Source organism: Pinus tabuliformis, chromosome J (genome assembly GCF_031772625.1).
Source record: "Pinus tabuliformis cultivar Carrire ecotype Pingquan chromosome J, CPIR1, whole genome shotgun sequence".
NCBI classification, from domain to species: domain Eukaryota; kingdom Viridiplantae; phylum Streptophyta; class Pinopsida; order Pinales; family Pinaceae; genus Pinus; species Pinus tabuliformis.
Window position 1 is genome coordinate 292568938 of NC_142295.1, and position 72089 is coordinate 292641026.

Genomic DNA, 72089 nt, shown 5'->3' on the forward strand with positions numbered 1-72089 from the left:
GAAGTGATTTGAAGAAAAGAAAGATGATAGAGTTCATATCTAGGAAATTAAGAATCTGAATATATTGTAGAAAGAATATTGAAAGGTTGAGAAGATGTGGATACATTTCCAGTGTGGTGGAGTGCCCTTTAAGGCTTCTTTAAACACGTTTTGCAGGTACTCTCTGTTGAGAAAAAAACATTAGTAAATTTGCTGAAATAAAATAAGCCAACAACTTCATTACACTCATGACGACAGATGAAAAACATCCATGAAAATGAAAGCAAGAGAAAGTAAACATGACTGCAACTACCCAAAGTTGGAATCAAAACTGCAATGTATTTTTCAGATTTCAGAGAGATTTTCTCCTTACAATTCCAGTCATGAGAAGTGGAATCTGAACCTATGAAACCTTTAAAATTGTTGATTTTTATTTTTATTCCCTTCCCCTCCTAATTGCACAATCAGTTACAGAAGCAACACTTGATTTGGTTGCAAAACATATTCTAAACAGTGATAAAAATTGTTTATTGAAAGGGATTCTAAAACTAAAATTACAAAATTTTAAAATATTATTTATATATATATATATATATATATTATTTTATATTTGGCTCTTAGAAATATACATCCCAATTCCCATCATATAAGTTTCAATTTTGATTTTTGGAGCTCGCTGAAAATGTACATGAGCATAAGCAGGTTTCAGAGGCTTTATGAGGATATTTTGGAAAATGGGGCTCGACGTGGGTCCCAGCATTGTCATCATGCATATCTCACTGACCAAAACCACAAACCATTTACGGATGCACCTCTTAGCGGTTTTTGGGAATGAGGAGAGTGATGTCAGGTTGAATCATGGTCGTAGATCACTTTAATAGTTGTTTCGAAAAACCATTACTCGACATCACATCATTCGTTAAACTAGATTATGCCATCTACTGACATCTACCGTCGGATCTAGGTGCGAGAAATTTTAGTCATTGATTTGTTTGACAACAGTGAGAGATATAATGTTTCTCTCATAGTTGGCCATTGTTCTGTATATGTTTTTTTTTTCAGAGAGAAAATCCACATATGGCCGAAGCCTACAGATATTTTTTACAATACGGCCGAAGCCAGCAAAATATGGCCGAAGCCAGCAGATTTAATGGCCGAAGCCAGCAGAATACAGCGTAGCCGTTCGAAATCGCCCAGCGAGGGGCCGCCGCAGGACTCGATCAGGCTGGGGGTGCGAAAGCCAACCGCCCCAGCCGTCCTAACATGCACGTCATGTGCATTATTCTGTATATGTTAAGCCTGTAAATTTTCTTGCTACTTTAATAAATGAGAGCACTCTCTACTGTAAAATTCCTCTAAGAAATTCTCGCTCACCCTGTTATAAAGTATAACATGAATTGTTGAAGTGTAATAGCGCTAATTGAGATAAGTGTGACGGTGTTCCTCTAAAACAATTTGAGCTTTGAGCCCTGGTAAACTGCGCTGCAAAACACCCTTTCCTTTCATGGTATTACCAATATGAAAATCATGATCCAATAACATATTGTGAATGAGTTTCTCCTGCAAAGTTGGTAAATTATGACCTTTGACGTTTAACAAAAGACAAAATCGTGTAGATATGCTTCATACTGTAGACATGCTTAGCAAGAGTCAACTTCATATTTTAACTTGATCCTTTGATGCGTTGGGCATATAATGGCACCTGTGGGCTCCTCCTCTTGCATAGGCGTTAGCTTGAATGGAACATAGTGGTCCTAGTGCTATGAATGTCCTCATTTTGATAATTTGAAGACAAAGGGACAATAAGCCAAATGATTTTTGGATAAGGGTAACCTTAATATAGTGACGTGCTTTCAATCTAGTAATTACAAAAGCTTGGTGCTTTATCCAAACTTCTGTGACCTAATATATGTGCCATCCTCAATAGTTCTTATCAGTGCATTGTACATTGTGCACTACTTTTATACCTTGGTGCATACCTTGTATGAGAACTGCCTCGTTCAAGGTGAAGCAGATAATGCATATGATATGAAATAAAGATATTGAGGAACTTTAAACATCAGCCCAATAATTTTTAATAAAATTACTTATGTGTCTTTAATGCCGAAAGAAAAAGCCGAAAGCATACGGTGTTTCCTTTAAAACCCTAGGTTTAACCAAAATAAATATTATAAATTTCTGGTGCTTTTCAAGTACTTCAAAATCATCTCATGGCAAAAACCATGATAAACTTGTAATCCTTATTTATGGTGGACTTTACTTGCAGAATGACTGATATTTTTAACTGTGTAAAAAGTGAGCTACAACGATGAGTATGGTTATTCGTTAAGTTCTTGATGTTATATGTACTATGCTGATATAGATTGGCTTGTGCTAATGGTTATGGTTATGATATTAAGGTATGAGCCAACATATTTGTGATATTGTGTTGTATTAATCTAAACTAACTTTGCATATGTGATTGTTATGCATGAATGAAAATTGTTTATGAGACTATGATGTGAAAATGTTAGCTAGTATTGTCATGGATATCATGGCCATATTTATTTTTGAGTTGATGTGTTGTGAATTCATATCATGCTAATCTAGATTGATTATGCAGAGATATATCCTCCATTGAGATATTAAGGTATGCATTTGTTTATGTTATTCATTTGGTGTTTGAGTGTTTTGTTTCTATTATGTCATCTATATATTGTCTGAATGTTCAATTACTTGCATGATATGAGTATGTGTCTATAATATTTCATGAAGGAATGATATTGTTTTAAGACGGTTGTACTAACACATATGTGCTGACACAACTGATATGCGCTTGAGTTTAAGTAGGTGCTAATTGTAGTAGTATGAGTAATGAATGTTAGTTGATTATGACATGGTTGTTAGTCTTGGAAAAGGTTGATTTCAATTAATAGAAATGATGTTTTGATCCTTAGAACATAAGGTTGACATGTGTAAATAGTTGCAGGGCAACATGCTTGGTATTAGCATGACAAGGTAATAGTTGATTTGTTTACATAACTATTCATTAGCTTATATGTTAGTACATAGTAAGACTCAATTGTAGCAAGGTAAAGGTAAAAGAAAGGAATTGGGTGAGAATTCCTTTGGCTATGTTTAGAAACTGCAATTCCAAATGAATGAATGCTTTGAATACAGGAAGTCTTGTTAAACTAGATTTTGTCTGATATTATGTGGATATATGTTATATTCCTAAACATGCATTTGACATATATATTAAGTTGGTTTCTAGCTATGGTTGGATTCGTTAAGGGAATGAAGTCCCTTGAGATATGATGTATGTACGAGTTTAGTTATAGGTCAACGTGTTAGGTACAAAAAGGTAAGTTAACCGATGTATTGTTATATTTATTTATACAATGTCTGTTATGTATTTATGGAAGTGTGATGCATGGATTGCATGGAAAAAGAGATTGCCATGAAATCTTAAAGAAGGCTCACGTTAAATTTCCCTTGGAAGCATTGGGAACTCATGGGGTTGAGTCATGGTGTTTGTTGGGATTTTTTTGCCTTTGGTATTTTGTGATTTGTTTGAGCTTGATTTATGCATTTTCATTGTGTCTGGTAAAAGGTCTTTCAACTTTTCTTGCGGTATCGTGTTACTGCTGGTGTTTCATGGTTATCTTCTTATTTTTTCTTGTTCTTTCCTTTATGTTTTGAGGGTCTTGGGAATTGGTTGGGAAGGAGGAAGTTAATGGAGCTTGGGAAGAGCTGAATGAAACCCAATAGGTGATGTAAGGCCTAGATGAAGCTCGGTGCATGTATAAGGGTAGTTGAAGGCAAGAGTATGACAACTAGTTGGATTGGTTGGGTCCATTGATGTAAATGGATGGTGGTAGGATAGTCATGAGAAAAATAATTAGGAAAGGTAAAGTAAATGGATTTGAGGCATCAGATGCCTTGGCTAAGTTGGGAATTGTTGTTCTCAATGTTGTGCATGTTGTGCATGGATAAAGGAAATTCTCTTAACCTTAACCTTATGATGTATGGTAATTATGTTGACGTCTATATATGTATATGTGTATGTATGTATGATGTTGTCTGACAGGGTCATCAAGAATCATGATTGTTTAATTCTAATTTTTATATGTATATATGTATGTATGTATGTATGTATGTCGTTGTCTGACATGATCATTATTATTTTATGTTTATATATATATATATATGTTATTGTCTGACATGGTTTTTAGGAATCATTCTTGTGGAGGAATGATTTCTTATGCAGGTGAATGGCATGAACAGATTCCTAGTCTTATGGGGAATCAAGTGGGAAGATTAGCCTTGAAAAAATTATGAGGTTAGTATCATGTGGATATGAGTTGATATTATGCGTTTATACTATGCCTATGTTTATATTATGGATAGGTAATGCTAAGAGATACATCAGTGGAATGAAAACGGTGTGATCTGCAACATGCTAGGATAAACATGGATGGCGGAGAGATACTAGAAGAAAGGTGCATTGCTACTATTGTATATATGTTGTGGATATCGTATATTCAGTGATTGTACCTATGGTTTTGTGTACATGTTGTACATGTGGTTCTATGTACATATGGTGTTGTGTGCATGTGGTGTTGGGTACATGTTGTACATGTGGTGCTATGTGCAAGTGGTGTTTTGTACATGTCACTCATGTGGCGTTGTGTACATGTGATGTCATGTACATGTCGTGCATGTGGTTTTGTGTACATGTGGTATTCTGTACACGTTGTACAGGTGGTGTGGTGTACATGTGGCATTGTGTACACACTGTGTAGATGGTGCCATGTACATGTGATGTTGTGGACATGTTGTGGAGGTGGTTTTGTGTATAGATGGTATAGTGTACATGTTGTACATGTGGTATTGTGTGCATATTATACATGTGGTACTATGTATGTTCATTGTGTAGTCATGGCATCGTGACATGTGTATTCGTTTTGTTGTACTATGTGTACATATGTGTATTGTGTTGTACATCGGATGTAGGAGTATGTATTGCGTTGTGTTGTACATTGGGTGTAGGTGAATGTGTCATGATGTATATTAGGTGTAGGTCTATGCATTGTGTGGTGTCGTACATTATGTATGTGTACATGGTTGAAGAGAAGGTACTGGGGTTTTTTTGGGTGTGGAAACCGATCCGGTGTGCATACAAAAAGGAAAAAGGATAAAGGTAGAAGTGAAGGACCAATTAAAGGATAAGTATCAGTATTTTATTTCAATTTTATTATGCATGTGATCTATGATTCTGATTTATGATGGTTACATGTGATTTGTGATTTTGGTTTATGATGATCACATGCAATTCATGATTTCGATCTATGATGGTTGTGATTCGAGCTAACCAGATGTGATATGTTTATTCATGATGATTTGGTTAAGATTTAGTTTGTCTTGTTATGACAGAAAGTAAACAAAATCGCAAGCGTATCTCTTAATGAGCTACAAATGAGGTATGATTTGGATTTATTTCAATTCATTTTTGAGTCTAATGGAAATTATGTGCTTGGTATAGGAAAGCATGGAAAAATTCCCTGATTGGGAGGTTGCAATTGTTTGTCAAGGCATTAGCAACAATAAAAAGAATTGGAATAGGTAACAGTATGTTGGTCAAACATTGAAGAGCAGGGCCACTATGGGGCACTGGTACCCAATAGTGTCCATTTATTTCCATGGGCATGTTATGAACGTTATAATGGTTTTGAGGCAGGGGTATGCCTTGGTTTTTGGACCTTCTTGCCAAGGGATGGATCACCTGGGATATGGGATGCCAGGGAACTTGGAATGTGAGTGGCTGCATGGAAGGGGTGACTAGATTTTTGGAGGGACTATGTAATAAAGAAGGGAAGGTCGAGAACGAATTTCTTTTTGTCATTAGAATTTACAGATGGAATCAAATGCACATTGGACTGTGCCTGGAATAATGAGCTGATAAATGTTCATGGAGAGGACAATTGGTGCAGGATTGTAGTGTTGGACATTGGATGCAGATTTTATTTTAATAGTGGATTCTGGACTTCTCGAGAAGGAGGTGAATCCTGGTATTAATTTGAGGGTGGAGGTGTCAGAGTTTGGAATCCCTTGTTATGAACACAAGCATCGTATCCTTTTGTTTGGTTGTTAGAGAAAATGTAATATGAGTATATGTGTATATCATTGTAAATATTATATCGAGTTAGATTTATAAAGCTCCATAGATAGTATGATTACTTTTTGGTTGAAGCAAATGTGAATAAGTATGTGTAGTGGTTATTGTAAATACCATAATGAGTTTTTTTATAAAGCTCTAGCAAATGGTATGATTGTCATGTTATCAGTAGGTTGTTCATTGTAAATACTACAAAAATCTGGGTTATAAAGCTCCATGAGAATTATGGTTTTTTTTTCAACGGTTTGTTGGTTTATAAGTGTCATTAAACACCAAGGACAGTGTTCCCCTAAGGTGGATGGTTCTATAACAACCTCGATTAAAATTTCATGTAAAATAATATAAGATCAAGGTCATGGGACATGTATTCCAAGCTGAATGTTGGGAAAAAAATCCTAGTGTGGGTGTTCATTTGGTTTATTATGGCTAAGGAAATTGGAAAATGTAAAGGAAAAGTAGCATTAATTGGCATTTTATTTATGAAAATAATGGAAATTAGGAGAAATGAAGGTGAAAGGTCACATATTGCATGTGAGGAGGAAAATGAAAAAAAATAATGGAAAATTGAAGAAAATAGAGGCCTCATTAATAAAAAAGATTCTAAAGATCAGTTGGTACCTTTTGTTAGTTCAGTTTTGGATCTCTCTCCCTATACAATTCCACTCACTAGTCTATCTTCTTATCTCTTCTTTCACGTACTATACCTTTGAAAATGTTCCTAAAGTGTGGACCAAGTTATGCACCAATAAATTTTCCGAAAGTCCTTCTCTAAGCCATCTAGCCTTACAGTCATGCATGTGTTGCTAAGGGTCATTTCTCCCCCAATACTTAAAAAAATTGGGTGGGTAGTCCTCTGTGTACCCGAATCTGGCCACTAGTGTTGTCTTAACCTTCTGCCACTCTCTAAGATGGTTGGGGTTGGAGACCCACCATGTTTTTGGCGTCACTTGTAAGGAAACGTCCATTAAGGGTACTTTGTGTATTTTGGATACGATTGTATTGAATTTATAATGAAATTAGTAACAGAATTTATGCCATTAATAGTAGGAAATACCTGTACTTCATTACCAATGCAGTTGATACAATGGATCATGGCGTAGCACCTAGAGTTGAACTCATGTCCACCCTTCCCAATCATCCCATGTAGCCTCAGATCCAACTTCATAACTTTTAACACTTCTTTAGCTGATCGATCCTCTTGCTATAGGATTAATATAGTCTTACGTTCTTCCCTCTATAGGCCGATATAAATGGTCCAACAACTTAGGTTCTTCTTTATTATTCGCTAGTGAACCTATACCCTTGATATGGATCTAGGGGCTGGATCACCCTAAATCCCTCAACTTCAAAGGTCATCATCTCCCTTTTCAGATCAATTAATGCATAATTTTCAAAGACCCGGTCTATTCCTAGCAATGCAGACAGGGGTCTTTATATCGCATAATATCTATTACTTTGAAGTAAATGTAAGTATTTACCCCTGCTATGTCAACCTCTACATCCTCCAGACATCCAATAGAGAGGATACAATATTGGTTCTCCATGTGTAACTGAGTTGGAGAGAACACCATCCTTGGCCTTCCCAAGGCTTCCTAGGTTTTCCTTGGCATAATATTCACATATGAGCCCTAGTCTAACATTGTATCCTTGATCTAAATGCCTACAACATGGGCATCAATCCAAAAATCCATCCCTATTCTCTTCTTGTTCCTTCACACCCTTCTGGAGTGTCTTTCGAGTAGATTGGTGGAAATGGATCCTTCCCCAACTACCCCAATTTTAACAAAAACTTTTAAGACCTTCCCACAACTGTTTGAGCATTTGCTTGTCATCCATAATCTATAGAGACAACCTAAGACATTCAACAATAGGTTGGGAATTATGTTGCAAGAGTTTTGGGTTCCCAACTTTTGAAGGATTTTGTTGCTCCCCTTAGCTCTCAACAATTGGAGTCAATTTGTTAAAAAAAATAGTGGCCTCTTTGTAATACTACTTCAGCTAGCTGGAATCATACAAGTCATTTGGGGAGGCTAGCTTTATAATTCTTGGTTGTTCAACAGCTCCCAAGCCAGCTTCAGTCTTCTTCCCTCCCTAGGTGACTATATTAATGTTTGAAAGGAGATTTTTGTTGGGTTCCCTTGGTTCATCATTAGTTAGATTTGTTCCCCTTTGGAGGTTGCACTCTTCCCATTTGGAAATTAGCTCTGGATAGTCTTTTGTTGCATGTGTGTTGACCATACATTAAGAGCACTAGGGTCTTATAGGTAGTGGGAAGTCTCTTGCAATATGCCCCTCTTGATCACATTTGTAATAGTGAATCATTCCTCCGCCTATTTTTCTTCCTCCCCTAGCTCCTCCACTTCTCTTCCTTGATTAGCTTCAATGATATTGTAAGCAAAGCCATGCAATCGGTTAGCTAAAGCATCTAATGCCATACATTGATCAATTTTGTGAGTAGGTGAATAACATAACTCACAGAAAACATTGATTGGAACATTTGAATACTTCTGTAAAATGGGATAGAGGCAAGGGAGATTCCCATAGGTCCTTCAAAGTTCACAATATTCAGTTGGAGTTGCACTCTGCTGATTAGGAAAAGCGTGGAACTATGTGTGATCAGCGTATAACCCTTGCATACCAACTTATGCAACTCCGATGGTAGGTAAAGTTCTAGAGGGCCCCATCGGTATGGAAGGAGTGCTCGAGCCTCTCAGTGTTGGGCACTCCATGGCATGATTCTCCTTGACATGGCAGTTGGTACACCAAATGTGTGGTCATGATGGTCCCTTAAATCACTGCATATCCCTTAACTTCTCTGTCAGATCAACAATTTGATGTGTTGTAGTGGCTACAACCACCCTCCAAAATTTTTCCTTAGCTTCGTTTTGGAGCCTCCCTACCAACCATCCTCAACAACATGTCTTGCCCTATCAAGTATGTTAACACCCAGGTTGTTCCCTATGACTCCCAAGGGAATACGGCCGAGGTAACCACTAACCAATCTTTGGATCACAGTTTCTAGCCAAACTGTAATCAGAGAGGGCTCTCTCTTTATGATTTGTCTCTGTTATGATGGTGTTTTAGGCTAGCTGTTATGCTCAGGTTTTGGTTTATGTTTTGGTTGAAGGATTTCTTTCAGGTCTTATGATATACTGTTTAGAGAGTAAAATATCATTGGGCAATGGAGACTGGAGTTGTGAGATGATTTGATATGCAGGATTGGTGGTGTTCAAATTGCAGGGCCTATTGTGTATCTTAAACAAACAAAGTTAGCTTAAATGGTGATGTATGTCAACCAACAGAAAGCAATTAAGAATTTTCTATTAAGCTGGTGAGGTGAAAGTGAACACGCTGCACAGGAGCAAACTTGAATTCCTGTGACAAAGGCCACTGTGAAAGGTGTATTCTGAAAGTGCAGCAATTAAGAATTACACTTATCTAGATTACAGATGAAGAAAACATTCATTAACAACACAGATTGAACTCAGGGTACTCAGTGAATAAATCCTGGAAATTATTCTTTTTCCTTGTTGCTTAGTATTGAAAATCAGATAACATATATGGATTTTAACAAAACAAGTAAATAACAGAGAGAGTTACAGAGACTTATTGTATGGTGAAATACACAGGAATCCAGCAGTTATCAACAGACACCAGGACGCATTCAACACCTCAGAAATCCGAGAAATTCCATCACTTTCTTTATTAACTTCTGAAAGGATTACAGCATAAGAGCTTCTTCAGGAGAAATCAACAACAACCCTTGCAAGCTCATGCGAAGGGGACTTTATAGGAATGATTATACAAAATATCTCAGGCATTGAGTCATCTGAGAAAGAAAATATCTTCATAAATTCGTACAGAAAGTAGAAAAGAAGTTATTACAACTTTGAATGCAGCATAAATGCTCTTTAAGTCTGTCAGAGGATAATTTTGACCTTTGGAGGTCAGTGAGTTGGTTGAGCCGCTCTGTTTTAATGCTGGCGAACGTGTCTTTATGTTTGCTGCGCTGTATTTTCTCGGGTTTGCCACCTGTGACTGTGATTGCTGCTGTGGTGACCGAATAGCCCTGCTGAGTTGGCTCAGCCTTTATCTTTCCTCTGTATGCTTATCTATCAAAATTCTGCCTGTGTATGACTACTTATAAACTGGACAAAAATTAACATTTACAGGTTCTGGCTTGATAATATTATCTGTGTCAAATTTTTCCAGACTTCCTGTGTGGGCAATTGGTGCTTCACAATTGCCTCTATGGTTTCATCTGCTTCTGTATACTTAAAAAAATTTGGAGGCACATCAAACAGATGGTTGATCTCATTCATAATAAAAAATAGGTTGTCCACCCTATTGTGTAAAGTTTGCCCTGATGCTGGCCCTGATTCTGCTGAAGTACTGGGCTGTCTTGCAATTTGTCCTGCAGCATAGGCATCAACCCTCTTAGTGTAGTTTTCAAGGGTAAGCAGTCTTCCTACACTGCTTAATATGCTCGGGAGGCCTCTGTTCTGTAATGCCTGAAATCTGTCCATGAACTGGTTGATTTCAGTCTGCATATCCTGGGTTCTTCTTTCCAATGTTCCAACCAGGTTTCGTAGTGTCAGGACCCTTTTAACCATTGAGATTGTCTCAGTCCTGTGAGCAATTCCCATGGTGGCCAGTTGAGAGCTTGTCCTGTTATTTAAAATATTGATCATTCTGGTGGCAGCATCAGGCATGTTGCCAAGGCTTGCTCTAGCTCTGTGTATTTCCCTGTTTGCCTTTGCAATGAGTGTTGATTGTTCATCTATAGTCTCAATGTACTGCCACTGATTGGTGATAGACCGGCCAATATTGGCCCAAAGGACTGCTTTTAGCTCTGTTGTCACCTTTTCTAGTGTGAGCTCCTTCTCAAGCTCAGTTATCCTCTTCTTTAGAGCTTTTATTTCTCGTTCCTTTTCAGCTGCATTCTGTTTGCTCTTATCATATCTCTCATTTACTTTAGCCAAAGATTCTTTGGCTGAATTGAGCTCCAACATTTGAGCTTCCAGGACTTGAATTTCATTTTGGAGCTTCTGCATATCCAGACTATGAGTCTGCTCTATTGTTGGTGCAGTTGTTGATGTAGTTGGTGCTGTAGAGGAAAACTGGCTAACCGCGAACAGAGGTCGTAACTGTGGGTGGAATTGGTGCTCTGGAGGTCTTCAGGTCGTTTCCCGCAGGTGGCGCAGTTCAGGACGTGAAATAGCATGCAGAGGAAACAATAGCAAATGAGCGAAAAGTATGAAAAAACGCGTTTTTTGGCTAAAATATGGACTTTTTGCAAATTGGCGCCTTTTCTGTGATGACGTCAGCATGACGTCATAGGGTGGGGTCAGCCTTGGATGATGTCAGCATGAAGTCATCGGATGAGGTTGCGGGCTGCCATTGGTCCACGGGGTAATGAGGTGGCAGGCACGTTGGCACAGATGTGGACAAAAGTGTGATGCGGTGGCAGGCACGGTGATGATGTGGGGATGGCGCTGGACCCGCAAACCGGGCGGTGAATGACCTAACGGTTACGGTTTAGCCCTAACAGTTGCAGTTTCTCGGGGCGATTATGATACGGCCCCGCACTTGTCAGAGGTTGCTCTGAGAGCCCTCAATGGGCGACGCGTGGCTGTGCCCTGACGTAACGCAACGTCACTTTCTCGGGCGCTAAACCTCTGTCGCGGGGACCGCTCCGATATCCATAAGGACCATCGGATCTCTTGGATCTGATCTGACGGTGGACGGGATGATGACATGATAGGTGGATATGGCCACGGGCGGAGGGATAAATATATATATTTTTTAATGTTTTTTCAATATATTCCGAAAAATTGAATATATGCGCAAACTTTGGTTAAGCAGCGGAAAGTGGGTATTTAGGGGTTATTTTTGTAAATGAAGTGGGTATAGGCAAAACCAGGTCATTTGTGAGGCTCTTTTATCAAATGAAGCTTTCCAAGGGGCCAAATGAATTGAGAGGAAGGGAAGGGGTTAGGGTTAGGTTCATCAAAGTGACCAGATGCCATTTGATTCCTCACAGAGAACTTATTGGCTATAATGCCAAAGGGAGGGATATTTATACAAATTTTGGGGTTTATACACCATGGTGTTAATACTAGTAGGGGAAAAGGTAATGTAGGGGATTTACATAGTAGTGTTAGAGTTAATATGGATGAAGGGGTAACTGGAGGGGAAACCACTAAGCTTATTTGAAACTTACTTAGTTTAGAGAGTAGATCAAAATGAAAAGATTTTTAGACAAGAAATGTGGCTTTTGAATGAACAAGAACCACCATGAAACCATGATCTTCTTCCATGAATCTCAGCTAATGAGGGGATGTTAGTAATGAAATGGAAGGAGGAAGGAGGGAGGTTAGTCATGCTTCTTGCTGTAACTTGATGAAGATGAACACCTTGTCAATTGATTGACTTTACTCTGGTAAACACAGTTAACATATCTGCAATGGTAAAGATAACCTTTCTGCAACCTCAACTACTTACCCAGCTACTTACCTAGCATTTTTTATTTCTTCTTGGAGGGTGCACTTGGACTTGCAAACCCTTACTTGCCTTTTCTTTTCTTTGTCTTTTTCTTTGTTTTTTCTATCTACTTCTACCCTTATCTCTTCCAAGGTCCCAGATTAAGCTGTTGGGAGCCTTTTCTTCTCTACCTGAACTACTTGTCTGCCAAGATTAAACAGTTTGGACAGACTCCTTTCTCTATTCTACAACTGCAAATTTAAACCATGGAATGATCCAGATTAGACTGTTGGACCATCCATCAAAATTTTAAGTCCATACCAAGCTATAAGCATAGATCAGATTCTCTAGGAAATATGTGATCTTTGAATCATCAAAGAAGAGCATATTTGGACCTTCCATAGCCAATCATGAAATATGAAACCTATTGGTATAGGTGTCTAACAGTGGCTCCACATGGGGATGGTTTTTCTTTTGAAAGACCAAGAACAGCAGGTCAGATTGCCTTGCTCCTTGATTGTTCTTACCAATTTTGCAGTTTGCTGCTTTGAGGTGCCAAAATTGTGTGCTTCTCTTCTTGGTAGACCTCTGATTCTATTTACCTTTTGCTGGCAGTCAATAAACTTGAAAAAACTGCATTTTTACAATCTAAACAGAAAATAATATATACATCTGCATATATACAAGGGAACCCGAACTGCACTTATGGGGAATAGTCAAAATAGTGTTTCAGCATCCTGCCATTTACAGGACCTTCATCCAAATCAGTTTCATTGAGACTCTTAAGGAAGTAAGTGTTGTTTCCTTGTACTGCTTGGACAGCAAATGGTCCTCTCCAAAGGGAATCGAATTTTCCATGTTTTCCCTTCTCCTCTCTTCTTGCATCCCACTTGAGGACTTTGTCTCCCACACTGAAATCTTCTGCCTTAGTTCTTCTATCAAAGGCCTTCTTTAATTTCTCTTGTAGCACTTGAACTCTGCTGAAAACTTGATCTCTGGTTTGCTGCAAACAAATTATCTGATTGATCCTTCTTTGCATATCATTTGGTTCTGCTTGGCTTTCTTGAAGAAGCTTCATAACAGGCACTCCTAGTGATGAGGGAAATTTGGCTTCTAGTCCATAAACCAACTCATATGGGCTGGTACCAATTGATCTTTTTGTTGTTAGTCTGTCTGCCCATAAGGCATTGACTAGTTTCTTGTGCCAGTTCTTTTTGTTCTCTTCCAGCACTTTCTTTATGATATTTACTAGGCTTTTATTTGATGACTCAGCAAGGCCATTTCCTTGAGGATAGTATGCAGTGGAATGGCCCAGAGTGATGTGAAGTTTATGGCAGAAGTTGACCATTTTCTTGGATCTGAAAGCAGCAGCATTGTCTGTTATTACTTTGTCAGGACAGCCAAATCTAGCCAATATGTTGTTCTCCAAGAACTGAATGATAGTGGAATCATTTGCTTGTCTGCATGGAACAGCTTCAATCCACTTGGTGAAGTAGTCTGTGGCTGTCAAGATCCATCTATGTTGGCCTGAAGATGAGGGATGAATTTCCCCAATGAAGTCCAAACCCCATTGTTGAAAAGGTCTCTCTGTTGCAATAGGTCTTAAAGGAAGTGGCATCAACTGTCTCTTTCCCTCAAACACTTGACATTTATGACATGAGGTGATGAATTTCTTGACATCAGAGAACATGGTGGGCCAGTAATACCCAGCCCTTAGTATCTTGTCCACAGTGGACTTCCAGTACAAGTGTCCACCACAGTCTCCTGCATGAAACTCTTGCATGATATTGTTAGTTTCATTTTCCATTAAACAGTGCAGCAATATACCTTCATGGTTTTTCCAAAGCAAATTGCCATCCATCACACAAAATCTTGATGTTTTCATTTTTAAGAACCTACACTTAGTTTTGGACAGTCCTGGGGGAGCACACAGGTTTTGTAAGACATAACAGATATCAGAGTACCAAGGAGATTGTTCAAAGGCTACATTGATCTTTGGAGTCGCCAGCTCTATTTCACTGTCCAGCTGATTGATATCTAGGGCTTGGAAATTTGCTTCTGTCATTAACTTGGCCAGACCTTGCCCTTTTATTAGTTTAGTTGGTTTTATCTCAATATCAAATTCCAATATGTTGGCAATCCACTTTCCTCTTCTGCCCTCTAAGTTTTCTTGGGTGAGAATGTCTTTGACAATAGGACTTGGTACATAAGCTATAACATGTGAATAAAGGATGTAAATCCTAAAGTCCTTAATGGCCTTGACTAAAGCATAAGCCTGCTTTTCCATGATCTGATATTTTAGAGGTGCATCTCTAAGAGCTCTGCTAAAGAAAGCAATAGGCTTCTCATTTCCTTGGTCATCTTTCTGTAATAAAACAACAGCAATAGTATGCTGGGAGGCAAAAGAGAAGATAATGAATTCCCTGTCAAATTGAGGATTGGTCAGGATTGGGGTCTGGGTAAGGGCCAGCTTTATACTTTCAAAGGCTTGATTTGCTTCAACTGTCCATTTCACCTTTGAATCTTTTTTTAGCATATTATTAAGCAATCTGATCAACTCGGCCAGATTTGGGATAAATCTCCTTAAGAAGTTGATTTTTCCCAAGAATCCTTGCAATTCTTTTATATTTCTTGGGTGGGGCATTTGTAGGATAGCTTGTATCCTATCTGGATCAATTCTTATGCCATCTTTAGAGATGATGTGGCCCAATAGTTTACCTTCCTCTAAACCAAACAGGGATTTTTTGGGATTCAACGAAATTCCATACTTCCTACATGTTAGGAAGATTTGTCTCAAATGTTTCAAATGTTCTTGGTCAGATTTGGAAAAAGGTGTGAGGTCATCTAAATAAATGACAAGGAAATCATGAATCTCCTTCGCAAAAGCAATATCCATTGCTCTTTGAAATGTTGCCCCGACATTCTTCAACCCAAAAGGCATTTTAACATACTTGAAAGTTTCCCATGGGGTTGTAAATGCAGTTTTGTCTTGATCATCAGGGTGTACTAGGATTTGGTTGAAACCCGAGAATCCATCAAGTAATGAGATCCTTGAGGCCCCTACCACTCTTTGGAGAATATGATCCATCTTAGGTAAGGGATAGTTGTCTTTGAGGGATACTTGGTTCAGATTCCTTAAGTCCACACACAGCCTAATTTCACCGGTCTTCTTTCTTGTAGGGACTAAGTTGGAGATCCATTCAGAGAATCTGATTGGTGCTATGATGCCTGCCTTAAACATTTTCTGTACTTCTTGTTCCATCGCTGGGAGAAGCATAGGATTGATTCTCCTCAATTTTTGTTTAAAGGGCTTTTGATCAGGCTTGAGAGGGATGGTATGCTGGATGACAGAGGTGTCATAGGACTTTAGGTCCTCATAACTCCATGCAAAGACATCCTGGAACTCTTTAAAGAGGTCAATGTATTTGGGCTTTTGATCAGGCGGCAAAGATGCAGATAATTTAATTATTTTGGGTTTGTCAATTGTACCTATGTTGCATTCTTCAATGGCTGCATTCAAGGGCTGCATTTTTGGTTTTCTGGGAATATCATTCGAGTCAAAGATATCTTCTAGGGGAGTTAGGCCTGTTGGTAGGAAATTGTCTTTCAACTCTATGATTTCGATTTCAGCATTGGCTACTTGCTCACAATTGTTTAATTGAATTTGCTGAATGTTGTCTATGTTGAAAATAGTTGGATTTAGTATTTTCTTTGCTGTTCTAGGTGATATTGGGTGAATAATCTTCTGAAACTGTATTTGTGATTGACTCTGTCTCAAGTATTTGTGATTGACTTGCTGTCTCAATGTCAATATTTAATCCTGCAAATTCTTGTTGCAAAGTTAAAAAATTGTTTATTTGTATATCATCCTCAAATACTTGCCAATCTTTAACATTGTTTGGAATGGAGGGTCTGTGTTTTATCTCAGCTGTAAAACAATGATGGGGCTCAAAAGGTAACTTGCAGGTACTTGCAAATGTGGCTAAACTATGAGCGTGCAGATTATGGGTCCTAGGAATTTTGGTTATTTGGAATTCAAAGAAGGAATTTAGTACATCAGCAACAGCAGACCTATAAGACCTCGATCTTTTATCATTGGTGACAAAATTTCCCTTTACTTGTTGGATAACTAGGTCTGAATCTCCTAGGATTGACACTTTTATCGCTTGTAGGGACTTTACTAACTTGAGACCTAGTAAGAGAGCCTCATATTCAGCCATGTTATTAGTACATCTGAAATTCAATCTATAGGCTCTGCCTTCTGCATAGCTGTTTTCTTTATTGTGTACCCAAACTCCAGCTCCTGCTCCTAATTTGTTAACCGAACCATCAAATTCAAGGAACCATAGAATATCCTGGTGGAAAGGAGATTTGATGATATGTTCATGGGCTGGTAATGTGAGTAGCAATTGTGGTTTTTTCTCTAGCTTGTCTTCTAGGAAAGTCTCATCATTTGATTGGATGTTCTGGACAACTAGGGCAGCAGCAATATCTAGTGTTTTATTGGCTGTTGTTTCATGGGTGGTGAAACTTTCCCTTGAGTCTTTCTCTTGTATGAATATCTTGGTTTCATCCTCATCTTTTGAGGGCATTGTGGTGTCATTGAAGAGAATGTATGAGTATATGTCTGAATGGACAGCATATATAGGAAAGTTTTGAGGCTTTTCTTCACTGCTGACCATGTATTTCATAAGTGTTTCTCTGTACAGTCTTTTTGGTTGCCCGAAAACAGAGATGGTGGCATATGACATGTCTAATTGTAGGGAACCTTGGAGTTTGGCCCCCCATGATCTTGATAACAGCATCCCATACTTGGGTGGGATATCAGCAACCACCACATCCATTAGGATTGTCTTGTTTGGGTATTGAACCAGAGACACACATAAGTCTTTTATGAGACCTAAACACTTGACTTGGCTGGAGTCAAAGGAAAACAGATCCTTATATGGTCTTGTTATGTCTAAATTCAATCTCTCCATGACTGCTTTTGGCATGAGGTTGTGAGAGGCACCTGAGTCAAACATTGCATTATGTAATATTTTATCATGAATATGTAAACTGACATAGAAAGGCAGTACCCCTGTGACTACTGTTTTTCCATCCACTTCTGGGCCGAACAGGAGTTCTGGGGTGTCATCCATCACATTGACATCATCTTTGTTACTAGTGAGTTGAAGGGACCTTTTGATCTGTAGTTTATAGATGTCATGTTCCAAGAGAGGAATTGCTATCTTTAATTTGCCAATTTCTGTTTCTAGATCAAAAGGTTTTTCAGATTGCGTCTTGGGGTTATAGGTGACAGTTCTTTCCTTGTTCATTACATCTTCTTCTTGATTTTTGTCTTGACTTTGGGACTTATCCTTTTTACTCATCTCTTGAGGAGAAAGAGTTGAATGAGGATGAGCAGGGGGAGTGACCATAGGCTGCTGTTTTAAGGACAGTGGTTCAGTGATCTCCTCAACAATCACTTCTTCTGTATGTGAAGTCATTTTGTCATTAGGTTCTATGACTGTAACTCTTTCGGGCTGCTGATTATCCTTTTTCTTTTCAGGCAGGTTAACATTCACAGTTCTGCTCCTCAGCTTGTATTGTTTATGGACTTCATAAACAGCAGTGTCATAGCCTTGTTTGAAGTCAAAGGATTCACCTGATTTAGTTTGGAATAGTTTGATTTCATCATCCTCATGATCTTCTTGTGTTAAGAAAACTTGACTCTCACCGTCTAGACCCATTAAATTAATCTTAGGATCTTCATTGGGCTCAGTTGATGTGGAAGTTTCTGCATAATTTTCTTGGAAAGGGGGTCTTATGTCTTGGTCAGCACTGGCCTTGCCAATGTTTGGGTTTGGATTTCTCCTAAAATTTGGATTCCTAGGAGGATTGTTTTGTGGTGCTTCCCATGATGCTTTTCTCTCAACTGATTCTACCCTATCACCCAACCTTTTCATACCATTAAGTATTGCATCAAGTTTTTGATCAAGGGCTGTAGGTTCTTCTTTGTATATGCTTCTCTTTTCTAACCTTGCCCTATTTCTTTTGGCAATCAGGTTTGCCTCCACTGTGACAGCGGCCTTTTGAGCGTCTTCAAGGGTTTCAAGTTCTCTTTCCTTCAACTGATATGCCATGTCAGGATCAAATCCATCAGGGAATTTGTACAAGGCCAAATCAGGAGGAGGTCTTAGGTTTTGTGGTATTGCATTGTACACATTGTTGAATCTAGCACAATACTCCAGAACGGTCTCTTGAGGACCTCTCTTGATTGTTTCATATTCACCAAGTATGTGCAGAGGATCTTTCTTCTTTTCCCATCTAGTAGTAAAGGCTTGATACAGTTCATCAGGAGTTGTAATGGAGTTTGCATTCAGGGATCTAAACCAAGTTCTTACATCCCCGGTTAGGCTTTGAACAAACATCCTCATTCTGACACTGTCATCATCTATTTCATAGGTCTCAAAATGGTCTTGCATCTTCTTCGCATGCTGGACAGCTATCAGAGGGCCATTGGAGTCAAAATATGAGATTTTGCTTTGGTAGTCTTGAGGTAAAGCTGCAGCATTAGCTGGTATCTGCAAGGGTGCATATCTGTTAGCCATATTTACAGGATTTAGAGGATTAACAGGGGCAGCTGGGATAATGGGGACAGTGGGTACCACAGGGGTGACAAGTAAAGGTGAACCTAGAGTGTTGGTCAGGGGGATATGAATAGTGGACGAGGATGTGAGAGGAGGAGTTTGAGATGTGGATGGTGAACTGGGGGAACTAGGGGTGGACCGGAAAAGAACCTTAATAGGAGTTGAAATGGGGTTGGGATGAACTGTATGAGGGGTTAGTTCAGCAGGCTTCTCCTGCCTTTGCTGCCTCCTAATGTTTCTTGGGATGGTATTTGGATTATCAACAATGATTGGTGGATTTGGATCAGGATTTGCCCTAGTATGCCGTGGATTTTTCTTAGGAGCCAGCTTCTAACTGTTTTGGGATTTTATAGGAAGTTTTTATATCTGAAAGGACTGGATAAAGATTTTGAAATGGCTATAAATTTTTCAAAGCTAAGATGAAGATTCCCTAAATAAGCTCTTCCCTAAAGCTGTCACTGTGATGCAGAAACAGTTTTAAGGCCTCTTGACTGATTTCAGGCTTGATGGTAGCTATGGAAGATAAATAGTAATTAAAAAATCCTAAGAAGTCCCCAGTGGAGTCGCCAATTATGTTAACACCCAGGTTGTTCCCTATGACTCCCAAGGGAATACGGCCGGGGTAACCACTAACCAATCTTTGGATCACAGTTTCTAGCCAAACTGTAATCAGAGAGGGCTCTCTCTTTATGATTTGTCTCTGTTATGATGGTGTTTTAGGCTAGCTATTATGCTCAGGTTTTGGTTTATGTTTTGGTTGAAGGATTTCTTTCAGGTCTTATGATATACTGTTTAGAGAGTAAAATATCATTGGGCAATGGAGTCTGGAGTTGTGAAATGATTTGATATGCAGGATTGGTGGTGTTCAAACTGCAGGGCCTATTGTGTATCTTAAACAAACAAAGTTAGCTTAAATGGTGATGTATGTCAACCAACAGAAAGCAATTAAGAATTTTCTATTAAGCTGGTGAGGTGAAAGTGAACATGCTGCACAGGAGCAAACTTGAATTCCTGTGACAAAGGCCACTGTGAAAGGTGTATTCTGAAAGTGCAGCAATTAAGAATTACACTTATCTAGATTACAGATGAAGAAAACATTCATTAACAACACAGATTGAACTCAGGGTACTCAGTGAATAAATCCTGGAAGTTATTCTTTTTCCTTGTTGCTTAGTATTGAAAATCAGATAACATATATGGATTTTAACAAAACAAGTAAATAACAGAGAGAGTTACAGAGACTTATTGTATGGTGAAATACACAGGAATCTAGCAGTTATCAACAGACACCAGGACGCATTCAACACCTCAGAAATCTGAGAAATTCCATCACTTTCTTTATTAACTTCTGAAAGGATTACATCATAAGAGCTTCTTCAAGAGAAATCAACAACAACCCTTGCAAGCTCATGCGAAGGGGACTTTATAGGAATGATTATACAAAATATCTCAGGCATTGAGTCATCTGAGAAAGAAAATATCTTCATAAATTCGTACAGAAAGTAGAAAAGAAGTTATTACAACTTTGAATGCAGCATAAATGCTCTTTAAGTCTGTCAGAGGATAATTTTGACCTTTGGAGGTCAGTGAGTCGGTTGAGCCGCTCTGTTTTAATGCTGGCGAACGCGTCTTTATGTTTGTTGCGCTGTATTTTCTCGGGTTTGCCACCTGTGACTGTGATTGCTGCTGTGGTGACCGAATAGCCCTGCTGAGTTGGCTCAGCCTTTATCTCTCCTCTGTATGCTTATCTATCAAAATTTTGCCTGTGTATGACTACTTATAAACTGGACAAAAATTAACATTTACAGGTTCTGGCTTGATAATATTATCTGTGTCAAATTTTTCCAGACTTCCTGTGTGGGCAATTGGTGCTTCACAATTGCCTCTATGGTTTCATCTGCTTCTGTATACTTAAAAAAATTTGGAGGCACATCAAACAGATGGTTGATCTCATTCATAATAAAAAATAGGTTGTCCACCCTATTGTATAAAGTTTGCGCTAATGCTAGCCCTGATTCTGCTGAAGTACTGGGCTGTCTTGCAATTTGTCCTGCAGCATAGGCATCAACCCTCTTAGTGTAGTTTTCAAGGGTAAGCAGTCTTCCTACACTGCTTAATATGCTCGGGAGGCCTCTGTTCTGTAATGCCTGAAATCTGTCCATGAACTTGTTGATTTCAGTCTGCATATCCTGGGTTCTTCTTTCCAATGTTCCAACCAGGTTTCGTAGTGTCAGGACCCTTTTAACCATTGAGATTGTCTCAGTCCTGTGAGCAATTCCCATGGTGGCCAGTTGAGAGCTTGTCCTGTTATTTAAAATATTGATCATTCTGGTGGCAGCATCAGGCATGTTGCCAAGGCTTGCTCTAGCTCTGTGTATTTCCCTGTTTGCCTTTGCAATGAGTGTTGATTGTTCATCTATAGTCTTAATGTACTGCCACTGATTGGTGATAGACCGGCCAATATTGGCCCAAAGGACTGCTTTTAGCTCTGTTGTCACCTTTTCTAGTGTGAGCTCCTTCTCAAGCTAAGTTATCCTCTTCTTTAGAGCTTTTATTTCTCGTTCCTTTTCAGCTGCATTCTGTTTGCTCTTATCATATCTCTCATTTACTTTAGCCAAAGATTCTTTGGCTGAATTGAGCTCCAACATTTGAGCTTCCAGGACTTGAATTTCTTTTTGGAGCTTCTGCATATCGAGACTATGAGTTTGCTCTGTTGTTGGTGCAGTTGTTGATGTAGTTGGTGCTGTAGAGGAAAACTGGCTAACCGCGAACAGAGGTCGTAACTGTGGGTGGAATTGGTGCTCTGGAGGTCTTCAGGTCGTTTCCCGCAGGTGGCGCAGTTCAGGACGTGAAATAACATGTAGAGGAAACAATAGCAAATGAGCGAAAAGTATGAAAAAACGCGTTTTTTGGCTAAAATATGGACTTTTTGCAAATTGGCGCCTTTTCTGTGATGACGTCAGCATGACGTCATAGGGTGGGGTCAGCCTTGGATGACGTCAGCATGACGTCATCGGATGAGGTGGCGGGCTGCCATTGGTCCACGGGGTAATGAGGTGGCAGGCACGTTGGCACAGATGTGGACAAAAGTGTGATGCGGTGGCAGGCACGGTGATGACGTGGGGATGGCGCTGGACCCGCAAACCGGGCGGTGAATGACCTAACGGTTACGGTTTAGCCCTAACAGTTGCGGTTTCTCGGGGCGGTTATGATACGGCCCCGCACTTGTCAGAGGTTGCTCCGAGAGCCCTCAATGGGCGACGCGTGGCTACGCCCTGACGTAACGCAACGTCACTTTCTCGGGCGCTAAACCTCTGTCGCGGGGACCGCTCCGATATCCATAAGGACCATCGGATCTCTTGGATCTGATTCGACGGTGGACGGGATGATGACATGATAGGTGGATACGGCCACGGGCGGAGGGATAAATATATATTTTTTTTAATATTTTTTCAATATATTCCGAAAAATTGAATATATGTGCAAACTTTGGTTAAGCAGCGGAAAGTGGGTATTTAGGGGTTATTTTTGTAAATGAAGTGGGTATAGGCAAAACCAGGTCATTTGTGAGGCTCTTTTATCAAATGAAGCTTTCCAAGGGGCCAAATGAATTGAGAGGAAGGGAAGGGGTTAGGGTTAGGTTCATCAAAGTGACCAGATGCCATTTGATTCCTCACAGAGAACTTATTGGCTATAATGCCAAAGGGAGGGATATTTATACAAATTTTGGGGTTTATACACCATGGTGTTAATACTAGTAGGGGAAAAGGTAATGTAGGGGATTTACATAGTAGTGTTAGAGTTAAAATGGATGAAGGGGTAATTGGAGGGGAAACCACTAAGCTTATTTGAAACTTACTTAGTTTAGAGAGTAGATCAAAATGAAAAGATTTTTAGACAAGAAATGTGGCTTTTGAATGAACAAGAACCACCATGAAACCATGATCTTCTTCCATGAATCTCAGCTAATGAGGGGATGTTAGTAATGAAATGGAAGGGGGAAGGAGGGAGGTTAGTCATGCTCCTTGCTGTAACTTGATGAAGATGAACACCTTGTCAATTGATTGACTTTACTCTGGTAAACACAGTTAACATATCTGCAATGGTAAAGATAACCTTTCTGCAACCTCAACTACTTACCCAGCTACTTACCTAGCATTTTTTATTTCTTCTTGGAGGGTGCACTTGGACTTGCAAACCCTTACTTTCCTTTTCTTTTCTTTGGCTTTTTCTTTGTTTTTTCTATCTACTTCTACCCTTATCTCTTCCAAGGTCCCAGATTAAGCTGTTGGGAGCCTTTTCTTCTCTACCTGAACTACTTGTCTGCCAAGATTAAACAGTTTGGACAGACTCCTTTCTCTATTCTACAACTGCAAATTTAAACCATGGAATGATCCAGATTAGACTGTTGGACCATCCATCAAAATTTTAAGTCCATACCAAGCTATAAGCATAGATCAGATTCTCTAGGAAATATGTGATCTTTGAATCATCAAAGCAGAGCATATTTGGACCTTCCATAGCCAATCATGAAATATGAAACCTATTGGTATAGGTGTCTAACAAAGTACACAAGATTCAGTGGTTTTCTAGCAGATTGCCAGCATGTGCATGATGGCTTGTTGCATTCCCCTCACAGGTTTTTTCTCCGAACTTGGTCCAGTTGCAGGTTGAGCAGCTTCCTCAAGAAATTACGCAATTCTAGAGGTTAACTAGCCTTCCCTCCAGAAATTACGCAATCCTGACTGGAAGCCTGTTGGGCTCCAAAATTGTGCAATCCTTCCTATCAACCTTCACAAGAAAAACTATGAAATTTGTCCCAGCAAGACTACTTAGCCCATAAATTGCGCAATTCTCGGCAGCAATCAACTGCTCAGCCCAAAAATTGCATAATCCTTCTAGGTAACCAGCCTAGCTTCCCCCAAAAATGTGCAAATTTTCCCCTCAGCTGAGCACGCTATTGCATATGCCATTGGGTTGCCTGGTTCCATCCGGGACTGAGAAAAAATGATATGCATGCATAGAATGCTTCTCCCAAGGCAACATGCAAAGGAATCCCTTGATTTAGGGATCTATTTTTAGTAGCTAGAGGTTACATGCAAGGATCATTGTAGAAACCCCCCGCCAAGTGTCGCCTTTCCTAGATTTGTGGCATGCATGTCACAGCCTCGATTTTAGAAAAAATCATCAACCAGACGCTGCAGAGCTCATTCCTCACATTGGCCTTGCAACTCTGACATCCCTCATTACATCTAAGGGTCGTCGGCACATTCAGCTCAACTCTTTCGGGGTAAGCTCGCTTTTCATGTCTCGCACTGCATTTTTGTCGCTTTTTGTGTTTCGCTTCATGTGAGTGTTGTATGCTTGATTTCAGTGAGCGCTTGTTGTCATTTTGATGTATGTTAACTTGTAGAAGAACCATTTCAGTTTTCATTCACATCTCACAGTTGTCGTATGCATGACATTGTTTTTGCACAAATGGTCATTGTTGCGGCGACTCGCTTCACACACATGCATTCTTTCCCATTTCCTGAATCCTGCACTTATTGTTTCATGTATGATCATTCACTCTTGTTTGAACTCATCTCATCATGCATTCAAACTTCTCACATTTTCAGTCACCCGTCGGTTGGTCCAAGCTACCTTGGCCCGGACCGTGCCCTGCCCAGCTAGCACTATGCATTTCTGGAAGCGAAGGCTCTATCTTCCCTCTATAAATTGCACAATTTTGGCCCAGCACTGACCTCCAGGCTTGCATTGCCCAATACTTTGAGGAAGTGTCCTGTTGGCCACAGAAATTTCATAATGCAGTTTGCTGGTTACATGTCACTGCTAACTAAAATTGCGCATTGTGTAGTTTGAGTCCTCAGCAGGCCAGGCTAGACTATACATTGTGTATTTCCAGCAGTCAGTCAGCCTCCTGACAACCCCAACTATGCCTTGCGCAATTTTGGTAGTCAGTCTCCTGACCTCCCAATGGAAATTGCACAACCTTCACGATCAATCACATAGGTATGTTGCAATTCAATCCTCATGTTTGTTTTGGTTTTCGACTGAAAATTTGCTTTCCTTGAGTGTTGTTATGTCTCCAGGCATCACAAGTGTTTGTCTGTCTCTCAGAAAAAAAAGTAAAATGGCCTTTAGGAGAGTAGATTCAAAGGAAACCATTGAGAGCACAACGTGGTTTTCAACCAAACAAGTGTTTATGAGCTTGCCTACCTATGAAGACACCAATTTGTTTGTAGACAAGCACATCAAGATGGTTTGGAAGAAGCATCACAATGAGCAACACCATCAACAACAATAGAAGGCATCACACCCGCACGTGATGAATGGAAGAGGAAGGTTGTTGACAACATAGAGGCAGAGCAAAGCTGCAAGTTCAAAGTAGATCCACTCATGACGAAAGAAGCTTTGGAGACTGAGGCTATGAGGTGACGACACGACATGAAGATCGAACGAAGGCAGAGAATGGAACAAAGAAGGAGTTGCATGTGCTGAAGCAACAAATCAAGGAAGAACAGGAGCTACATAGACGACATAATGAGTTGCAGCAGGAACATGTACAGTAGGGGGCACAACATGCACAGAAAGATGAAACTATGCCTGTACAAGTTATAGATCCATCCCAGTAGTTAGCACGGAGTAGACAAGGTGAGTAGTGTTTTTGATTGCAAGCAAGGAAATTCAGTAGCATTCATGTGATTGAGTGCATGCATGTGATCCCACCCATTTGGCACACTCGTCGAGGCGAAGACAAGAAGAAAGTTCAACTAGAGCTGAACATGTACTTTGACAAGTTGATGTGCACAACCACCAACACATGCTTGGAGATCAGCACAGACACTATGCATAAACATGTTGTCGATCTGGTCGCACCCAAGATGATCATGTGCATGCTATCATATGAGTTGGACAAAGGAGCCATATCAGTGTACCCAGATGCAATGGAGGCAAGAGTTCACTTCAGGAAGATGTCACCATTGAGCGCGCAAATGACCAAGCTTGGCCTTAGCTCACCACCTTCGACCATCACAAGGATGTCGAAGAGTTGGTCTCACCACAACGGTCTAAGTGTCATCGATGTCTTGCATGACTTGCTCAAGCCATTTTGTCCCACGTGAGCACATGTGCATTGTAATGTAATGTCTTGTCAAGTGGAAGTTCAAGTGTGGATAGTTGAATGTAACAGTCATAGAGTAGTTGAAAAGTCATGAGGATAGATGAATAGTCACAAAGGGAATGTCAAGGGTCACCCCACCCTTTGCTATAAATAGTCCCTCATAACTCATTGTAAAGGCTTTTGGTCAGCCAAGCTTCTGATAGGACTATCTTAGAGAGATCTTGGACAATATTGTAATGAGCCTTGGCTTCTCCACTGTGCAAAGCTAGTATATCTCTTTGGAGGAGTAGACGGTAGTGACTATAACATTCTGCTATCGGAACTAGTAGTTGGTCATGGATGTATTGTATGAGTAGAACTTACACTTCTTAATATAATAGAGACAACACGTTTCATGCATATGTCATATTGTATTTCAACTATCTTGCTTACTCTAAATGATATATGTATATGTTTGCTTACGCATGCATGTGTAGCTATTCTCTGTATATATATCAATATGAATATTACTGAAATGTGTTGTTGGTTTAACCATCACTTTGGATTGCTAGCTCACTTTCCTTCCATGTTGTGTTGCATCCTAGCTTGTTTGTTTCCTTGTTAACTCCATGCTTTCACAGGTTTCCAAGGGGCGCACTCACCTCACCCTGCATGTGTTAGAACCACTCATGCACCTTCCTTGACTTACTACATATGTCACACCCCTGCTACCAACAGGGACATCTTACTTTCCTCTGTGTGAAACCGTGGTCAAGGCAACACTGTACGACCCACTACTGGGACTCCTACACCAAACAGTCTGAGGTCTAATTAGGACTTCTTACTGATGAGATCCCCTGACATGTTGGTAGGTCCAGCACAATCAACATTTCTAGCACTAGAAGGAGGGCCATATGACAAGTTGAATGCTCATAATCTGTTTTGAACCTTTGCACATCTATCATGGAGTCTTGCACACTCAACCCTCCACGATGTTTTGCGTATGTCAAACCTCTCAATATCATGAGGGAGTTTTTTAATCTCTTATCCAAATACACATATGATGGTGAAGGCGAAGTGGCCTGGCCTATGTTCTTACATGACTTCCTTGCCATGCTTGATGAGGACGAAGGATGTTCTGATGAACAGGCCAACCTACCACTTGCATACACACTTCGTGAATCCCCACTTCGGTGGCTCTGCAGCCTACTAGCTGATAGCGTGCACTCACTTGAGAATTTCTGTGATCTCATTGAAGATACTTCCCTTAATTTTGATCCATAACATCTTGACCAAAAAATGTTACAACAACGAAAGGCCCCGCATGAATCGCCTAATGATTTTTAGCAGCGCTTTCATGTTTTGCAGTTTCAAGCTCCAAAGAGCCAGATGAAATTTCAATATCTCATTGACAGATTCGAATATTGCCTTATCCAATCTGTCAATCCCAAGAAGAAGTTCAAGCTCAAACCTTGCTCAGCATACTTCAGTGATGGAGTTGTGCAATCACAGATGGACATGGTCACTGTCACAAGTGACTGTCCGCCATCCCCTCATCAAACAACTCCACCATCGTAGAGTGATGTGGGAGAGCATGAACACACATTTGTTGAACCGTCACATCCTCCCGACATCGCTCCTTCTGATTTTCACGTAGACTTGGTTGTGAGTCCCATACCTCATCACATGTATTTTGTACCTCAACCTCCGTCTTCGTATTCTAATCATCCTCTGGATGACACTGTCTTGTGTTCTTCCATTCCAGACTCTACACTTGTTTTGAACGAGGATCGATCTATTGACGGAGGTGGTGTTGCACAACCAACATGCGCTAGCATTCATGAAGAACATGGTGGGGAGCTCGAACATCCATTAGCAACAGGGGACCATCGCTGTCTATCCGTACCTCCTCTGTTTTTTCCTCACATCCTTGATGATCCTTCCATCCCTGATTTGTCATGTGAATCTCCATCCACGAATGCACCCATTGTTGATCATTCACATGACACACAGGATGTCAGTCCATCATCTGACAATGGAGATGACCAATCATTCTTTGAGCATCCACTTTATTTTTCATCTATATTTTCTGGAAACACAGAGGATGAACATTCTTGCTTCCCATCTACCCCTCTATGTGATTCATCAAATCATGGGGATGCCGAAAACATCCTGAGTTTTCTGATCTTGGTTGTCATGATCTTTTTACCTCATCATCCAATCATGATGTTGATTCACTCATTGTTAATCAGTCTAAGACACTAGTCTACAATGATCCAACTATCAACAAAGTCGAAACCCCACCAATTGTCGAGGCACTTCAGCCCAAGATGATGGTTATGTTAGGCCCTTGCTATCCTAAGGTTGGTTTCACCTCTGGTCAGGAAATTGTTCAAACGTGCAAGGCTCCTCATCACTCATTTATATGCATTGAATATAAACCTAACACTCAAATTTTACTTCCTCCACTTGAACTACATGATCCCATCGCTCATGCGTTGGAGGAATCTTACACAGCAAGCACACTTGCGCAACGTAAGTGGTGTACCTTTCTCATGCTTTCTTGCATATCACGGTAAAGGGAATGCATACACTCAACATCTACATGCAATGTAACATGGCACCATGGCAAGTTCACAGAGTGCATGCCATGCACTTTCACTCATTTTTGCTATGCAGATGCTTTTAAGCTCAAAGTGTGTATGTCTTCATTGTTGTATCTTTCACATCTACTAGCTTGCATAGTTGTGTTGTTTGCGAACCATGCCTTCACCGACATGGGTCAACCAATGCATTGGTGGCTGCATTAGAAGTATCACTTCAAGTGAGACAACCCATGCACTATTAGTTTAAGAGTAGGAGTAGTGTTTTCCTTTTGAGTTGTTTGCTTGCATGCAAGTTTGTTTCTTTATCTGTGTCTTTGTTGATTGCTTGTTTGTTTTCTTACTCCCGTTGCTTTCTCATTTTCTTCTGCTTATTTCTTTTCTTTTTGGTTTGTTTTCTTTTTTATGTCCGTAGGTTAGTTTCGCATGGACTGTTTGAGACTCTTGAAACAAGCTGGGTAAAGTACAAGAGGACTTGTACAACTACCAACATTTGGTTATCTATTGTCCACTCTGTTATGTAAGAACTTGTTGTTTTTTGTCCATGATACATCAATAGAAAATACGTACTGTTCGAAGTGAACATTGGTGAAAACACAATGCTTGTGCGCTAACTAGTGTCACCTACTCTAGTCAATTGTTTTTGGGTTAATCCTTGTCAACTCAGTCAATTAGAGTAAGGTGAGGGGAAAAACCTTAACAAGCACGTCAGAGGTATATATAAACTACTTCTCTTAAGGAGCAACCTCTTCTGCTCTCAATAAGTCAGGATCCCTCTTCTGCCTTTGAAATGAATAAGTGTTATGCATAGTTATGAAAATGAAAAATGAAAAAAAATAAAAAAAATGAAAAGTGAAGAAATTTCAAAATTTCAAAATGAATAAGGCAAAAGAAGAGAAAGGCTTCTTGCATAGAGAGGTGATGCAAGTATCTCTTCCAGGGTACTGACTAGGCTCACTGGCAGCAAAGCCATGCTTGTGCTCCTACGTGACTCCACTGGGGTACTGTCTAGGCTTACTGGAAGCAGAGCCACACCAAAGATGAAACTAAGACTCTGATGAATATACTTCTTGTGCACCAATATGCCCCTTAACCCTAATCGAAATAACTGTGTTGGCTTGGCTTGGAATGTGTGTCAACCAACCAAGATCTTAGCAGATGCTACATCTTATAATCAAGAAAGTGTGAAAACCAAGGTGAGCTGAGAACTGAACAATATTTTCGAAGCCGTTAGACTTGATTTTCATGAAAAAGGTCCATTCAGAGAGCTAGAGTTCTACCAATGTGTTGCCAAGTGTTGTAGCGGCTACAACCACCCTCCAAAATTTTGCCTTAGCTTCATTTTGGAGCCTCCCTACCAACCATCCTCACCAGCATGTCTTTCTTTGTGAAATACACAAGCTTTAGTGGTTTTCTAGTAGATTTCTAGCCTGTGCATGATAGCTTGCTGCATTCCCCTCACAGGTTGTTTCTCCGGACTTGGTCCAACCGCAGGCTGAGAAGCTTGCTTAAGAAATTGCGCAATTATGGAGGGGAACTAGCCTTCCCTCCAGAAATTGTGCAATCCTGACTAGTATTTGGTGAGCGCCATTATTGCAGCAAGAATGATGCAACTCCTGGGCTGCCAAATTTACTTTTATCAACCCGGTAGTTCGTAACAAACTTGGAAGCATCAGTGTTGTATGCACAAGTACTAGTTCTCACTGCAGGTTGTCACTTGGTCAGCCACCATGAGATCACTAGGAGCTCAAGCTAACTTCTATATATTTCAGAAGAAGCTCTATGTGTGATGAAAGGGAAGAAAGATTACTCTACAAAGGCTATTCTAATTGCAGAAAGGAGAAAGACTGGAATGTAAAGAAAAACCTAGTAAAGCCTACTTAACAAGCTAATTCTACTTTTGCCACAAAAACTATGGAAACCATGAAAGAAATGCCATTACCTACTCAAGGAAGTAAACAATACCTAACCATGCTATTTCTGGAAGTAAATACGAAAAAAACATATTTTTGGATTTTTATGTGTTTTTATGTGAATTTCACATGCATCTAATTTATTGTGTATGAGTGTGGTAGTGAATAGGTGGCGTTGGAGGGTGGTTTTGGAGCTTGGGAGGATGTAGGATGGTGTGGATGGGTCCTAGGAGGTCTTAGGTGGCCTTATGGAGGCTTTTCCCACACTCGGCCTTCAAAATAAAGCCTACAGGAAAAACTACAGGAGGACACAAGGAAACTACAGGAGGAAAACAAGGAAACTACAGTAGGCCTACAGGAGGAGGCGGAGAGCAATTTTAGCTATTTCGAGGGTGTGAAAGTGGGTGAAAAAGGTGGATGAAGGTTTGAATGAGGTGTTAGGGTGCCTAAGGTCTACCATGAATCACTAGGAGAGAGAAAGATGATTGGATTTGCTCAAGGAGAGAGGAAGAAGTTCTATGAAAAATGGAGGAATCTAGGGCAGAATTGAGGTGAGGTTTGGGAGACCTATAGGGCATGGATCAGATGGAGGGTGTGATTGCTAACAAGCTGGCCTACTGGTGGAAGAGATCTACTACATAGAAACTAACAGTTAGCCGAGAGGATCAAGCAAGCAATGAAATGAGTGCATCTAGAAAAACAAAGTTTTGCATTAAAATGATTTAAACTATGATCTATGAAAAGAAATGCTGAGAAATGTTGTAGGAAAGGAAAGCATGAAAGAGGACTATTGCAAATCAGGAAATGAACATAATGAAGGAGATCTGAAGCAAAGCAAAACTGGACTATTAACCTACTAAAGCGTTACAAACACTAGAAGTCCTATGAATGAGGAAAATCTGTGTTTTTGGGGTAACAAGAGAGTCTCTGCCTCAAATCATGGTCCCAAAGAGAGGAAGAGATGCCAAGGCACTATTGCTAGACTTTTGAGTCTTTTCTGATCGCTTCTTAACCTACTACAGAAATCACAAATGGAAGCAAACTACTAAATCACCAAAAGCAATCTATTCTTAACCATAAAAGACATATGTCTAACAACAAACTAATATACAACTGAAGTAAAGCATACAAATACAGTTGAAGAGAAGCTTAGCTGCTTGGATTGGGCCCTAACCCAAGAGCTTCAGCCCTCTGAAGTAACTCAGTGCTAGCTCAAAAAGGATTCCATCTTTATTATAAAAAATATAACAAGATTACATGAAATTGTCACACAAAAATAAGCTCGAAATTTGAGCAGAGTTTACATAAGCAAAAATACAACCCTAGTGAGGCCCTAGGCCTCTCTAATTATACATCTGAATCTACCAAAATCTTCCTTAAAATCAGAGAGGCTTGGCTCCCAAAACTCCAGATAACTATCAGTCATCCTCCACTTGCTCAGCTACCTTCTAGTGCATGATTCGACTGCTTGTACTCCGTGTTGAATGAAGGGGAATTCAAAGTGAGGAGTAGTAAATGAGGGGGATTCCATCCTATAAGTCGTCTCCTCTATCTACTTCAAGTTATTGCTGCCATTTGACCACTGGATCCTTGACTTTGACCTTGAAATCCATCAATAATCTGCATTAAATACATGTTAGACAACATGGCATCATAACTAACTCAACTCACTCTATAAGCATAAATATAATCAGAAAATCATACAATAAGCTAAGAGAATGGTTGATTTGACTAGGTTAGGAGGTAAAATGAGCCCATATAATTACCCATTTATGAGGCTCATCATCACCCCCTACTGAAGGTGTTGCTCATCCTCTGAGCAACTTAGTCAATCTCCTCATCTTTTATGGCCCTGGTGGCCTCCCTAGCATCCCAGGCTTTTGATGTGGTCTGCTCATGTTGGTCATAAAACCCTACTGTTCTGTCTATGTCCTTCCACTACTCCTTCTCTTCTTCTTCTCTTTTGCCTTCCAGCATGCCTAATAGGAGTGGAGGACTCAGTTTGAGGCCAATCCAGTTGACCTTCAGCCTTTGCATGGAGTGCTTGTACATTGGCACTCTTTTCAATGCCTCCCTCAACCTCATTGGAGAATGGTATTATTTGATCTGCAAGCTATGGGGTAGGGTGTTCTATCTTCTCATGCATGCATGCACATAGTCATCCCCAAGTAGCCTTTGCATATCTTCAAAAGTTGCAATGGCTTGTGCCTGATTGGTTAGATATCTAGGGGCAATCAGTGGGTCATTGGTAAGCAGGTTGTGTGTGTTGATGAGTGCCATAGGATCTGATGGCTCAGCTCTTATCATTAATGGCTCATTATGCTCTTTTATCATCAATCTTTTCATTTCTGCTGCCCTCAATTCTTCATGGTTCATCCATGAGGCCATGGCCATTAATTGTAGGTCCCCTAGTTTGGCATTGGGGTCCCACACATTCATGTATATGAGGGCCATGTTGTGTAGGTAGAACTCTGCCATCTTTGCTTTATCCTATGAGGTTCTTTTGTCACACAGGTCCATGAACTACCTGTAGTCTTGGAAAGGCATTGTGCCTCTTTGTGCCAAAGTATTTATTTGGAATTGAAGCCATTGGTCCTTCAGATAGAGGCCATAATATTTGGCTAGTGTTCTACACTATAATGCTTCCATGGATAAGCTGGCCATGTATGCCAATTGAGTCTCTTTCTCTTGCAACTACCTCCTTAGGATTTCATTCTCATTTTCAAGGTGGCTTCTTGTAATGGCCTCTTTGTGTTTGAGAGCACTCAATTCTCTGCCCATTTCCTTGAGTTTGTTTTCCATATGGCCAACATCCTCAACTCCTTTGGATTTGGCTATCTGCATCCACCTATGTGTTCTCACTCTTTCTTTCTCCAATTTGAAAAATAGTGGAATTGCAAATTTCTGTGGGATTAGCCTACCTCCCTCAAGTAGATTGTAATAGGAGGCAAGACTAGGCTGGGGGTTAGGTTCTTGTAGCTCTTTTGCTTCTTCCTTAACCTATGGCTATCCTTCTATCCTTTCTTCAAGCTTTTGGGTCTCCTGTGGTTTGGACAGTGTCTCCCGTAGGACTGTTTCAGCCTCCTGTAGGATTGGTTTTGGGTCCTGTAGTACTGCCTTTCCCTTCCATGTAGAAGACCTTGGAGTCCCCCTTTCATATGTGATAGGTGTCTTGGAAGGAGATTCTTTCACCTTGGTGGATGGTGAATCTTCAATGGTAATGGGAACTTTTGAAGACGGCTGTGGTTTTCCTATTTTAATCCTTGTGCTCTTCCTTGCCCTAAAATAAATGGAGGTCTATCTTTTCCTCTTCTTATTTGGCTTGACTGGTGTACTAAAGTTAGTGAGGGTAGCTGCTGCCTCTCTTTCCAAAATCTCAGGGGACTCTTCTCCTTTCTTTGCCTTCTCTGCCTCTTTTTCTCCTTCTTCTGTCTCTTTTTCTGTCTCTTCAACTTTTCCCTCCTCTGTTTCTTTTCCTTCCTCCTTCCTTTCTTACTCTGCTATGTCACCACTGGCTCCATCATCTCCTATTTGTTGTTCTTCCTCCTCACTACTAGTAGGACTGACATCATAGGTTAATGCTTTTATTTCATCCTCAGTTGTCATATTTCGGAAAACTCCCCATGCTATAGGGAGTGTAAAGGTATGGAGGGCTTCCTCTACTAGGATTTTGATTAAGCCATGGTGAGCCAACTGCCCTGAATTTCCTGCTTATACCTTGGTGCTAGAGTCAATGAGGGATTGAAGGAGAAAGTAAGGGATACAAAGCTTTTGAGGTGCTGGGGTATCCATGCCATATCTCAAGTCATGGAGGATTCTGAAATGATAACCATAGACAATGTTGTGCCTCCCCTCACAAGAAATGTATTTGATTATTTGGTAGCTAACCTCATCCCAGGGATATGGTATACTATCCCTTCTAATTCCATTTTTATCTTCAATAGGGGTTTCATTATTTTGGAAAAATTTCTTCTTGGCAGCCTGGCCAACTGGTTTCTCATCTTTACTCCAAGGTAGCCCAAGAGGAAGGGTAGTGACCCTACTGATGAATTCAGGGGTTATTTCGATGGAGAGGCCTCTAATGGTTACAGTGGCATGGGTTCTAGTTTTGAGGGACCAGAGAGAGTGCAAATTCTTAGGCAATCTCCTCATCAAACCCTCTAAATTTCTCAAAGAAATTCATCCAGTTTGCCCTTGTGAATATGTCCACCACTTGAGGATGTGCATGGAGCCTAGTGGAGTTAGTGGGCTAGTTTCTCATAAACCCTCCTGTCATACTGTTTGTTCTTTTTAAAAAAAAAAAACCAAATATGGAGGTGGAGATAGAGAGTTTTGAGAAAAATAAAAAAACAGAGGAGATTGTGTTTTTTTTAAATAAACAATTTTTTTTTATGTATTTTCTGCCCTCCTAAAGAATTATTTCACCTTCAAATTGAGACCACTTCTTTCATATACTAATATTCAACAGGGGGCATGCATGAACCTACCTCTTCAGACTAAAATTCGTGCCAACAACCGTGTTTTCTCCCTTGAAAATGGCTCGCTGCCCCTCCTGTAGAAGCCCATTGTCCCTCCTGTAGATTTCCTATAGGTGCTCCTATAGAAAATGTCGTGAGAAAAAAATATGGAGGAAATCGATGGAGGATGGTGGTTACGAGGCTGTAGGGGCAGAAGAAGACTGTTGTGGCTGAGTTACAAGGAGAAAATGAAGAAAAGGTGGTGAGAATGCACGGGGAGGAGTGCTCATTACACTTTATGGATATTTTCGTTTATGAGTGTTGAGCTGGCAAGGTGTACGTTGGCCATATTTGGACCATTGGTCCCCACCTGCTTGTTCATCATGGCCCCTCCTCATAATCATCCCTCCTTATTGCATTGGAGTTCACACTTCCTCCCACTACCTGTCCTTGGCATCTTGCGCTTGAGTTGACTGTGCGCACATGTGGGTGACATCTCGGATAAGTGGAGTCAACTAAATGGAGGTCGCCAAGTTAACTAGCCACCTTTCCCTCATTCAATATCAACCATCTCGTTGCCTTTGTATGACTCCTAATTACACAAATGCAAATAGAGGAGTGACTTAGTTGCTTACTTGTGATCCGAGTGTATTTGTTGTGAGGTGTTGTGGCTTTCTCTGCTGCATGCCTTCATTTCCCTTTATGCATGATGTCTCTTCTTGTTGATGTATGGTTATGTGATTGTTCAGTTTCTTCTCTTGTTGGAGCTGAGCTTCATGTGCCTTTTCAACCTACAAATATGCACTCTTTTGTTGTTGGTGCTAGACTTCTATGGGATCAGTTGCTACAGGAATTCCTACAGGAGCTCCTGTAGCTGCTTCTCCCCTGGAAACTTCATCTTTTCCCTGTGTTTGGAGCTTGAGAATAATGCCAGAGGTGTCATGAATGATGGAGGGATGGTAGGTAAGCTTTAGGTAAGGTTATTGGTGCCTTTTCCTCTTTTTATTCTTGTTTTTTCAAAACCAAAAAACTGTTTTCTGTGTTTTTTTTTTGGACAGGAAGCGAGAAGAAAATAATGATGCTTAGGGTGTGATGTAGGCTTGGAAATGATGGCAAGGAGGTTTGAAGATGGTAGGAGGGATTATAGGTTCCTCATGAAGCTTTTTTGGCTCTCTGTAATTCCTACAGGAGCTTCCTGTACAAAACATAGTTTTGGAAGAAAAAGGTACAGTGGGGTGAAAGAGATGCCAAAAACGATGGAGGAAGGTGTGGAGAAGGTGAGATGGATGCTGGTGTGAATGTCAGGGTTCCCTTGGCACCTTCTTCTGCTTCCTGTAGTCCTCTTGCAAACCTGCAATGCAACAAAAATTCATTTTTTCTTTTCTCTCTCTTTTTTTTTTTTTTTGAAAACAACTAGGGTGCCTCAAAGAGGTTTTCACCTTAATTGCCTGCCCTGGGCGCCTCCAAGGGAGGTTTTCACCCAGGGATCTTATTATTTTTCCTCATTTTTTTTACATCACTGGGCCACCTCAGAAGAGGTTTTCAACCCAATTATGGGACTCAAGTGCCTCATGGAGGTTTCCACTTGAGTCCTTATTTTTTTATTTTTTCTTTTCTTCAGTGAGTGGGCAAAGTGGAAGCTAATACATGCTCCACTACCATAACTATTTTATTCAGATCTTCAATAAACTCTCGCTTGGAGAGGGGTTTCTTGTAGAATTTCAACTGATGTCCATTGACAAGCATGGGGATGGCTTCATCATCAATGGTTCTGATCAGAACTGAACCAATTTCATTGCATTTGTCCACGGTGTAGGGTCCCAACCATCTTGTCCTCAACTTGCCTTTGAAATATTTGTATCTTGAATCAAAGAGTAGTGCCCAATCTCCCTCTTGGAATTGCTTCTCCTTGATATTTTTGTCATGCCAGATCTTCATCTGAAGCTGAACTACCTCTGTATGGAGAAGGGCTTGCAATCTGTATTCATCCAATCCATTGAGCTAAAGTAATCTCTCCTTCTGTGCATGGCCGAGGTCTAGGTCCATTTGGGCTGCCATCCTTAGGGTATTGAATTCAAACTCTATTGACATCAAAGCCTTCTTCCCATAGACTAGTTCATAGGGTGTGAACCCGGTGGTGGTCTTCCATGTTGTGTTGTAGGCCCAAGTGGCCTCAACTAATCTGTCCGCCCAATCTTTTCTATTGCTGCTCACTACCTTGGTTAGGATCCCTTCCAATGCTCTGTTAGTGACCTCCACTTGCCCATTGGCTTATGGATGGTAAGGGGTGGAATTCTTGTGCTTGATCTTATGATGTGTGAGCAGGTCTTCATCGGGCTGGAAGTGAACTGACTGCCTTGGTCTATGACCAACTCTCTTGGACACCCAAACTTGTAGAATATGTTTTCTCTCAAAAATTCAGCTACTTTTTCCTCTGTCACTGCTTTGATTGCTTTTGTCTCTGCCCACTTTGTTAGGGAGTTGGTGCACACAATAATGTACTACTTCTGCTTTGAAGGGGGGTTGATAGGCCCCACAAAGTCCATGCCCCACTTCTTAAATGGTTCAAATGTCACTTGAGGTTGCATGGGCATTTCATCCTTTGGAGTGGGTTTCCCCATCCTCTGACACCGATCACACTGGCTCGTGTATCTCCTCACATCCTGATGAAGAGTGGGTTAGTAGTAGCCTGCTTGCAATATCTTGAAGGTGGTTCTTTTTGCTACAAAATGACCTCAACAAGGCCCATCATGACAGGTCAGGAGGATGTCAAAGACTTCCTCCTCCCTGACACATCTTCTCAAGATCTGATCTAGGCCCAGTTTGAAGAGATTGCCTCCAATCCAGGTGAAAGGGGTGCTTTTCCTTACTATCCTACTCTTCTCTTTTGAGCACAGGGGTGGTGGGAACTGTGCTGAAACCAAGTAGTTTGCTATATCAGAAAACCATGGAGAGAGTACTAATATAGAAAATAGGTGTTCATATGGCATTTGGTCATCCACCATTCCTTCTTCACCTACAGGCAAATTTACTCTAGACAAAAAGTCAGCAACAACATTCTCTTTACTAGGCTTATCAATAATGGTCAAATCAAACTGTTGCAGTAAAAGCAACCATCTAATAATGCAAGCATTTACATCTGGTTTGTTCATTAAATATCTAATTGTAGCATGATTGGTGTGCACAAAAGTTTGATATCCTGTGATATAATGTCTGAATTTGTTTAAGGAATGCACGACAGGTAGGAGTTCCTTCTCGGTCACTGTATAGTTTAACTCTGCCTTTGACAAGTTTTTGCTTATAAAGTATATGGCATAAGGTAACTTTTCATCAATTTGGCCTAAGGATGCTCCTATCGCTTTGTTCGAGGCATATATATGAATGTGAAATGGTAGGGCCCAGTTTAGGCCTCTAAGAATTGCGGCAGTCACTAGCTTGCTCTTCAAGGTATCTAAGGCTTCTTAACAGTTTTCCAACCATATGAACTCAACAACTTTGCCTAGGAGGCCAAAAAAAGGAGAGGCTATCTTGCTGAAGTATTTAATGAATCTCCTATAATATTCAGCTAAGCCTAGGAAACTTCTGACATCTCTCACCTTTTGAGGAGGTGGGACCCTTTGGATGATGGCAATTTTGTTGGGGTCCACCTGCAGTCCTTGTTGAGATATTGCATGACTTAGCACGATCCCTTTAGTCATTAGGAATTCACAATTTTCCGAATTGAGGGACAGGTTCATCTCAATACACTTATCTAGAACTTTTCCTAGATTAGATAAAGCTTCCTAAAAGTCAAAGCCATAAGGAGTAAAATCATCCATGTATATTTCTACTGCATCATGAACCAGTTCAGAAAATATACTCAATACCACTCTTTGGAAAGTGGCTAGAGCATTGCACAAACCAAAAGGAAGGACCTGGTATGCAAAGGTACCCAAAGGACAAGTTAAAGTGGACTTATCTTGGTCTTCTAGGTTGTTTTGAATCTGATTGGACTCGCTAAACCCATCTAGGAAAGAGAAAAACTTTTTCCCTACCAAACCGTCTAACACTTGATTTATGAAAGGTGAAGGAAAATGGTCCTTTTTAGTGGCTTTGTTCAATTCCCAATAGTCGACACAGATTCTCCACTTACCATTTTTCTTTTGCACTAGCACCAAAGGAGAGGCCCATTCATTGTCAGAGATGGGATAGATGAATCCTGCATCAAGCAATTTCTGCAGTTCTTCCTTAACAATATCTTTAAGTGCTGGGTTCATCCTCCTTTGAGATTACCTGACTAGTTTGCAATCTTCCTTGATGTATATATGATGAGTACATACTGAAGGGTGCACTCCCTTCATCTCCTTATAACTTTAGGCGAAGGCATCTAGATGTTTTCTTAGCAGGCTGCATAGCTCCTTCTCCTGGGAAGTAGATAGGGATGGATTGATTTTTAGTGTTCTTTCTGGGCCGAACTCTATATTTTTGACATGGGGAGAAGTAGGATTGGTCACACAAAGATCAGTTGAGGGGTTGTTTTGGGTTTCTCTTACTATGTCTTCTAATGGTGACACACTGGGAGGTGGATTCTGAATCAAATTTTCAATCATATCATCCTCATCTTGCGGTTTCCCTCCCATGGAAATTTCCAATGTACAAAGAGGTGCCGAATAAACTTCATCCTCATCCTCCTCCTCCAACCATAGAGGTAGATCATGTTATAGAAAGGGTTGAGCAAGAGGATATGGGGTTAACTACTTGGACATGTGCTCGTTCTTTATGGTCATGTTCCCAGCTCCGTAGCTGATGCGGGCATTGACTATAGCCAACTAGGGTCTTCTCAGGATGAGAGGATACCCAGTGAGCTTTGCCTTTGGCTGGAGAACTAAGAAATCTGCAGGGTACTCCCAAGAATCAATGGAGACCATCACATCTTCCACAATCCCCTCAAAGGTCATGGTGGAGAGGTCTGCTAGCTGCAGCATTGTCGTGGTCTTCCTTAAGGAGTCTTGGAGATTAAGTTTGGGCATTGTGTCCTTTGTCATCACATTAATGGCAGCTCCTAGATCAATCAAGGTATGTGGGATGATTGTGCCATTGATGTGGACATCAACTACTGGGCTTCCAGGGTCTAGATATTTTGGACAGATTATCTGCCCCAACATTAGGTTGGATAGTTGTCCTATGACATTGATGGCTGGGGTGTCTCTTTTGCGCCTTCCTGGATGCCTAAAGCACTTCTCTTTGATCAACCTATTGTAGATAGACACATCTTTTATGGCTTGGAGAAGTGGTATATTTACACATAAATGTTTCAATTCTCCCAGGAGTTCAGTCTCTTCTGGGGTAGGCTAGATTGTCTGGGATAGTCTCTTAGGAAAGGGTGGATTTTCTTTAGGTTCACTTTCCTCTTTATCTTCCTCAGCCTCCCTGGGTGGAGGTTGGCTATCTGGGAGAACTTTCCTAGATCAAAAGTTTATTTCTTGAATCTCCACAGCATAAGTTGGGCATGATGGTTCCCCACTATACACTTGCTGAGCCTATCTATTGTTCGAGTTCGGATTTGGCTAGGGAAGCATTTGAGGTTTCCTTGGTGGAGTAGAAGGTAACGGTTGTGGTTGGGCAGGTGGTGGAGGAAGAAGAGTAGGAAGAGATTTGTATTGGGGCCTCCACCCCTGATGAGATGCATTCCACTGAGGTTGCGGCTGAGCATAGGATTGAAATGAATGGGTGGCTAGTTGGGCATGATATTGAGATGTGAAGGACCAAGGAGGTGGTGTGGACTAGGAAGGATGAGCAGGGGGACCCCAAGAAGGTATGGAGGGGACTTGGTTGGGGTTGTAGTATTCCTGAGATGTCCCTTGCATCCCTTGCTGGTATGGTCCAGGTCCATGCGACCTCCTTTGGTTTATGTAATAGATCTATTTAGTGACTCCTTTGGCCCCTTGGTATACTACTTTAAGTCTGGGCAAGGAAGGGCACTTGTCTGTAGAATGATTTTCTTCACAGACTGAACAAACCTCTATAGAGTTCAATGGGCATTCGTTCCTAGGATGCCTCCTGGTGCATCTAGGGAAAAAAATGGCCAAAGCCCTCTTTGCTTCCTCTTGTTTTCTTTTTATATGTAAGGTATCCATTTTCATGGCAAGAGTCTACAACATCTCACTCTTAAAGTCTTCCAACATGTTTCCAATTTCACCTTTAATGGATGAATTGGAAGAAGAGGTACTGGCTATGGGTTGACCCCCCCACCTTTCTTTCTGGCTGCTCTAGAATTGTTTCTAAAAATAGTCTTTATGTCCTCATAGGATAGTTGGTAGATGTCTCCCCTAGCCAGTAGATGGAGGGTGTCTAGAAGGTCTTCCCGAATTCCCTTGAGTAGGACCAACTTCAAAGACTCAGTGCCAAGTGTACACCCAACCCTTTTGTAGTTGAGCTAAAACCTCTCTTCATAGTCTTCCAGGGACTCATCACTTCCCATGGTCATTCGGAAGATTTCTTCTTTAGTATATTTTGACCTACAATAGTCTCAATACTTGTTGTTAAAGGCTTTTTGCATATGAGCCCAAGTTGTGATGTTGTTTCTAGGTAATCGCATGAACCAGCGTAATGCTACGTCCTTGAGAGTAGAAGGGAATAGTTTCAACTTTTTCTCGTCTTTTGCATAGTCATAAGTTTGACAGATGATATCAAACTCAAACAAGAAGGTGTCAGGATCTTCTGTAGTCAGGCCATGGAAGTGAGGTAGGGTTGAAGGACTTATATTTTTCATTTTGGTGTCCCCATCGGTCTCCAAAATGGGAAAGGTACCCTCTATTCTTTCTCCATTCCCCCTAGCATTTCTCCAAAGAAATTTTTTCTTCTTCTTCTTCCCCTATAGGTTCTTCAAATATGTTTGGCTGTTCACCTAAGGGTTCTTCTTGATTGCAGCCATCGAAGAAGAGAGAAGGTTGGCTGTGTAAAGTAGTGGGGGTGTTGGGCAAAAAATTTCCTAAGTTATCTCTATTCCTACGAGGCATGAAAGGAAATCTTTTTGGTTGGTTTCTTGTTTCCTTTTCCCCACACTAACAGTACCTGTAGAAACTAAAATTATGATTGAAAAAAAAAAACTGCAACTAGTTGAAATGAACTTGCTAAAATGGAAATTTGCAGAATTGAAAAGGAAAGCAAGGAAATGCATAACTGAAAGAAAAGAAATGACTAGTCTACCTTTGCCTAAATAAACTATTAGTAGAATGTTGCAATAGGAAATAGAAGAAAGCAGTAATCACTGAATACTTTGACGCTTCCCCGACAATGATGCCAAAAAGTGGTGAGCACCAGTATTGCAGCAAGAATGCTACAACTCCTGGGCTACCAATTTTACTTTTATCAACCCGGTAGTCCATAACAAACTTGGAAGCGTCGGTGCTGTATGCACAAGTAATAGTTCTCACTGCAGGTTGTCACTTGGTCAGTCGGTGCAAGATCACTAGGAGCTCAAGCCAACTTCTATAGATTTTAGAAGAAGCTCTATGTGTGATGAAATGAAAGAAAGATTACTCTATAGAGGCTATTCTAATTTCAGAAAGGAGAAAGACTGGAATGTAAAGCAAAACCTAGTAAAGCCTACTTAACAAGCTAATTCTACTTTTGCCACAAACAATATGAAAGCCATGAAAGAAATGCCATTACCTACTCAAGGAAGTAAACAATACCTAACCATGTTATTTCTAGAAGTAAATAAGAAAAAAACATATTTTTGGATTTTTATGTGTTTTTATATGAATTTCACATGCATCTAATTTATTGTGTATGAGTGTGGCAGCAAACAGGTGGCATTTGAGGGTGGTATTGGAGCTTGGGAGGATGTAGGATGGTCTGGATGGGTCCTAGGAAGTCTTAGGTGGCCTTCTAGAGGCTTTTCCCACACTCGGCCTTCAAAAGAAAGTCTACAAGAAAAACTACAGGAGGACACAGGGAAACTACAGGAGGAAAACAGGGAAACTATAGGAGGCCTACAGGAGGAGGCCGAGAGCAATTTTAGTTGTTTTGAGGGTGTGAGAGTATGTGAAAAAGGTGGATGAAGGTTGGAATGAGGTGTTAGGGTGCCTAAGGTCTACTATGAATCACCAGGAGAGAGAAAGATGATTGGATTTGCTGAAGGAGAGGAAGAAGTTCTATGAAAAATGGAGGAATCTAGGGAAAAATTGAGGTGAGGTTTGGGAGAACTATACAACATGGATCAGATGGAGGGTGTGATTGCTGACAAGTTGGCCTACTGTTGGAAGAGATCTACTGCATAGAAACTGACAGTCAGCCGAGAGGATCAAGCAAGCAATGAAATGAATGCATCTAGAAAAATAGAGTTTTGAATTAAAATGATCTAAACTATGATCTATGAAAGGAAAGCATGAAAGAGGACTATTGAAAATCAAGAAATGAACATGATGAAGGAGGTTTGAAGCAAAGAAAAACTGGACTATTAACCTACTAAAGAGTTGCAAACACTAAAAGTCCTATGAATGAGGAAAATCTGTGTTTTTGGGGTAGCAAGAGAGCCTTTGCCTCAAATCATGGTCCCAGAGGGAGGAAGAGAGGCCAAGGCACTATTGCTAGCATTTTGATTCTTTTCTAATCATTGCTTAATCTACTACAGAAAGCACAAATGGAAGAAAACTACTAAATCATCGAAAGCAACCTATTCTTAACCATAAAATACATATGTCTAACAGCAAAGTAATCTACAACTGAAGTAAAGCATACAAATACAATTGAAGAGAAGCTTGGCTACTTAGATTGGGCCCTAACCCAAGAGCTTCAGCCCTCTGAGGTAACTTAGTGCTAGCCCAAAAAGGATTCCATCTTTATTATAAAAAAATTAACAAGATTACATGAAACTGTCACACAAAAATAAGCTCGAAATTTGAGCAGAGTTTACATAAGCAAAAATCCGACCCTAGTGAGGCCCTAGGCCTCTCTACTTATACATTTGAAGCTACCAACAACTTCCTTAAAATCAGGGAGGCTTGGCTCCCAAAACTCGAGATAACTATCAGTCATCCTCCACTTGCTCAACTGCCTTCTAGTGCATGATTCGACTGCTTGTACTCCGAGTTGAACGAAGGGGAATTCGAAGTGAGGAGTAGTAAATGAGGGGGATTCCCTCTTATAAGTCCTCTCCTCTATCTACTTCGAGTTATTGCTACCATTTGACCACTGGATCCTTGACTTTGACCTCAAAATCCATCAATAATATGCATTAAATACATGTTAGACCACATGGCATCATAACTAACTCAACTCATTCTATAAGCATAAATATAATCAGAAAATCATACAATAAGCTAAGAGAATGGCTAATTTGAATAGGTTAGGAGGTAAAATGAGCCCATATAATTACCCATTTATGAGGCTCATCAGGAGCCTGTTGGGCTCCAAAATTGCGTAATCCTCCATGTTAACCTTCACTGGAAAAACTGCGCAATCTGTCCTAGCAGGACTTCTCAACCCAGAAATTGTGCAATTTTGGGCAGCAGTCAGCTTCTCAACCTAGAAAATTATGCAATCCTTCTAGGAGGCCAACCCATCTCCCTCCCACAAATGCACAAATTTTCCCCTCAACTGAGAAGGTTGTTGCATGTGTCATTGGGTTGACCGGTTCCACCCGAGACCGAGCAAAACTGATTTGCATGCATGGACTACTTCTCCCAAGGCATCATGCAAAGGCATCCCTTGATTTAGGGATCTATTTTTAGCAGCTAGAGGTTACATGCAAGGATCATTTCAGAAACCTCCCACCAAGTGTCGCTTTTCCTAGATTTGTGGCATGCACGTTATAACCTTGATTTTACCAAAACTCATCAACCGGACGCTACAGATCTCATTCCTCACATCGACCTTATAGCTCTAACATCCCACATTTCATCTAGGAGTTGTCAACACATTCAACTCAGTTGTTTCAGGGTAAGTCCACTTTTCATATCTCGCACAACGTTTCTACCACTTTTAGTGTTTCACTTCGTGTGAGTGTTGTTTGGTTTATTTCAGTGAGCGCTTGCTATCATTTTGATGTATGTTAGGTTGTAGAAGCACCATTTTAGTTTTCATTCACATCACACTACTGTCACATGCATGACACTGTTTTTGCATGAATGGTCATTGTTGTGGCAACTCTCTTCACACACATGCATGCTTTCCCGTTTCCTGAATCCTGCACTTGTTGTTTGCATGTATGATCATTCACTCTTGTTTTCACTCATCTCATCATGCATTCATACTTCTCACATTTTCAATCACCCGTCGGCTGGTCTAGGTTGCCTTAGCCCGAACCATGCCTTGCCTAGCTAGCACTGTGCATTTCTGGAAGAGAAGTATTTGCCTTCCCTCGAGAAATTATACAAGTCTGGCACAACACTAACCTCCAGGCTTGCATTGCCCAGTTCTTGGAGGCAGTGTCCTGCTGGCCCTAGAAACTGCACAATGCAGTTTTCTAGTTTCATGTCACTACTAACTGAAATTGCGCATTGCACAGTTCCTGTCCTCAGGGGGCGAAGCTGGACTGTAGTTCCAGTAGTCAGTCAGCCTCCTAGTAGCACAAACTATGCCTTGTGCAGTTTTGGTAATCAGTCTCCTGACCTCCTGGCGGAAATTGCACAACCTTCACAATGAATCACACAGGTATGTTGCAAGTCAGTCCTCAAGTTTGTTTTGGTTTTTTCCTGAAAAATTACTTTCCATGAGTGTTGCTATGTCTCTAGGCATCACAGGTGTTCGTCTGTCTCTTAGCAACACAAGTACGATGGCCTTCAGGAGAGTAGGGTCAAAGGACACCATTGAGAGCACAACGGGGTTTGCAGCCAAGCAAGTATCTATGATCTTTCCTACCTATGAAGACATCAAGTTGTTCATAGACAAGGACATCATGATGGTATGGAAGAAACATCACAACGAGAAGCACCATCAGCAGGAGTAGAAGGCATCACACTTGCACGCGACGAATGGAAGAGTAAAGTTGTTGATAGCATAGAGGAAGAGAAAAGTTGCAAGTTCAAAGTAGATCCACTCATGATGAAAGCAGCTTTGGAGACTGAGGCTATGAGGTGATGGCGTGACATGAAGATCGCGTGAAGGTAGAGAATGGAATAGAGAAGGATTTGCATGTGCTGAAGTAACAACTCAAGGAAGAATAGGAGCTACATAGACGAGATAATTAGTTGCAGCAGGAATAGGTACAGCAGGGCACGCAAAATGCACAGATGGATGAAACTGCACCCATACAAGTTATAGATCCATCCTAATAGTTGGCATGGAGCAGACAAGGTGAGCAGTGTTGGTGATCGCATGCAAGGAAATTTAGCAACATGCATGTCATTGTGCGCACGCATGCGACACATGTGATCCCACCCATTTGGCACACTCACCAAGGTGAAGACAAGAAGCAAGTCCAACGGGAGCTGAACATGTACTTTGACAAGTTGATGCACATGACCACCAGCAGATGCTTGGAGATCAGCGCAGACACTATGCATCAACATGTTGTCAGTCCGATCGAACCTAGGATGACTATGTGCATGTTATCAGATGAGTTGGATGGAGGAGCCATATCAGCGTACCTAGATGCAACGAAGGCAAGAGTTTGCTTCAACAAGATGTCACCTTTGAGTGCACGGACACCATCACAGATGACCAAGCTTGGCATCAGCTCACCACCTTTGACCATCACAAGGATTTCAAAGATTTGGTCTCACCATAATGGTCCGAGTGTCAGTGATGTCTTGCATGGCTTGTTCAAGCCATTTTGTCCCACATAGGCACATATGCATTGTAATGTGACGTCTTGTCAAGTGGAAGTTCAAGTGTCGATAGTTGAATGTAACAATCATAGAGTAGTTGAAGAGTCATCAGGATAGATGAATAATCACAAAGGGAATTTCAAGGGTCACTCCACCCTTTGCTATAAATAGTTCCTCATAACTCATTGTAAAGGCTTTTGGTCAGCCAAGCTTCTGATAGGACTATTTTAGAGAGAGCTTGGATAGTATTGTAATGAGCCTTGGCTTCTCCACTGTGTAGAGCTAGTATATCTCTTTGGAGGAGCAGGCGGCAGTGACTGTAACATTACGCTATTGGAACAAGTGGTTGGTCATGGATGTATTATATGACTGGAACTTACACTTATTAATATAAAAGAGCCAACATGTTTCATGCATATGTCGTATTGTATTTCAGCTATCTTGCTTACTCTAAATGATATATGTATCTGTTTGCTTACGCATGCACGTGTTGCTATTTTTTGTATATGTATGTATGAATCTTACTAAAACATGTTGTTGGTTTAACCATCACTTTGGATTGCTCACTCACTTGCTTTCCATGTTGTGATGCATCTTAGCTCGTGTGTGATCTTCTTAACTCCGTGCTTTCACAGGTTTCCAACGGGTGCACTCACCTCAGCCTCCATGTGTTAGAACCGCTCATGCACCTTCCTTGACTTACTGCATATGTCACACTGTTGCTACCAACAAGGACATCTTACTTGCATTTGCGCAAAACCGCGGTCAAGGCGACACCGTACGACCCACTTTTGGGACTCCTACACCAAACAGTCTGAGGTCTAATTGGGACTTCTTATCGGGGAGATCCCCTGACATGTTGGCGGGTCCAGCACCATCAACATGATGTTACAATCCTACGAGAGTGGGATCAAGGGAGAATGTTCCTCCTCGATGTTCATATGGGTATACTTTGTTAAGGGATAAATTCCCTAGGGGCTTGGGTTGATACCCTAGTAGATCAGAGGTTATTTACAGAGAGAAACACACATTCCATATAGCCATGATGCTAATTATAAACAAACTATACAAAAAAGGGGTGCACCTGAGGGTCCTTCGTTTGAGAAGATCCAGTCAGGGTCCAAACCCTCTTGTAGTTCCTTTTAGTCCTTCAACCTGCAAAACAAAAAATTCCAGAAAGTACAACAGTATATTGACCAAGCATCATAAAGAAATCATCTTCATAACATAAGGAAAGGTAGTTAGTTATACAATTAAAAACAACCATTCACATATGAATTATAACGTTGACATCATGAACATGAAGAAGATTTATATCAGGAACAAGACAAGTGTTTCTTTTATTATAAATAACTAAAGTACAGAAAGGAATGATTTCACCTTATTCATCCTTTCACAGGCTCCAAGCGGAACCATCCTCCGGATTCATCTAGTCTCAAGCCTTCAACAAACGCCTTCCATGACTTACTCCATGATCTCTCAAGTAGAAGGACATCATCACACAAGGAAATAAGGGTTTCTTGTAAATGGGGGAAGTGCTGGAAGCACAAGGATCTTTAGACCTGGTCAGGGAAAATCTCAGCAGAGTGATCTTTCTCTCTATTCTCTCCTCCCTTAGGCCTTCCCATTGAAGCCTTTTTATACTTCTCCCAAAGTAGTTTTTTAGTTGGGAATTCATTGGGAACAGTTGGGCCATGGGCACTAATAGGTAATCAGCAGGTAAAACCCACGATCTCCACTCGTAACTAAGGAGTTTTAATTTCTTTTAAGTGTTTTAAGACATATACCTTGGTTGGGTATACACAGACCCGCATACACACGTGTTTAGCTCAAGGCAATGTCGCGTATAGGGAGTAAAACATTGTTTTTTGAATATTTGGACCAGGTTTGGAAGGAGGGGTTGCCCTAGGCCATGAGTGCAACATCACAAACATCAAGAGTGAGGTTTGGAGCTATAACAGATGCCCCCTAATATATGAGGTCAGAAGGGGTACATGATGGCTGAAATGTATTAAGCAAGTTCATGGAAAGGAAATCTACCCAAAACTGAGAAGGACTTCACCAGAGTTCAGCCTGCCAAGCCACAAAAGGAGATCAGAAAGAAACACTGTCTGAGGCGGGCATACCCATGCTCAGAGAAAGTAAAGCATGTCTGCATATCAATTACAAGCGGATCCACTAAGTATACAAGTATAAAGAACTGGAAAATACATAATGGATCATCTGATCACGATCGAACAAGTACATGTATGAATATCACATATAAGAATGTCAATGATGCTGAAGAATGATCCGGATCACTGATATCAAAGACTGATCACAAAAGGTACCAAATGGACATGATGGAGTAGGATGGTACTACACTGCAAACTCAGGTGCCAGTATATAGAATGTCGCCATGGATGACTGCAACATATAAGGTAGAGTGGTATCAACTAGCAGCAACAGGAACAACTGTCAAGTGACCCAATGAATGTTGATGCAACCTAAGGTCTTCATCAACCATCGTGGTACATTTCTACACTATGGGAATAAATGATATAGAGTTGACCATGTGAGAAATCGTTTGATTATTGGTCATTAATGTATACCATTAACAAACATGAGACTACTCATCGATAATGATAATGAGTGTCAAGGTACCCAGTACAATCTAACAAGTGTGAATAGATGAGCTAGAGTCAAACGCCTATAAGAATCTATCAATCAAGAGACAATGATGGTTTCCCACTGTTGATAGCGAAGGATCTGCCACTAATGACTGCAAACCCCAAGGAACTGCCAAATGGACTCTAGATCTTTGCCCTAGAGAAATGAGTCATAGTCGATGGGGAAAGATCCACTAGAAGGAAGGCATTAAGGCATCCTTCATAAATCTAGCGCGAGTGTAACCCGTAGGCCAATAATGTGGAAGGAATCGGACGAAAAAAGATGTAGTAACCCAACCAAAGTATGTTTACGGCGTACACAAGATGTGGCTAGCGCACGACAGAAACCCTTTGAACCAACCAATAATGAAAGCTGAGACAGAGGCAAGGTATCCACCAATAGGGTCAAATGGAAACCAAGGTACTGCACAAATCCCAATGTGTGATAATGTAAGCTGATGTTGAACACAAGGGAAACCACTCAGTCAAAGACCCATGATACTGATCGATGCTAAGCACAAGGTGACCTATCAATAATGAAAATAGGGCCAGGGTGCAGCTCTAGGCCTGTCCTCAGAGCAAGATGTCATCGTCGATAAGGACAAGGCCCGCCAGCAAGAAGTCGATGGGGACCTTCTCAAACTGGCATGAGTAAAGGACCAATATAGCTGATGTGATGATAGACATGATACTGACAACCAGGGATGGCCGACTGAAAGATGAGTCAAGAGACACTGCAGAGAGGATGACTTAGGCTAACTTCCCTTGAACAAAAGCACGACTCAATGTGACTATGTGGCAGCATATGATGACTCTGTATAAGTTCGTCATGCAGGAGGCACGAACGAACCATCCATATCATTGGAAGGGATAACCATTCAGGGGAGGATTGACTCAATAAGAAGGTTAAGGCATGCCTAGGTCAAACTAAATCCCGCCCAAACAGAGGAGACTTTTCTTTGAGTGCTTTGTTCAAGGGCGACATGACTGACTCTAGCTGCCAACAATAAGTGGAAATATTGTCCTGTTCCCGCTCTTTTTTTGGAATATATAATTTTTTTGTCTTTTTCTTTAAGCTGGAAAAAGAATAAAAGAATGCTATAGTACATTGGAAAGAATGAGTGTCAGTGAAACAGATGATCTAGTTCCTGGGGTTGGAACGTTCCTATGCTCAATGCAGGGAGGTGAAAACTGGTCAAAGACACTCAAAGGTGTGTTCCTTCCACAGATCAAGGTGTGTCAAGTTGCAGAAGGAAAGGGCATGCAAGTTTGATTTTGCAATAGTCATGGACAAAAGTTAGCTTAAACACGAGTCTAAGAGAAGCCGGCTTAAGGCCAAAAGGGTGTAAATGGTCAAAATTGCAATGCAGTAGTACAACTCAACAAAAAGGAGCCTCTAGGGTATAAGGCTAGAACAAAGCGAAGAAGCAAAGAGGAATGAGTCTTCATCGCATAAGTCATGGCGGGACTACAGAGGACTCTCGAGCCTACTCAGATAGGAGCAACATGGGCAACAAATGTCAGTGAGGTGCTAACTACGATGCCCATGAAAAGGATGGCTCTACCATCATGTCATGATTAAAAAAATTGGCGAGTGAAAGTGGTTTACGAACCATAACATGATGGGATCGACCCTATGGAAAGTGTATCGACAAATGGAGGCTAGTGTGCATAATGCAATGGAAAAGTGGCTTCCCTAACCTATATGCCAGTGAGAAAACAATACCTGCCATGACGGTTCAGCAGTCATGGAACCTACTCGAAACTGTCGAAAAACGTCCGAAATGTCTTGAAAATCAAACCATTCTCGACATTCCAAGCTCCCAAGTTAAAACTTACATGAGACCAAACAAAATCAAGTTTTGAAAAAATTTTGCATTTTCAAAGCCTATAAAATAGTTTTGGACTCACCATTTTCACCATTTGAGTTTGAGAGTAGAGGAGTGGAGCAAAAGAAGCAAACTTTTCCATATGCCAAATTCAACCATTAAGATCCTTCCAAAATCAACAGGTAGCTTTTATACTTGTCTTGCATTCAATTGTGACTAGTTTTGGAATTTTTAATTTAAGTTTTACCGTTGAATTTTTTGTTAAAAATTTCACCGCGGCGTATATAGTGGTTGGATATATGAAACCCGCATACACGCAGGCCCTACACGCGTCTGTGTGTAAATGGACCCGTGTATATGCGGCGAACATTTCAAAAAAAAAAACTAATGGTCTAAAATCATTTTTTCTTCAGGATGTCAGTCACTTGGCGAGAAAGAGAGCATACCTCAGTGGATGATGAGGTTATGAATGATCCCAATGCTTTGGATGCCTTACGGGGATGTGGTTTGCTAAAATTCTTCAAAATGCCAAATATGAAAGCAAACACACACCTGCTTGAGATGCTCATTCACTACTGGAGCATCGAGGATGATTCATTTATGATTGACTAGATGCCACTCAGGATAGAAGTGGAAGACATTTATTTCATCATAGGCCTTTCCTGAAGGGGAGAGGTAGTACATTCGAGGGGTAGGACACAAGGCAGTCTCTCGATCGAGGACTACGTACATATATATTGCCTAGGACATCCAGAGAAGATTGGAAGTCAAATTCCAATCAAACATGTGGAGAGTCTATTGCTAAGGATAATCTTGTTCACTATAGCTAGAGTGAACAAATTAGCTTCTCTGCATCAGGCATCATGGCCAGCCATGAGCTTGGCAGTAGATTGTCTCACCACCGTATTTGACTGGTGTACTCTTCTTCTGGCCAGCCTGAAAAGCCGTCTTACTTCCATCAAGAGAGGGTAGACCAAAAACTTCAGATATGGGAAAATTTTGTGTTCTTTCTTTTTTGAGAGGGTCCCTGGACTTTGACCTAGAGTACCGGTTTCAATCAGCACCCCACAAGATCCACGAATGGGCAGGTGGGCTGACTTGATGAAACGTCTAGGAGGTGGGGACGTCCCACGGACTGCATTTGACAATGACTTCTTCTCCTGGTGGGAGCAGTAGATCATTGCCATAGATGACTACCCTTATGGTGGGTTGGATTTCCGAGGGGATCCCGATCTAGTATTACCACCGACCACAGCATGGGGCGACATAGGTAAGTGTTTTTATTTTTTATGATTTTTTTGTGATTTTTTCGAATTAATGAATTTTGAAAAATATTTTTGAGAGGATTCAAATGATTAATATGATGATCATGTTCCAGATATTGGGCTGATACGACCAGATGTGTTCCCACGACATAGACGTCGCGATCAAGGGGCCAAAGAGGCAGCTGCAGACACAGAGCGACTGCTACACACAGTTCAGTGGCACCTGGTGAGACTCACTCACGAAGTATCGATGGTGGCCGTAGAGGATCTTCCTATAGATATGCAACGTCATGTGGTTGGCATGCCACGTGACTGGGTTCACACTCTTAGGCATGTGGCCAATGCAATAGTTACCTACTTAGCCGCTCATCCTGAGTCGGGGCATTAGATGTACTGGACATGATTATGGGAATTTGAGTCCCAATTTTTGTATATTATTTTGGACACACTTATGTACACTCGAGATGTTTTATGATATATATATATATATAGAGTTCGACTTTTTGATGCTTGATTTTATTGTGATGAATGATTGATGTGCTAGTCTAATGCTTGATTAGCAATAGAATCAGCTAACCAATTATGAGATCTTGGAATGTGCAAATAATTAATGTAAGTAAATGATCTTTGCAACAACCTCACCCTTAAATACTGGCGATATAAACATGGATCCCTTACCCGATAAATGTTATTCAATTGTGACACTATCAATTGTGAATCAAGATAGACTACCAACGAATCAATTTCATAAGAAATGGCTTCGGATAGTAAATTAATGATGGCAGTATACTCAGCCATATTATTTGAAGCGGGACCAATGCCTACTCCCCTTGACACCAGCAATTGACCAGTTGGATAGTAGAGTACCCAAGCAGTGGAAGCAAGGTTTCGAGTGTGCCGACTAGCACCATCGGCGAATCCAAAATAGACCAAGTCATCCATCAACTCCTGCCACAACAGACCAAAAAGTGTCGATATCAAAAATTCTCGATGATATATGTACAAATATAAAAAATGTACAAAGAAGCCATTTCTTAGTTACTACTTAAGAAAAGTACTTCTTGAGGTAGAGCCCGTTTTGGGGCTCCACCAACTTGTTTCCTTCAAAATCGATTAACTCATACGCCCCTTTTTCTAAAACTCGTTTAACAATGAAGGGACCATACCATATAGGCTTAAACTTGCCTACCCCCAAGGTGTCCTTATCTTGGTCATAGACTAAGACGAGGTTGCCTTCAGAAAAGACTCGAGGACGAACAACTTTATCATACTGCATTTTAACCCTTTACTTATGAGCCTCATTGATTGTGGTGGCATCTCGACACTACTCATCGAGATGTTCCAAATGAAGGAGGTGCTCTTCGAGACTAGAAGTCTTTGGAAGGAGCTCAACAGCTAACTTAAGAGATGGGATTTCACATTTGATAGGAAAGATAGATTCCATCCCATAAACTAACTAAAAAGGTGTAAAACCAGTAGCAGTCTTTACAGAGGTTTGGTATGCCCAAAGAGCCAGATACAACATAAGATGCCAATTGGACTGATTTTTTTCAATTGTCCTTTGCAGGATTGTCTTAAGAGTTTTGTTGACTGCCTTGACCTGTCCATTGGCCTGAGGATTGTTAGTGTTGATATCTTCATCCCTCCGTCAGAGATCAAATTCTCTTGTTGAATTGCATATTAGGTGTCTCGCTCAGTCAGCTGCATTCCATTAAGAGCATGGATCATTTGATGGTAGTGGCTTTTCCTACAATTTCCCTCATGTCATTTACCTGCTGGCTCATGTTTACTCATTAATATCATGTATTGTCACTTTTTGTCTTAAAAATTGCAAATGTCTTTTCTAGGGTTTCATTGTCATTTAGGTCTAGGGTTTCATTAGGATTTCATCAAAAAGGGTTTCAAAATGTCCAATAACAACCAGCAGGCACATGAGGAGGTTCCAGTACCAATAAATTCATAATCACTTGCTTAGAAATGTATGAAAAACAGAGTATTCTAGGTTTTTGTTGTATAAATTCATGTAATTTCAGTTCTCTTGTATGTAAATCACTTCAGTGGCAACCCTGGTCACCTTGCCAAGCTTCAACTACTCCAACACTTGCAAAACAAGCAAAGCTCAGCTCATTTAGTTCATCACAAAACTTAAAAGAAGTGAAAAAGTCCAAAGAAAAATAGAGTTTGAAATAAAGTCATTTGTAAAACATTATGAAAGTGGGTTTGGCAAAATTAAATTTGAAAAGCTCCATGTATAAATCATTTCTCCAAATGTTGAAGCTCATTTGCACTCCAAGAGCAAAGAGAAGCAAGGCAAAGCGATTGTGGTCAGTAAGAGGGAAGTTTGGGTGAAAATCGTTGCAAGTTACTAGCGCGGCACACTGGGCAGGAGGCACGACACACTCATCAGGCACGACGCACTGGGCCTCAGACTCCTATGTTATTTTGCAAGGGTGCGGCGCATACGTGGGGTGCAGTGCATTGGGTTGGATGCGCAGCGCACATAGCTAGAGAGCTCGAAAACTTCCAGAATTCGCTCAAATCGCCAAAAACACATGAATTTGTCTTGTTCCAAGTAGGTAGAGCCTCCACCTCTGTTGTTTATCCAAATTTGGTGTTTATGCTATGGTGGTTGATGAATGGTGAGTGTTTAAAAAACAATCAAACCCTACCATTTGAAATTCCTCAAAGAAACTTGCTGCTAGGGTTTTGATTGACTGTTTTGCCACCAAGTTCACTCCCTTACCCCATTTTTCATTGATTCCCTTATTCCCTAAGTTCCCCCTACCCCCTAAATTCACTAATCCCCTATCCCAAGTTCCCTTTCCCAAAATCCCAAATGTAAATTCCCAAACCCTAATCCTATACAAAAACTCCCAAAACATCCCATATTTCCCTAACTAAAATCTATCCCAACAGTCCCTAAATTCCCCACTATTTTTCCCTCCCCTTACAGTCCCTCATTTCACTATTTTCCCTTGGTGGTAGAGGTAAACACATCACCAAAACTAGTCCAAGGCAGTTTGACATATCAACACCTATTTCTCCAAGACAGTTTACCTACCAGCAGACATGGCATTTGATCCTTCATATGATTATGAAGAGGAGACCCAAAGTGACTCACCCACAGAGGGACATGCACCTAGGAGGCCTCATAGAGGTGGAAAACATATCAGAGAAGAACCAACCACTCTTGTTGAGTTACAGGCCTGCCCTCTTGCTATCTTTTGTTTCCAGCATCAGTCATGTTATGATTTTTGTGAGAAGGTTGCTAATATTTAGTTTCATCATGAGTTGGCCCGCTTGTTTGTACTGCATTTACATGGTGATAAAGCCACTCTAGCTAGTGTCACTTTCACATTAACACCAGAATCCATTTCATTAGCAACCAGCATACCTAACATTGGAGAGCCATGGAAGAAGAGGCAAAAAATTGACTGGCAACATTATGAACCATACATCAAGCCCAGTTTTTTGAGACAGCTCAAGAGAGTGTTTCCTTTTCAGTATCTCAACGATGAATATGCTCCTTTAATGATACTCATCATGAAGTTTTTCAGCTATGAGGGTCGGTTCTCCCATTTGTATGCTTATCACATCAGGCTGCTAATGCATTTTACCCGTGTACGGATGATGAACATCCCTTACTTCATGTGCCAAAACATAGAGAAGATGACCACCCTTGTGCAACACAAGACCCCTCAGCAGTAGTTCAACAGTATTTACCATTTTTCTCTCATCAAAATTGTGGTCGTTCATCAACTTGGTTTACAAGGCATCACTTGGGAGTACTTCATCTCCCGTGAGTTTTTTAGAGCTCAGCAGGGACCTTCAGAGGCTTTATATGAGACAGGTGGACTTTCTTATCAGCATGAGGGCCATGAGACTGTTAATGTGCCGGTGTTCATCGCCTATCAGAGGGGCACTAGACGGTTGTTTGCAGCAGCAAAGCGAGTGTTATCTCTGCCCGGGGTGGAAGGGGCCTCACTTCCATCATTAGCACAGTAGGTTTAGGACCAAGGCAAGAGGCCACTACAGGAGGAAGGACCATCAGGTGAGCGGGAGACTGATTTCATCCTCATTGAGGGTGATGATACCGATATGGGCCCGCAAAGCACAAATCTTAGGGAAATCATTAAGGAGAAGCAGGCGGACATTGATGCCTTGTCTACCAACTTGGATAGAGCCCAATGGACTATACAGTACCTGGAGTAGAGGAATAAGTAGCTTGAGGACCAGCAGGTGATTATGGAGTTGCAAAACATTCGGGAGAATCGCCAAGCTGCCCAAAGGAGGAGGGTGGAGTTCACTTCATTGGAGCAAGAGATCAATGCCAATAGGGAGTCATGGCTTGAAAGAGTCAATGTCCACTTGGAGAGGAAGCTAGAGAAGGCCATCAATGAAAAGAATATGCTTAGAAACCTGTCATATCATTACTTGTCCCAGAACTTGGTGTGCCAAGCGAGAATCAGGAGTTTGAAAGCAAAGTTAAAGAGAGCATCAAGGAGGAAAAAAGAGGATGAAGGACTTCAGATATTGGATGAGGCTTCCTTGGCCCAACATCATGCTTGATAGAGAAGACTCAACCCAAATTTCAAGAAATTTGGAGCAATTTTTTCATTTTGAAAATTTTTGGCACAAAAAACAGGTTTTTCTGCCCTATGCGTCGTGCCACATGGCGCTCGCTTTTGCTAGGGGCCTCCAAATCACAAAAACTCAGCATTTTTGGATTTGGCATACACAATTACACCTGCCTACCTATGGCCAAGAAATTTGGGCAGATTTTGAGCCATCAAAAAGGTCAAAAACACTCAAAAAATGACCTCACTGCCCCTATTTTGACACACAGGAAGCAGTGTTGGGAGAATGGACTTTTGGAGTGGTAAATGGAGGCTAAATTGAAAAATTCCACTTGGTTTGGAAAGTTAGAACTTTCCAGCAAGCACACCTAAAGCTCATTTGGACACCGGAAAGGCCTCCAAAAGTGGGTCCAAACAGGCATGATGCATAGAGAATCAAGCACGACGCATAGAGGAAAAATTGCCAGTTTGACCAAGTTTTGCTCTGTTTTTCGCCCAGCTTTTCCTAGTTCGACTTTTTCACTTTCCTAATGGCAAATTTATGATGTAATTTGATGAACATTGATGGATTATGATGTAAATATGTTAGATTTTCACTTGTAGAGGTAGATTCATCAGTCTAAAGGTTGTTTGAAACTGAATGAATCAGTTCCCTTGTTTCTAGAGGCATGCTGTTATGTTGCCTAATTTCTAGTTCTCAGTTTAGAATCAGTTGGATCAGCTCCTAAACATTTGATCTCGACCCCTAGAGGCAAGGATGATCTATGTCTATCTATATTATGTTGTTTTTCAGTCATTAGCATGGTTGGACTCTTGAGAAAGCATTGAGCTTTATTGTACACTCATATTTTCATTTTGGCTAAAGAATTGAGACCAGGATTTGCAGCACTCTTTGGGATTCATGTGGCAATTTGTCTTGGTACAGTGTTTTCCTTTGTAATTGTGAATTTTCTTATATGTCATGTGTGCCATTTTCTATCTTGTTTCTTCTGAACTAAACAAACAAGAGTGTAAGTAGAATCCATTGAAATTACAGTGCTCTACTTGAAGTTTTCTTTAGTTATTTGATGTTTTCAGCTGTTTGGGGAGGATCCATGATTGCTCTTTCCCTCTTCAACACCTCACCTATCTATTCCTTCCATCTCATTCAAATTTAAGTGCCAAAACGATTGCCTACCTTGCCCCATTGAGATCTCTGCAGAACTGAGCCTCAATCCCCGCACCCAAAATATATCTTTCCATATGAGCCAACAAATCATCTTTTTATTCAATCAAACTCTCTTGCACTCATACCTAGCCTAAGATCAGAAGATATTTCAGTCATCTCAAGCCCTCATCAATCATTATTTGTTGAGATTGACGTGGAGAGAGCCCTCTCCTGACCTGGTAGGGCTAGCTATTAGACTGAGCGTGGTTTGATGTTGGCCCTGGATCCTACCTTTTCAACCTGAGGTAAATCTAGGCACTAACAAGTATAATAAGGAGATGAATGTTCTTGGCGGAAACCCAATTTAAGAGCCAATTCAGACATTAGTTGATTTTGGAAATGACTGCCATGGTCAGTGACAATCTCTCTCGGGATACAGAATCTTGAGATAATCTGATTAAAAGGGAACAATGCTGCCGTTTCACTATCATTTTTATAAGTGGTCATGGCCTTGGCCCACTTCGTAAAGTAGTCTACAACCACGATAATGTACTTGTGATTCACCGTTGAAGGCAGATTACAAGTTGTAAAATCAATACCCCACTTAGTAAAAGGACCAATAGTGACAATGGGAAAAAGAGGAGCTGGATGCGCGTGCATCTTCCGAGAATAGATTTGATAGGGGTGACAGCATTTGAATGCTTCAACACAATATTTGAAGAGCGAAGGCCAAAAATAGCCGGCACGTAAGATACGCTGGGCTGTAGCAAGCCTTGAAAGATGACCACCACAAGCTCCACTATGGCAGTCATTGAGCACTAACTATGCTTCCTCTAGGGTTAAAAATCGTCGAAGGATTGAATCAACCCCTCAACGGTATAATGTATCACCTATGATAACATAGTTCTTGGCTAGGTGACGTAATTTCTGGCGTTCATCCTTACAGAAAGTAGAGGGAAACTTCGAAGTATGGAGATAGAGAATGATATCTCCATACCAAGGGTCGAGTGAAGAGATGAGGAATAAATGTTTGTCAGAAAAACTTTCCTCATAAATAATATCCTCTCCATAAGGCAGCTCGGAAATTAGCTCGGCGAAAACCATGGATTTCTTAGACTTGGCGGACAAGAACTCGAGATCAAATTCTTGTAAAATGACTATCCATTGATTATATTTTCCCCCAATCACTCGCCTACTGAGGAAAAATTGAAATGGATTGACCGCCGCTAAGACAAAAGTTTTGTGTAGCAAGATATAATGACGGAGCCGCTGGACAGCATGGACAGCTGCCAAAGCCAACTTCTCAACAGGAGAATAGCAAAGTTCAGGACCTATCAAGCCTCGGCTCAAATAATAAATCACATGCTCCGTGAGAGCATCGTGTTCCTAAACAAGAACCATACCAATGGTTGATTCTAAAAGGAAGTCCCTACCATAATCCGGTGGACTCAAAAGCAGGACAGAGAGTAATGCCTTTTTCAAAGCATCAAACGACCACTGCGCAAAGTCATCCCATACAAATGGAACTCCTTTACGTAGCAAATGCATAAATCCTTTAGTGATCCCGGCATATTTCGCTATAAACCTTCTTAAGAAATTAGCTTTCCCTTGAAGACTTTGAAGTTGCCATATTGAGGACGGGGGAGGCAACTAAATTATTGCCTCAACCTTGAAGGGATCAACTTGAATCCCTTCATTTGACACAATGAACCCTAATAACCGACTAGATGTAACCGTGAAAACACACTTATTAGGATTCAACCAGATCTTATAAAAATGAAATCTCTCAAAAACCAATCGAAGGTGACTAGGATGATCAGTTCTCTTTCGAGAATGAGCAGCTAGATCGTCCAAGTATGCTTCGATGATATGTTTAATGTCGTGGAAAGCATATGACATGGCCCGCTGGAAAGTAGCTCCAGCATTTTTAAGACCAAAAGGCATCTTTCTGTATGCAAAGGTACCCCAGGGACATATAAAAGCTGTCTTATGTTGATCTTTAGGATGGATAGAGATTTGATTATAACCGGAAAAACCGTCCATGAAGGAAAAAATCTCATTACCCACACACTCGTCAATAATCTGATCAATAAATGGTGTGGGGTAATTATCTTTGGGACAAGATTTATTTAGGTCCCTAAAGTCAATGCAGACTTGGATTGTTCCTTGCTTTTTATCCACAGGGACTGGATTAGAAACCCAATCGGTAAGAGGAACAGGGTATATAAAACCCGCCTTGAGAAGCTTCTCTACTTTAGCTTTAATGGCTGCTGCTTTCCCAGGATTAACTGGCTGAAGCCTTTGACGAATTGGTTTGGCATTTTCATACGTCTTGATCTCATGTTGAACTATAAATGGATCAATGCCAGGCATTTCTTCATAAGACCAAGCGAATACATCTTGAAATTCCTTGAAAAGGTCGGTGTAAACTTGAATTTCTTCAGGGGAACATTCGACTCCGATGAAGAGATTCTCGATCACGTTAGGGTTCGTAGAGATGTTTATAGATATCATTTTTGAAATCACCGACATATTACCTTCGGCACGAAAGTGTGCTAGAGCGAAAGGATTTGATACCATACAAACATCACTAGTAAAGAGCTCGGAGAACCTAGATTCTACTTCTTGCAATGGAGGAAGAAAATATGAACGATGGTGTAAGTCTTCCCAAGGTCGATCTACAACCATCATTACTTCTAGGATTGCTTTTTCAGAAGGTAAAACCGTATCTAAGCAGTCCAAGGCGGAGGTAGAATCAAGGGTCCAGGCCGGGGCCACATCACCATCTAGCTCCTCCTCGGAAAAAGGAGTAGAGTGGTCGTCTGCAGAGTTAACGATAGATTGGTATCTAAGCTCAGATGTAGACATAGGGAATGCCATTCCATTCACTTGTCCTTCAGCTAATGTGGTTGTAGGTGAAGGCAAGGTCCAAGGGTCTGAAAAATAATGAGTTCGGAAGAACTTTTTTCAAGGAGACTCCTTAGATGATGAAACGACATTGATTCTAGCGATAGGAGAGGGAAGATCAAAGGTACCCATCAATGAAGAATACATCCCAACTCCTAGATTCTCAGTAGGCGGACAAGGGTTATCCACTAAAGGGATAGTAGAGTTAGAAGTTTCTTGAGGATTGACTGGACAATAATCCAATTGATCAACCTTAACGATTTTCCCTTCATGAAGAAAGCAAATGACACGAAACAGAGTCGAAACAACAACGTCCATTTCGTGTACCTAGATCCTTCCTAAGAGGAGATTGTAGTCTAGGTTAGCATCAATGACTTCTACTTCAATATTAACGACCTTCCCCCCAACACATATGGGAAGGGTCGGGATAATCCCATGTGGCTTATGAGAATGTCCATCAAATGCAGTGAGGAGGGTAGGTGAAGGAATTGCCGAAGGCGATCCAATAGCCTTCCAGCATGACATCAACATGATGCATGTGGAAGCTCCTTCATTAATAACGATATGAAAAATGTTAATTTTCTAGTATGTAGACTTTATTTGGAAAGCCATATGATGAGGGAGTTGCTTTTTGACATTTAACATGTCGAAAGTGAGCACTAAAGAGTTAGTTGGATCAACTGCCCCAATTGCCGAAAGTAAAGTGCTTCATTGAGCTAGACACGACTAGAGAACCTATAAAGCGGACATGGCGCATGGACTCTAAGCCAGATCCTCAACAGTGGAGTAATTATGGGCGGCCCTAGCATTAGGATTAATAGTCCTGCGTTTAGCAGAACCTTTCGGTATCCATGGCATAGTCTCCACAGGGGGTCGCTCAATATGAAGGTCAATATTTCTGGGAGCAGTTTTGTCCTTGGAAGTTTTTGCTTTGCCATAATCACGTGACCGAGTGGCCACATGGAAATTGGAACCCATCATGAAAACATTTGATGACTTTTCCCCTTCCTGGTTTCCCCCTGCGGAGGTACTAGGGTTTGAACTCGTGCCAGCAAGAAGTTGTTGCCCTTGGGGAAAAGGGTTGGTTAACACAGCTTGAGAGCTAGAAGTCCCTTGTTGCCCTAACAAGCGCTGAGCATCTTGAATCTTGGGGCAAAGATGAGTTAAATGGTCTCCACTGCATAACTTGCATGGAAGCTTGACTTTCTTTTTAGACTCATTTCTACCACCACTAGCATTATTGTCGGATTTATTTGCATCAGTCTTCTCATCTTGACTCTTTTTCTTACCTTGTCCTTTCTTCTTCCCATTGGAATTTTGATTTCCTTTGGGGTTGGTAGATTGGACGGCATTAACTGAAGAGGGTTGGGAAGACGAAGGGTTAGACGATGTGACCTGGTTGTTAGAAGCAGTTTGTAAAGACAACTGTTGTAGTTGACTCAACAGGTTCACCGCATTTGTGTCTACCGATCGAACAATACCATCCACGTGGGGACCTGGCTTCGACTTGGCTATATCAAGCTTAGTCCTAGGAGCATCAGGCAAGATTTTTTGTGGAATCCCAGACTGAGAATAAATCAACTCTAATTGCTGGGCTCTAAAAATAGCTTTCTCCTTAGAATAGACTTCAGATAGGGAGACATCCTTAGAGATTTCAAGTTGTAAAGATTTCAAAAACCATTCGAGACAGTATTCCAGAGGAATCTCAACTTTAATAAGCCTCTTTCTCCATCTCCATTCCTGAATATGGTCAGAAATGTGAGTTGCCATGTCTTGACAGAAATTGGCCAGAAGTTCAGTTCTGGCATCATAACGGACGGGCAACTAGAAATGATTTAAGAAAATATTAGCTAAGTCGGCGAAAGATGTAAAGCTACCCCCTGGCAACTCTATATACCACTTAGCTGCATTACCGGTCAAGGTGCATTAAAAAAGTCTCAACCTAATCGAGTCATCAATAAGGGATTTTAATGGAATGTGGTTACGTGGTCGCCTGGGTCTTCATCGCCCTTCCCCTCGAACTTTGGAATGTCTGAAGGGAGTTTGGTTGGGACCGGAGGCCAGGTTGAATTGTATTTGATTGGATCATTTGTTAATTTCATGAGATCTGGCAAGTTCAACATTGCCAAAAAGGGAAGCCTAGGAGGACCTTGGGTATTCCACCCAGACTGGGCGGAGTTCCCAAAGTTCTAAAAAGATGGGCCTGGATTTTGGAAGGCACCAGGCTACCCGAAGTAACCCATAGAACTAGCTGAACCAAAAGGCAGACCTTGTGATCCAGCAAAACTTGGAGTTTGACCAACTCCAGCCAAAAAACCTCCATAACTGGTGAAGCTCCCTCCTAGAGGATTATAAGGAGTCGATAACCCCTGATAAGGATTCCAAGCAGAAGCTAAGGGAGGAATACTTTGAAATGAACTAACTATGGAGTACGGCCTATTCCCTTGTTGGCCGAAAAACAGATTCCCAGTTCCCATGCCACTAACCACAGGGTTAGTCCAACCTTGAAAGGGATTACTGCTTTGTCCTGTAGCGGAAAAAGGCATAGATCCTATTGTCGGGTTGGAATGTGGTATATGACCACTTCCAAAAGGAAAACCCTGAAATGAAGCTGATCCACCCATCATGGATGTGGAGGCACTAAATGGAACTGACGGAATACCTTGTGAATGGGTGCCAAATGGGAAGAATCCAGTACTAAAAGCATTGGCTTGGGAATTTCCACTCGTAGAAGGAATGGAGGTAGACCCAACTAAAGATGTGCTAGCAAAAGACCCAAATAAAGATGCAGAGGGGATGGAGATAGTTCCTCCCCCTTGTACTGATGTTGGAGTCTGCATAGTTGTAGCACTTGTGGTAGAAGCCATGCTTCCAGTAGTAGCCATCAATGGTAAGTGCGTAATATGACCTGGACTTGACGGTCTATGCATCGGAGACCCAACGCATTGTCACACGGAATTGGTCAAGGGTGCGGACACGACTGACCTTCCTAGAAGTCTAAGACGTTCTAATGACAAACAAGACAAAATGGAGTGATCTTTCTCTAAATACACCTTTTACAACATGAAAACTACAAGTGTTTAGGCTTACCTTATTCCAAAACGCTGTTGTTGAGGTCCATTCTTGATGATCCGGATGAGCTCCTCCTTCAAGTCAATTCCTGCAACCACAAACAATCAAACAATTACCAAGCACTTGCATTTCATATAATAAAACATATATTCAACATGCAGACCAAGGAACACATGAAATAACTCATTAACACAAGCTATTGAGAAAAATAAACCAGTTTGTATTAATAACGAAACAAAGAAACTCTTACAACCTGGCCTTGGTGTTGTGCAAGTTCCTCCCAGGGTCCATCAAGGGTTTTCCTCTACTTTGACAAAGCTCACCCTCTCCCAAGTAGAATCAAGTGAAGACAATCTCTCCTCACAAAGGCTCTAATGGAAGACCTAAATCCTGCAGCATTTACCCAAAGAAAATGTATAGCTCCAACCTCTTCTCCTTCTGGCTCAATGCCTTTATTTATAGTGCTGTAAAGAGGTTATTCAGGTCCACTATCAATGGGATCATCCCCCTCTTTGGGTGGGATAGCTCCCTTATTGATGGGATTAGTTCCCCCTTAATAGAGATACATGAACCAACTGGAGGCGCATCCATTTCATCAAACCGACCTCTAGAATGTTCTAGAAGTAACCACAAGTAACTTTTTCAAGATAAAACTCGCGCATTTTGCCTTTTATAGAGGGACGCACCTGTCCCTTAACATACAGAGCGTCCATGGACGCATATTTTGTGAACAAGGTCAGCGTCCCCGCAGGTAAGGCTAGAGAGAACCTGCGACCCCAGAGATAAACATAGTTTTTACAAGACTTTCTCTCTTCTTTGAGTTTGAGATGGATAACAGAGGCATGAGACTTGCCTAAGAGGGTAGCATGACTGTTGATTTGAGCCATACTAACTGTAAGTAGTCAAGGTGACATTTTTTAGTGTAACAGATTGCCCCCTAAAGTGCGAAGCCTGGAATAGAATAGGGTTTTGTAATTCTAGGAAGGGTGAAGCGCTTTATCATTTCAAGGATTGCCTTGTGGATGGCCTGGTTGGAACCTGCAATTTTCAACACAAAATACATGGATAAGATTATATCATCACTGAGGTAGGCATTCACATACTCAGATTCAAAACTTTAACTAATGGACTAACTATTCTGATACAGGAATGATCTTGCAGTACATCATTTTAATAGACTTTTGTAGACACAGTATGGACGCAGCCATCTGTTTATGATTAGTCTACATAGATAATGAATACAAAACTCCTCGCAGCCTGGATGGTAGAAACTAGATCCAGGGTCTTCACTTCTACTTCCCGAATTGGTACGATTCTAGCCATGTGATTAAATGATTCGATGTCGAACATGGTAGAAACCACTTGATTACCAGTCAAATGATGTAAACTGTTAACAAGCGTGAGAGAAACCACCAGTAATGTCAATGGTTCTCAAAGTACCAAGCACAACCCGTGAAATGTGAATAGATGTTTTGATGTCGAACACTTCACGGAATCCTCTGATCGAAAGTCAATGATGTAAACTGACGTCAAAGGCGAGAAACCTGCCATTGATGCATGCAGACTTCAAGGTACTGTCGATTCCTAAGTCATCTTTCTAGATAATGTGTCGATGTCGATAGAAAGCGACCCGTTGCAGGCAAGCCCGCAACACGAAATCATTGTTCAAGTTGAAGAAATGTTGCTGTAAGGACTGACTCAGGGATGGTCAAATGGATGACAAGTATTTTGTAGATGAAAGTTTTGCTTGCAGACCTCTTGAACACATAACGACACAATAGATGGCTTGGTGACGAATAACTCAAAGTTAATCCCCGAAACCCGGTTAAAGACTTTCAAAGTGATTTGGTCAACTGTGAGGTAAAAGATTTCCCAACCCAGGTGAATGAAAAGTGTCGTGTTCAAGAGTGGTAATAAAGTTTCTTCTGAGACAAAAGGTGACAAACAGGTTCATTCTTCTCTCTTTTCCCCCACCATTTCTGGCAAGTACCTCTTTATTTTTAACAAGCTTGAGGAGGATAACATATGCTTGATTATAAGCTCATCCTTCGGACGAGTCCAACCTAGTTTAAATTCGAACCCTAGGAAGGAGTGGTTCGTTCCTGTTTGTAATTGAACAGGTCCTCTACTGTAAAAGTTTAACGAGCCCAGTATAGGAGAAACTCGGCGTTTTTCAATTTTAGAGAGTCTAAAAAAACTAAAGGAGACTCCACGTTGAACTTTTTCGTATATTTGTGTCCCTCAAGCCCGAAAAAGTATAAAATAATACCTGGGGGAACCGCTTGATCTTGCGACCAAGGAGTACTTTCATAATTAGTGCCACTGACCTGAAAAGTAAAAAGTGATCAAGGACACGTCGTTTTATTTCCATATCGAGTTTGAAACGACAAAAACCCGGCAATCTTTTCCTGTTTTTACGGTCAGAAAAGAGCTATAAGGGGACCGTCTTTTAATTCCGTTTTAACGAGTGTAAAAGAAACGCTCGGCAATCTTTTCATGTTTTAGGAGTCTGAAAAGGGCTTAAAAGAGAACTCCAAGGTTTCACTTTTTCTTAAGTTTTAACGAGTTCGAAAAAGGGATAAAAATGTACTCATGGTTTTCACTTTTTCGTAAATTTTAATGAGTTCGAAAAAGGGATAAAAATATACTCATATGACCGACTTTCAATTTAATTTACGAGCAGGAAAAGATGGAAAGAACTCGGCATTTTCATTTGTTTTACGAGAATGAAAAATAGCAAAATAATCTCGGGATTTTCATGAGTTTAACGAGTCTTGAAAATAACTGAAATTGACTCGAGATAGATTTCATTTTTACAAAAGCTTGAAACAGATAAAAACTATGCTTCAAATTAGTTTCATTTTTACACAAGCTTGAAACAGAGAGAAAACTATGCTTGATGCTCCCTAAGCGTAACTGCTAGAGCGCATGCCCCCCAGCTTCATTTCATTCAACCAGTTGGATGAAATGAAGGTTCATGAATGAGATCATTTGAAAGACTCGACCTAAAACTGTAAGAAAATTATGCAAAACACCGAAACAACTAGCCTAAATATACAACTTAACATTTACGAGATCTAGTCAATCTCTCGACTCAAGTAGAGGAGGATTTGTTTCATTTTTTAACGAGCTTGACACAGGAAAAGAACTATGCTCGGATTCGGTTTCATGTTTACACAAGCTTGAAACAAAAAACTATGCTTGTTACAAGTTCACATGCCCCCGGCATAATGATGCAAATCAAGGTACATGCCCCCCAAGCTTCATTGCATTCAATGAGGTGGATGGAATGAAGCTTTACTTTCAAAATCTTGGAAAGACTCGTGGGAGTTGTTTCATTTTTTAACGAGCTTGACACAAGACAAGGAACTTTGCTCATAACTACTCTCTACAATCTACCTAACTAAAACTTTACTCTAAAAACCTTGATTCATTTTTTAACGAGCTTGACACAAGACAAGGAACTATGCTCTAAAAACCTTGATTCATTTTTTAACGAGCTTGACACAAGACAAGGAACTATGCTCTAAAATCCTTGATTCATTTTTTAATGAGCTTGACACAAGACAAGGAACTATGCTCTAAAAACCTTGATTCATTTTTTAACGAGCTTGACACAAGACAAGGAACTATGCTCATAACTACTCTACAATCTGCCTACTTAACCTACCCTTGTTTCATTTGTTAACGAGCTTGACACAAGACAAGGAACTATGCTCAAAAATTTCGCATGTCCCCAGTTTAATGATGCAAAATGAGGTACATGCCCCCCAGGCTTCATTGCATTCAACCGGCTGGATGAAATGAAGGTTTACTTTCAATATTTAACTTGAAAAGGGAGTTGTTTCATTTTTAAGGAGGTTGACACAAGAAAAGAACTATCCTCATACCTGATTCATTTTTTAACGAGGTTGACTCAGTAACAGGAACTATCCTCGTACCTGATTCATTTTTTAACGAGGTTGACACAGTAAAAGGAACTTTCCTCGGAACCCTACTTTTTACAGTCTACCTACATAACCTAAAATCTACCTGATTCATTTTTTAATGAGGTTGACTCAGTAAAAGAACTATCCTCATTACAGCCTATTTCATTTTTTAACGAGGTTGATACAGGAAAAAACTATCCTCGTAACCACTGATTCATTTTTTAACGAGGTTGACACAGTAAAAGGAACTATCCTCATGCTAGCCTGTTTCATTTTTTAACGAGGTTGATACAGGAAAAAACTTTCCTCGTAACTCCTTGTTTCATTTTTTAATGAGCTTGACACAAGACAAGGAACTTATGCTCATGACTTCCAATTTCATTTTTTAACGAGGTTGAGACTAGAAGAAACTATCCTCACACTCACTGATTCATTTTTTTACGAGGTTGACACAGTAAAAGGAACTTTCCTCACAATTCTACTTTCTAACTATCTATATAACCTATCCTTGTTTCATTTTTTAACGAGGTTGACACAAGACAAGGAACTTTCCTCGGAACTCCTTGTTTCATTTTTTAATGAGCTTGACACAAGACAAGGAACTATGCTCATGACTTCCAGTTTCATTTTTTAACGAGGTTGAGACTAGAAGAAACTATCCTCACTACAGCCTATTTCATTTTTTAACGAGGTTGATACAGGAAAAAACTCTCCTCGTCCACACTGATTCATTTTTTAACGAGGTTGACACAGTAAAAGGAACTTTCCTCACAACGTCCAATTTCATTTTTTAACGAGGTTGAGAGAGGAACAAACTATCCTCGTTCACACTGATCATGGCTTCCAATTGGAAGAAATACATGTCAATGGACACACCTTGATCATGGCTTCCAAAAGGTCTTCATCAGAAGGAAGAACACTTCTCTGGAAGGAACACATGTCAAGGGACTCAAAAGGGATAAGAACATCGTGTTCAAATAATCCCATAGAGTTTTCCATGTCAATTACCGGATCTAAATCAACAGTGAGAGGCTCACTTACATCGGTAACTGAAATCATGGGACCGGTTGCCACATAATTAACCCGTGGCAGGGTAGATACCACTTTAGAATCAGGAACATTTAGGGGTGTCATATGATTGGTAGTTGAAACAAGACTAGGGAATGAAAGCTGGTCTACAGTCACAATATTGCCATTGTGAGGGAAAGACATCACGCGAAAGAGTGTCGATACGACAACTTTCATTGCATAAACATAGTCTCGCCCAAGGAGTAAATTGAAATCCAAGGGACCTCGAACTACCATAAGATCAATACAGACAGTTTTACCTTCCAAGGTAATAGAAAACCTAGGAAGGATCCCTAAAGGTTCACTAATGGTTCTGTTAAAAGCTTTCAGATTCTGCGTAATAGGCGCAAACTGAGGGGAACCCAAAGCTTTCCAAACAGTCGAGGATAGAATACTAACAGAAGCACCCTCATCTACCTGAGTACGATGTATGTCCCTACCACCAGCCTTGACAATGATTTGGAAAGGGATGGAGGAAGGAAGACGAGGTTCTGTCAGTCTATTCCAATCAAAGGAAAAGACCTCAGTGCTTGGAGGGGGTTCTGTATGAACAGGTGAAATGCCCCCTGGCATAGAAGAATCTGATGTAACAAGAAGAACCTGAGCGGTATGAAATTGACTCTCGAAAGGGAGAGTGTGATCGACCGAATGTGAAATTGAATCGACCACTTGATCAACTAATTGATCATCAACCTGAGTGACATGAGTTTCACTCTCCAATGGAAGAGTGTGATCGACCGTACTTGAATTTAGATCAATCACTCCGTCAATTGACGGTAGGTTGGGAGAAAGTTTACGATAACCAGTTGGAAATTCTTGCTGTGGAATAGTAAGTTTTTCCAACAATTTTGAGGCTTCATTCATGTGAGGGCAAATGTGAGTTTGATGACTCCCTTTGCATAACTTACAAGGAAACCTAACTTTACCCTTTTTCCCAGGAACCTGACTATCACTGGTTGATGGATCAACGGAAAGTTGATGAGATTTTTTTGACCATACTTCCAAGACCTTTGGAATACCAGGACAATTGACAAGGAAGTGGTCACCCTTACAAAGCCTGCAAGGGTATTTGGGTTTACGATGCATGTCGGAAGTTTCCTCAACACAACTAACACTTACAGCCATGGTTGGTTGGTTGACTTCTTTCTTATCTTGCTTCTTCTTCTTCTTCTTCTTCTTCCCTTTCTTCTTCTTCTTAGCCTCCTGGTTACTAGCATCAAGGCTTTTACCAGGCGAAGAGGAAGAAATGGAGGAAGAAAAATTAGGCGAAGAAGGTAAAGGGTCAACAGAAGGTTGGTTATGTTGAGATGGTGAACTCTGTGAAGCATTCGGTTGAGGTGGAACAATTGGAGTACTTTGGGCCAACGAAGTTGAAAATAACCATATTGGTAAACCTATTGTAAATCCAGGTAATGACAAAGTAGCCATATAAGGAGGACCAACATTTCCAAAGTAAGGAAAAGTACTAGGATTCTCATTAGGAGGGGTTCCTAGGTTGATAAATTCCGGAACATTTGCCATTATATTCAACTTCAGTGAATTTGATTAACAATTTAAAACTAAAATTAACAATTCACAATTCACACTTAACAACTAAAATTCAAAATTCACACCTATGGTCTCTAAAAGTAAAAACAAACAAATTAACACGCGCTATCAAATCTAGGAGTCAAACCACACACAAACAGTATTCTTCCGGACCAAAAACGCTAGTTGGTGATGAAGCCCAACCTCGCTGGATTCAGTACAGAAATGGCGGGTGGAACAGTTACGCCGACAACCTGCTTAATGAATAGACTGGACCAAGTTCCTCCACTTTAACCGTCTCGAGTGAAGTGAACCCCCCAGAAAATCCAAGTGAGTATAGCCGACGTCTGCTCCAGGTACAGTGGGACCTTCCCTCCACCATCACCTTGGGTAGAATCCTAAATATTATGGTCACTAAGGTTACCAACGGCCACAAGTACACCTGGGGGAACAGTCTAAACTCCGACAGCACGCAAGGGCAGAGTAGCAAGCTCAATCCCCTTACCGGCTCCTTGACAGTAATCCAAGGTTTACCGATAAGTGACCCCTGGCTCCTCGACAATGGTTAATCCGAGGTTTACCGTTTGTAATACGTACTGTCTGGCGTCGTTCCCAACGAGGGGGGAATGATCCCCTCACTGGTTCGGACACGAGCTCGTGCTTCTCCTTTAAGAGGAGCTTTCCCAGAGTGTAAATGTAACAATTGGATTTGATTCTATCACAAGATCGACTACTTGTTTGTTTTTACTGTCTTGGAGAGTTAAGTACTCACCTACTCCAAGACACTAGCCTAAGCTATGTTGGTGCTTCAGAGCCCTAGAAATGTAAAAATTACTAGATGAATTTTAATTAAGCGCTGTGTTATTAAGGCTGTTATTACTCAAATGGATAAATGGAGATGAAACCAATGGTGTTATGACCCGACTCAACTGAATGCAATCGAATATGATAATGTAATCGTTTCAATTCGATGAATCCTAACTAAAGTAAGGAGAGAGTTTCCATTCACTTCCAACAATGCAAAAAATTGATCACTAAGAG